Here is a 57,052-nt window from a genome sequence, read left to right as displayed (position 1 = left end):
TCCTGTCAAATTTTCATTGATGTTCTATAAACATGAATTGAAATACAGCATTGTCTCATGTTATACATGTACCTTTTGTGATGAAAACTGAAGAAAACTTTAAATGTCAGCCATTTCTCTACTCACCAAGCCATCAACATGACCAGTAACCCGATATGTATTACACAGTGTGTATTCTGTGACAATGATAATGCCTAGTTCATGTTTCAATATATTACTGCCTTCATTTTTAACTCTATAGAAAATGGAAAATTGGAAATGGAAATTATTCATTAATCACAATGCTGATTTGTTTTATTCAATCAAGTTTGTCTCATACATTTCCTTTTCTCCCTCAGGTGTATTTCTATGTTTCATTCTTTAATGCTTATTGATTACCATTGTCTTTCATTAAAAAATACACTCCTCTCACTCTTGCATCATAAATCTTTACTTTATTTATATTGAAAATTGCTCATTCCACCAAAAGACTACATTTCTCTTTCATTATTTCACCAAAACCCTTTTGAAATTATAATTACATGTACATGTAAATAACAAACTGATACATTTATTTACAATGTGATCACCACTTGGTCTAATATTTCATTTTGTCTAATGCCCATCTTATCTCACATGATCTAATCAGATTTATTTGTCAACAAGCACCTTGTCTAAAAAACATCTTTAAAAAAAAAATAATAAAAAATCTTATTGCCATTTATCACTTAGTCTTCAGGCTATTAAAGCCAGTTTCTTTTAATAATGTTCAACTTTAGTTCAACAGTCTACAATGTACAACCTGACCCCATAAAGTGGGAATCAGATCATATGATTATCATCAGAAACAAAAATACAGTTTAATGGAGTCAAGAAATTAACCAACTTACTGATGTTTAAATATCAAAATTATGACCAACTATTACAACATTGCAGAGTGGATCATAGACACTTTAAAAGGTACCGGTACTCACATCATGGTCATGGAGCTCTCCAACTTTATAATTGGAAACAAATTGTATCGTTATTTCTTCATTCATTGATTTATTTAGTAGGGTGTCTTCATCAGTAACTAGTATACTGATTTGATTGAAGACCCTACAACATAAATACAAATATTATATTTACAAATGTATTAAAAATAAACATTGTGAAGCTAAGACAGACATTTCCACACAAATGATAAGAGAACATTAACAACACACTTTTACATTGTCAAAAAAGAGCAGATTATAAAGAATCTGACTGGGCATGTCTTTTAAAAATGATAAATTATTCCAAACTGATGCCCCAGTAAAAAAACACTTTGTTTTATATCCTTTTATAATTTTATTTTTGGTAAGATTAATGCTACAGGTGCATTGTGCACTGCATGTTTTCATGTTATGAACACTCTGTAACTTAGGTAGGCTGGAGTTTCATTTTTAAAAGAAGAATTACCATTTTAATTGAGAATAAATCATTTATCCCTTATCACTCTTATTTCCTTCTTATAAATAGTATTCGACTTCTGGAATTGTCAACACTTTGGCCTGTGTGCTCCTGTCGTAATTGTTCTGTTTAAAAACTCCAACCATTCATGAATAAATCACTGAAGCATATTTTTTGCACAATATAAAAAAGGGTTGTGCAGACAAACTGTATACCAGTATACAATAACCATACAGTCTTCTACAATGTACATGTATATACAGTGTATTGGTATGACAAAATCCTAATGGGCATGATACAGGTTGCATGGCAGACAGTGATTATGCTATATTAGCAAATATTAACACCAGAAGACTGCATCTAGAGGGATTGCAATCACTAAAAAACCCCAATAATTTGCATTTTTTGTATCACCGAACCAGACAGTACTTTTGATTGAAACCAGGTACAGATGCCAATGAACATGACTTGTGTAGGCCAATGATTATAACAATTGATAAAACAATTTCTTTTTCAGGCCATTTCGAAAATAGGTCTGATTATATAGGTCTACTATAGGTCTATTATACATGTACACAGTGACACATCTGTAAAAATTTGATTTTGTTAATGTGTTGTATTTCATTTTGTCATTTGCTATGATATGATATCAAAACAAGAAAAATGTTAGCCCCTGTACCAGAGGTCGTTCTTTAGATTGTTCCAATAAGTTCCACTATATAAAAGTGATGGGGATGCTATACTTTGATTGATAAATGAATCCCAAACAAGACAATTATATTTCTGTCTGCATCCCATTTCATCTCTCACTTTTCCAGAACTATTTCTTTCTTTGATTTTCCTGTGCTTAAAAAAGACAATATCAAAAGCATTGAACATAAAATTTATTGTGTGGGGATATACCGCCTACATTAATGAGAGGTTTGTTTTAAAGACCAACAGGAATATATACTGTACATGTAAATCCTCATGTACAGCAGATGACCTTTTTTCTCCCAATTTTTAGCGGGGAAAGTATGGTACTCTTGCAATAATCACCGGTTTACTTGTAATTTATGTTGAACGATTATGGCATACACTTGATGATAGAGCCAAAGTCAATGAGGATGATAAACTCACCTGTCTACAAGAAATCCACCTGCCATTGACCCAATAAGGATACTAAGAGCTTGAGCAAGAAAAGCCCAACTCATTTCAATCACAGTACTTCCAGTTTGACATCCTAAATCTTCAAGTGTTGGACCGAGGAGGGAAACACACATTCCAAAACTTCCAAAAACACTGCAGTATGTGATTGTACTGAGTAGATTCTCCTTAAATAGTGATTTGGCTGTGTGTTTGACTTCCTCATCCTTGGGCTTTGGTTTTTCATTTTCATCTCCACTCCAATCATCTTGATAGTTCGTCCTCTTCATATTAGAATTAAGATCTTGATTACTTGTACTTGCCATGGTGCCGCGCAAATTCACGTTACGCCTAATTTTCTTGTATAAGGCAAAGTATAAAGCAAAACGCAACCTTCCTTTAAAGTTGAGTAAGAAGCGATCGTCCCCAGTCTAAGAGACTTGTTATCCCAAGCGGGCTACAGAATGGAGCTGGAGAGCCTCCCTCTTCCAAAGGGTGCGGAAAGTTTGCTTCATGTGTTCCAGCAGAATACAGGTAAGTACTTCGCCACGGCCTGGGGGGAAAAATCACCTCTCTTTCGCGAAGAGAATTTTTGACAAGGTGAAAGAGAGGCCTCTATCATTGGTAGACTCCATTTATCTTATGTTGAAATTAAGAAATGCAATACTTTTAAACAAGCAAAACATACCACCAAGTCCAACGTTTTGGAGCAGTGTTGCAACAGCAGTGCGAGGGAAGAAATGCATCAACTTCTGCGTCGCAAAGCTGCAAGCAGACTGCACACCACGGTGATCAAACGAGCGAGCGCCATACAACAGTGGGTTTGGTTTGGCGACCAGTCGAGCGAATGACATAATAGTCTTATCCCCCGCTGAATTCTCACAAAAACAACCACAATCTTAACAAATGAATGAAACAATGAGATCTCATCTGAGCTATAAACTTGAAAGTTGATTTATAACTATAGGAGCATACTTATCCACAAGATCTGACTAAAGTTGCATGGGATTTATTCTTTATGCTGCAAAAAGCTTTTATTGTCTGATTTTATAGACTAAATAGTGCACTTTCATTCCATGTCGGAGTTGGAGCGAGGCGCCACGGTTATCTACAAAGACGCCACGCGAATTTTATGGAAGGCGTGTCCAAAATAAGTTTCAGTGAAGTTCCGAAAGCAGAGCCGGGTGCTTTAAATATAAAGTATATGAAATATGTACATCAAAATCAAAATTTTATGATACTGACTTTTACAGGTGTATAGGCCCAATTAGGCCACCGCACACCTTATGATTGGTCTGCGACCCGATTTTGGAATTAAAAAAAACGTAGTAGAATAAATTTGATGCTAGTTGAGACATGGAATATCTTAATGTGTACTGTTCTAAATCATCGTACTACTATGTTTAAATCTATGCTATCATCCTTTATACTAGAATAAAAGCGAATTTAATATCTAGTCGTAATGACGTCATAGCAATCTTACAACAGGCTACGATTTGAAACTAATTTGGGCTTTACTTAAAAATAAGGGCTTGCAATCATCCAAAATTGTTATATTATTATCATTCCGGTTAATTTGAACCTCAAATAAAAATATACGTTTTATTCACATTTTCAAAATATGAGCAAAATGCGACTAGTTCCAAAATCGGATCGTGGACAAGTCGAAAGGTGCGCGGTGGCCTTAGCCCAGAAATGCCCTACGGTCCCTGACCAAAAATATTTAAAAGACATAGGCCCGTATAGGCCGTATTCTGAACTCGGGTTTAAAGTTGTGGTTTAACTATATGGAGAGCCTATTGGGGCACACATCCCGAACAGTACACATCCAATTTATTAACTCATATGACACCAAAATTGTCTGGAAATGATAACTGAAGTATTTTAAAATATTTTTCTTCCTTATAAAGCAAAAGGAAACAAAATAGTGAACATAAGAAATATATAATTTATAAACAGAATTTTTGGCTCCCCATAAATTTAGCACAGAGTTAGACCGGGGACCGTGGTCTAAGTTAAATCCGACTTCAGAATATGGGTCATATAGTTTAAATAAAAGCGGGGCGGATCCGGGAATTTCCAAAACGTGGGGGGCACAAACATTTGTTCTGATTTTTTTAATTTTTTTTTTTTTTTTTTTTTTTTTTTGGGGGGGGGGGGTGAAATTGCTAATAGGGAGCAAAGAGACCGAGGGTAAGAGAATGTGAAAGGGGTATCCCCTTCCTACAGTACGAAACTTGTAGTTTTGTCTCACCTGCAAAGCAGAGCGAGACTACAGTGCGTATAAAAAACGGGACAGATTTGAAAAGTCTATAAAATTGTTGTTTCAAATTATGATGTCTATATTTTGGTGTTAAAAGGTGCTCTAATGTCTTGTCTTTGAAATGCAATTTAAAAAAATAAATTTTGTTCATGCTTGAGCGAACACGGGACGTTTTTGTTGGGTGTTCAAAAAGAGGGTTGCGCCAGAATTGCAGAATATGAGTAATATGATGATCAGACTTCTTGCTAATCAGGAGACTTCCTCTTGACCTTTTCATTATCTGTGCCACAATTTTCGAATTATGCCGTCAAATTTTATTTAAAAATTTATTTATTTACTTGAATTATTTTTTTTTTCAATTAAACATCTCTTACCTTTTAATTTTCCTTCATAAGTAACTGAGAAAAGAAGATTTTTTTGTCAACCCAAACAAGATTTGCATTATTAATTGGGAAAACTTGTGATTATTCAAATCCTTTTATTATGTGAAACAAATTATGTTATGTACCTTTAAAAGACATGAATTTTTTTTTCAAGGGGTCATTGATTCCTTGACCAGTTTAATTGCTTGACAGGAAACACAAGAAGGGATTCATGTCTTTCGATGACAATGGTGTATTGAGTTAATTTTGAAGGAGCTAGATATGGCAGATCGGGTAAAATGTATTAAATAGTTGTGAGCGAGCGAAGTGAGCACGGAAATATTCCCACTTTTTTATTACAATATCAAATTTTGTGATAGATTTTGACATAATATTCAGAAAATAATATCATATTTTTACTTTCTATCTTTCCTTTTTTTTCCTGTCCACTTTTTTCTTGGTCATGATTTATTTAATTGAGGGGGGAGCATCCCTGGCCCCCGCACATCTGTGTGGCACTGTTCAAAAGGCACCATAGCCTTTGTAGCACACAATGAAAGGATTTGAAAAAAAATTCCACGCTCTCACATACTTCGGTTGAAACAAAATTGTTTTAGCTTGAAGAAGGAATATTCAAAGCTAACAGAGAGCATATTAAAAAGAAACAACAACAGAACAAATCAAACAAATAAATAGATCTGAAAATGAATTTTGACCGCATGATTTGAAAATTATGGCAAAGATAATGAAAAGGTTAAGAGGAAGTCTGCTAAATAGCAAGAAGTCCGATCATCATATTTAAAATTTTATGCCATTTTGGCGCAAGCCTCCTTTTTAACCTCAGACAAAAACATTCCGTGTTCGCTCAAGCATGAACAAAACTAAATATTTTATAGCATTTGAAGGATAAGAACTTAGAGCACCTATTAACACCAAAATATAGACATTATAATTTGGAAAAAAAAATTATAGACTTCAAATCTGTCCCGTTTTTTTATACGCACTGTATAGGCGCCGTTTTTCCGACGGCGGCGTCGTCAACATTGAAATCTTAACCAAGATTAAGCTTTTAGAAATGTCATCATAACTTGGAAAGTATATGGACCTAGTTCATGAAACTTGGACATAAAGGTAATCAATTATTACTAAATATCCTGTCTGGGTTTGAGGGCACATGACTAAGGCCAAAGCTAATTTAGGGTCAATTAACTTAGACCATGTTGGGGAATCAGTATGGAAATCTTAACCAAGGTTAAGTTTTTGAACTGTCGTCATAACTTAGAAAGTATATGGACCTATATAGTTCATGAAACTTAGACATAAAGGTAATAGTGTATCACTATAGATCCTGCCTGAGTTTTAGGTCACATGACTAAGGTCAAAGGTCACTTAGGGTCAACGAACTTTGATTTGTGGAATTGTCATCATTACTTTGAAATTTTATGGATCTAGTTCATGAAACTTACACATATTATTAAGAACAATTCAGTATCTCTGAACATCCTGTGCGAGTTTCAGGTGACATGACCAAGATAAAAGTATATATAGGTCATTGAACTCTGGCCGTGTTGGGGGTATTTGTTGAATTGGCATCATAACTTGAAAAGTTTATGGATCTACACATGTAGCTCATGAAACATAGACATAAGGGTTATCAACGGTTTTGCACACGTCTTAGGTCACATGGTTATCGTCCAAGGTCATGTTGGGTCAATGGACATAGTATTTTATCATCCGTGAGTGTTTTCTTTTGTTAATAAGTATTCAATAGCTGTTTTCAAAGTCAGCACTGTTGCTATATTGAATTGCGTAATGCAGCTAGGCTCGACTGCCAGAGGCGTTCCATTTGTTAGGTCAAAATTGTGGAATCTGGTACATAATATAAGGAGTATTATTTTAACTCTTGTTTGCATTAATTTTTAAAGTTTAGTTTTTTCTGTTATTATATTGCACATGCATTACCTTTCCTATTTCCTTCTTTTTCACTTTCCCTCCTTAACCAAAGCAGCCAATAGCTTATCATTGTTATGATTTTTTTAAATATATCATACAGTGAAATTAATTTGGTATAATGATACATTGTATGGCTAGTATTTGCATTGTTAGGTTAATCTCGTTTTAATGATGGACATGCAAAGCCCATTCACTTTGTCAAATATTACATACTACAGTTTAGAAAAATCTAACCATTTATTATATTTTGATAACTCGTAATTTTCTTAAAAGTTGAATGTTTTTAACACTGATACTCAGTCAATACAAAAACAAATTAATTTAACATTTCAATTGTTTAGTATCGATGAAAATAATGGGCAATCTCTGATTGTTCCATGTGGCATGATATATTATTTACTTTTACATAAAAATAGACATTTTAAAACCAGGAATTCAATGGGAGAGCGCATACATGTAGACTGGTAGATGAAGTAAATACATACCAGCTTATTCCACCCAATTAAACAAAAATGAATAAAAATAAGATACTTCCAAGGTCGATGACACAAACATATTGCAATTTCCATTTCCCCTGGCCTTCAAGCAGATATAAAGTAAGTTAAGTAAAGTGAAAAAAAAATCCAATTATGTGAGCGTGAAGCGTGAGTTGATTTTATTTTTGGGTAGAGCCTATGTTTAAATTCCCGATCAGTAAAAGTATATCGCTGAACCAATAATGCGAGCATAAAACTGTAAAACGCGAACTGAAAACTTTTGAACTATAAAAAGGGGACATCTCAAACATTATTTGAATTCATGATCAGGATAAGTATATCACTGAACAAATAATGCGAGCGCGAGCTATTTCTAAAATAAACTGACCTGCTTTTGGTATATTAAACACCGTTTGAATTCATGAACATGATACCTGATATTTAATCAACATGTTTCTGTAGGGAGTCAGATAGACAATTTTTTTCCTGGTATAACGCCAAGCTGGTATAAATAACCAATTACATAGGGAATATGTTACGTCTAAGTTAATCAGGCAGAGTGACGGGCCTTGTAAACGACAAAAAATACTCTCGGGCCTTTCATCAAAGTGGAGACAATGGCAGGGCGGGGGTTGAAATCACAACCTTACGATCATGAATCCAATGCTCTAACCACTAGACCACACGACCTCGTAACATGTAACGTGTAATGCGAGCGCGAGCTAAATTTTGTTGATGTATAACTGAAAACGGCACATTTTGTAATAGTAAAAAAGATGCAAACCATTAATGCGAACACATAGTCGTTTTCATGTTGGTGAATATAATATTCGATTCCCCAGAAAGGTCAATATAATAACCAGAGTTATGGTTCTTTTATTTCGTTACTAATCAATTGTTTTGTTAAAATTTCAATGCATAATATTCACTTTTCTTACATGACAATAAATCATCTTGAGTCTTCAATTACCATAATTAGCCCTATTACCATATAGGTCACTCTTAACCGATAATTGGATAGGGCCTAGAATTAAATTCCAGTTCAAATCAATAACATGGGACATTGAGAATGGTGTGAGAAACCAATAATATGTAATTACAACAAACAAAATAGATCAGACCCAATAACATTCATTTATCAAAGCAGCCTTCGGATGGACGTTCGTCATTTTGGATGCTCAACCCTCCCTCCCTCCCCTTTAATCTTTTTTTTAGGGGGGGGGGGGGGTTAGAACCAGTCGGGTTGTGAATGTTTTCGAAAACAAATATCATTTGTGAAAGAGTGGAGTGGAAGAAGAAAAATCTTCTACAATGAAACTTAAAAAAAAAAAACATAATTGTCAAAACGCTCGAAAATAGTACGTGGTATAATAGAGTAACCCGAAAGAGATATTTAAAACAGAATAATTTAATATGTAAGGTATGAACTTCTTTTACTATCCATTAATCAAATAATCAGAGATGGGATGGGAGAGATTGGGTTAAGGTCAGATGAGTCCGACAATATTGGAGTATCATTCTAGTCTCATTTGACCACAACATAATAATTATTACTAGAATAGTAGGAAAAGTGACTAGAAATTACATCCAGGTAACTCGGCTCTTACTACTTTGTAAGCGTGTATACAGAAAAAAAGGACTGTAAATAATGCAATCAATTCCAAAAATCTATAAACTCGATAATAGACTTAATCAAGTTTATTGTACTCTTGAAAACTTGGTGCGGACCTGTATTAAAACCATTGTTCGTCTAAAGTCCTCGTTTCAGCATGGACCATGGTTTCAGCTCTGCACTAGCATTTCTTTATACCGCCCCCTATGTTCCATTCAAATCATGACTCGACTTCACGATTTAAGTAAAACTCAGAATTCGACTAATCACAAACCACTGCCAATCTTGATCATCACCCTTTCAATCACCACAGTCACTTTCAACTCCACCCACCATAACCATATTCATCAACACTGCTACCATTTCCACCACCACCACCACCAATTTAATCATTATTATTGGTATGTATATATATATATATATATATATGCGTATGTGAGTGTTCAAGTTTTTTAAGTGCAGGGACAAGTAGAAAACTGGGTGCATTTTAAAATCTAATTTCATGAATTCTTCAGGGAACACACAAAACAATACAATAGAGTTGAATTAATGAGACAAGTTCTTACAATTGAGATCAAATTTTTATTCATTATCGTTTTTTGTCTTCAGAGATAAATGACTTTCTTTTTACAAGAGGTTATGTATTCATTTACAGTGTATTACTAAGGCAATGACACATGTTATATCTCAGAAATGGTGGTATTCAATTTTTTTTTCCAATTATAGATACATAATTATAATACTAATCCTAAGTTTAAGAAATAAAGAAATGAAAAAAATTAAACAAAAAATAATATGAAGGAACAGAAAAAGTATCCATTCATACACGTTTCTCCATATTCTCATATGGTAAAGGGTTAAATTGTATCAAATTAGTTTTGATATTTGGACCTTCATCATGATCTGCAAATGTCCTGATTTTGTTTCAGAATGAAAGAAAAGACATGAAGATCTTTAAAATTTTCACCATCAGGAGAGACAATAATATAGACATAAGAGAGAGATAGGACTTTGATTCTCAAGTTGTTCTGTGGAATAGAATATATCTACATTTTAGAAGATGAATAAAAAGATGAATTAAAAAAACTTACATTTATTACATGTAAAAGAAACACATTGCAGATCTAAAAAAAGGGGAGATAAAAATGTTCCATATATATGTATATGTGATAATAAACATTTGTGATAAAAGAATTCATGTTTGCTTGAAAACATTTTTGTTAACAATTCCATAATGCAGTGAAACGTGCAAGTTTACCTTGTAATGGCTATTTAGAAACGGAGTACATTTGCATTCAAGTGGGCATGAAAATTTTTGACAACATATTCTAATGATTTATCATTTAATTTTTTTCAAGTACCTTCCAAAGTATTTTGAGGGCTTTAAGAAGGATATTGACCTAACTAAATATCAAGAAAGAACCCCCATACTGCTTCGTTTGAATCCACAACTGCAGAAAATAGAACAGGAATAATAAATTACCTTAGCTGTCTGTGTGATAAAATCTTGAATATATTATCGCTACGGTATGATAGAGGTCTGAACACTAGAATCTTTCACCATGGCAGCTTAGGTAATACTGAGAGAGTATCAAAATAATTATAGAAAACTGAAAATGACAGCTGCTTTACAAGGTAGACAAAAGGATTAACGCATTCTGTCTACATCTTACACAAAACATATCTTAGTCTTACATGAGAAAATAATACAACTTTGATAAAAATATACATGCATTGATTTGGGGTTTTCTGATATCTACATGTTTGAAAATGTTTTTCCCTTTTATTTATTTCTTTTTTTTCTCCTTTTGTTCTGTATATACATGCATTCTATCTTTTCTTAACTCCAATGTTGGCACACAGTTTTATTCAGTAATAAGTATACTTTCAACATATTGTTCATGATTGCTTCACATCAATAATATCATCACAATCAAATTACAATCCTCCTAATCGTAAAATTCTTAAAAAATGAACCATAAGGCAAGTTCACTGCACAGGCCCCAACACATAAGGTACAATTACAGATGGCAGAAGAGTTCTGTATCATAAAAATGTACTTTCAATTACATGCAAAACTACTTTGTAGCTCTAATCATGCAATGTTTCTGTAAATTAAATGTGCCACGAAAAATGGAAAACCTTGAAGTCAGTTTTTACTCAGATTCAATGACAGCAATGTCAGAGGTGACATAACAGAGGTTACTTTACATTATAGGGCAGCTTTAAGAACTATTATAAGATCTGTAATTAGACAACTTTTGTGAAATAAATTTTAAGAAGTTGTAGGTAGTATATTGTGTTATTGATAAATGGAAAATACATGTTTTTTTCCAATCATAACAAATTTAAATCAATTGATTAACTGATGTGTTTTGAACTTGATAATAAATTAACAGTGCTGGCATTTGCACCTATATTTGCAGTTGTCTAAAATAGATGAATGTTATAAAATTTCTTTAACTATTGGTACATTTAAGTGAAATGTGATTTATAATTTTTCAAAAATACTGCAAGTCTTTGAATCTGTTTTAAGAGACATGATCTTGGAGGAGATACAGAAAACTCTTTCATCACAATGCCTGAGGAAAGTGTGAGCCACCATGAGCCATTCTTTAAATGGTGTACTTTGGGCTTGAAAATAATCACTAAATAGAGACAAAAAAATCATTGAGCAAAATGCTGAAAAATTTCATCAAGATCTGATAATAAAGAACGAAGTTATAAATTTTTAAGTTTAGCAATATCATGGAAAACAGATATATGCAAGTTGTCAAGAATATTCAATAGGTGGGCTGATGCCAAGTCCTTATTTTCTTATTACTTATGTTATTCAATAATAATCATTATTATCTCATATTTCCATAATGTGTGTACGATATGTCTTCCTTGTATAGAAAAAACAAGTTGCAGCAATGATTATTTTGCACATTAAATTACAAAACTTAAATATAATTCAAATAACAAAACACAAATGAATAAGTGGAAATGTGACATCATTAGCTTTGGCATTGCATGTTTATGAAGACATGCATAGATCTGTTTCACCAAAATAATGCAAAATTTTAAAATGTAATAACTTTTTTTTCCTAGTCCAATTTCGATGAAATTTTCAGTGTTTTGTTTGTCTGATTTTACCTTATCCATTAAAATCATATTATTATCAGCCTGGAGTACCCCTTTAAGAAGTGTTGTATAAATTTATTGACAAAAATTTTAAAAAGAGGAGAAAGAACAAGTCACTTTAAATATTTTAATTAGTCACCTAACAAAGCTTGCCCAGCCAGTATTTGACCTGCCCAGAGCAATATAGCCCCACCGGAAAGGATAACATATTTATAAGTTAAATGAATCAAAAGAACTAAATAATTGGAGAGGGGACGGTTTGTTCACATGGGTGAACAAAGAAATTCTTAACCATTTTTATAGAAATAATTGCATTATCAATAATACATTTTTTCTACAAATCACTATGCACACACACACACACAATAAAAATAATAATAAAAAGATAATTTAGACCTTGCAGTAGTTACATATCTGATCGATTCCATTCTAGCAATGCATGAATAATATGATTCAAAGACGGTAAAACTGATAATACCCATACTACAACTCAAGAACTTTCTTGCATTACTAGTATCTTTGGTAACTAGTTAACACACAAAAGCACAATTACGAACTATCCAAAAAGTAAAATACTTTCCATTCAGTGCTCCATAGATGATGTTGGTCCAAATGAAATTTCAATCCCAACTCAATCCTTCAATATGAAGAACCATATCCCTTTGCTCTGTTGGATTGCAGCTGAACAAAATGAACACCATATAATATATCGACTGCATCAGCATAAGGATATGGCATGTCTTGCATGTAAGCTCCCTGCTAATGTATAAATATTACAATGAATACTTTAAAGTATGAATTTTTTTAAAGGATATTTTTATTGGATGGTAAATCTTCAATTGCAACAATGCCAATTAAGGACAAAATTTATCAAATAATAATTTTTGAAATGTTTTTGTTTGCTCAGTATTATTGACACATGGTCTTTTCATTTTTATTTTCCAAAGGAAAGTGAATGATAAATCATCTTAATATATGAATTCATAATTCCAAATAAAAGACCTTGAGGCCAACTATAATAAGAGTACCAAGTACGATAACAGATCTTGAACAGTAACTGTTCCTCATATATGTCATGTTTCATATACTCATTGTTACACAATGTATTGTTTAAGTCAGTTGCAAATGATTTTTTTGAAAATTGAAAAAAAATATTGATGTAGTTCCAATAAATCTATGGTTAACTATAACTTTTAAAATGAAAGGTTGAAAACAATAAAGTGGAAAAAATATCAGTATTTAATACACTATCCAAATTATAATTTGGTTTAAAACAAAATAAAACAATGAAAAAGGCGCAGTTGCTGATGGCAGGAGAAAAGAAGATGTGAAAGGTGTTTCTTCATTTTTTGCCAAGTGATGATGCGATTCTAGCTTCATTTCTGTTTGGTTCTCTTGTCAGGCTCTCTTGAGATTCTCCATGGTAAAGAGATGACTTTATGTTGTGTTGGATGGAACCAGTTTATGCTAAAAGGCTGGCTAGCATGGCATTCAGTTGTACTCAATTGTCACCGTTTTGGTCTTCAAGTATTCATTCAGAGCTTCTTGACCTGATGCATGAGAAAGGAAATAGGAGTATAAAATGTTTGTTTTTCTTCAGAAAAAGGTTACTTTGAAAGGGAGAGGTAATCTGTTGGAAAAGAACTAAAATTTTGTTGCATTTTATACGAAAATTTCCACAGGCAAAGTGCAATCTACACTTAATCATGTTCAAAGAAATCTGTGTTTAAAGAAATATGAAAAGAATTACAACATGCGTCAAACTCGTTGGTGTTCAAACAACACATTTATCTGATTGGGATTCCTACAAGCCTAGCTTCCAAGTTGGACGTTTAAAATCAATTCACCTAATGTTCTGACTTCTAATGAAGTTTTGCTTTTTGAATTCGCTCTTGCCTCACACACAATTATAAAGCCTGCAGAAGATGAGGTTAAAGATAGGACAAAACATGGGTTAGGTACCAATTCCAATTTGACATTTAAATGGTCCCAAAAGAATCTACAGGAACTTAAACAGTTACTGAACAAAATTCCCTCGAGAAATCACTCACCTAGATCCTTGCCGAATCCAGATTGTTTGAATCCACCGAAGGGAGCAGCAACGTCGGTCTTGTTGTAGGTGTTGACAAAGACAGTACCAGCATCCAGCTTCTCACTGACGTACATGGCCTTGTTGATATCATTTGTGAAGACACCAGATGCTAAACCAAATTCTGTACCATTAGCGCTCCTCAGCATGCCATCAATGTCACTGGGAAATTAAAATAAACGGATGAGAGGGATATCAACTTAACCTAACTACAGCCTACATTTCACCTGCAATTGGTTCATCATTAGTGTAATAAACGATTTCTTGTATTTACTTTCTGTGTGTCGGTCTTTTATTTTGATAAAAAAACTTTTATAGATTTCTAAATATTATAACTTCTCAAACTTGTAACCCCTGTTTTTATAGATAGATTTATACATACATTCACTGCACTTTAAAGAGTCATATAATCATCATATATTACTGCATTGATCAACCTGGCCATCCACTTACAACTTTTTATCGATATTAAACAAAAGACCCTTGCTATATACCATTCTCAAGAATCGGTTCACCACTTCCTCTTTCAAGGGTACTGATTTCTGCTGAAGAATTCAACAACGATGTTATTACAAATGATTTAAGAATCTCCATCGCTACATTATTCAAAGTGACACACCTCCTGTTATATCAAGAAATATGATAATAGGAGGTAAGAATGTATGTTTCTCATTAAAGCCAGCTCAAGAAACTAGACAAGATGCGAACGAAATGTAATTCTTACCTGGAAGAGAACTTTGTGATGATCATGATAGGTCCAAAAGATTCTTCCTTAGCCATCATCATATCATCAGTGACATCAGTGAATACAGTAGGCTCCATGTACAGACCTGCAACAGGAAAGATAGGGTTTGTTTCATTAATGATATTATCTTTACTACAGGCTCAAACTCGACATACAAAAAGGAGTGTGCATCAAAAAAAGGATGATAAATGCATGATCTATAAATGGTGCAGAGGCAGTAATAGAATACATTTGAACACTCGCTGCAAAAGAAGGTTTCCCTCCAACAAGATCCTTTAATACTGGGATGTGAACCTATTGATCTAAATATATTTAGGTAAAAATTTCAATACTACTATCTGCAGCATAGGAAATATGTAAGGGGGGAACAGATGATTTTGCCTTCATGACAGCCAAAATTGCCCTTAAAACTCCCAAAATTGAAAGCTTTAGGGTAATCATCTTTTTGAAGGTTTCCCCAAGATCTGCCAGAAACATATTCAAGAACATTTAGAAAATTTGTACACTACATACAGCAAAATGATTATTCCTTATTTGTTCATTGCGCAAAAAAACTAGCCCTTGAAATGAAATAGCCCCCAAAATTAAGCAACCACCCGAATGTGATGAAAAAAATAGTCCCTAAAAGTAATTGTTTCCTACCCTTGAAGGGAGTGTTTGGTTGCCTGGTGGATTCATCAACACCATTCAGTAATCATATTTTGACTCATTTCATTACATCTGATTTATTCTTGTATGCCACAGACAGAAACAAATTAATAAAGAAAAAATATACCACATGTCATGACCCAATCCATGGCTGATGGTTGTGATTTTGAATCTATTTGACTTCTATTGTGTATTATCTTCTCTTGTTCTGGTAGAGATGTTATTTGTTGAGAGTGTATGGCTTTATCAAGGTTATATCAAACATATGGGCTCTGGATTTCTTCATAACCCTTCATGTGACAATGTAGTTGTGGACACAAATTATTAAAGTGCAGATCTTATATCAAGGATGATGTAATTCAGCCTTAAGCCATCAAGAGTTCAAATCTATTTACCTCGTCCCTAAATAAACTTTTTTTTTAATAAAATAAAAATAGGTACTCTAATGAGCTGGAAGCAAACATACAGTACATGCATGTATACATAGTGAACTATTTCCATGTGAAGTACATGTATATATCACATGTGAAATCTGTTCAAGGTATCTTAGCATTTCAATCAGTTTATAGGCCAATGATGAAAATAATTAAAATGATAACAGCTAAAATCCTGTTGATTAATGATTGTTTCCTGACCTGGCATATCAGCTTGTTTGCCTCCATAGACCAATGTAGCACCCTCTTTGACTCCGATATCACAGTATTCAACAAGCTTCTCAAGATGAGCTCTATGGTTCTGTGGTCCATGTGATGTTGACCTGTCCAAGGGGTCACCAATCTTCATCTTCTTGACCTCTTCCACCTAGTCAAATCAAATAACTTTGATTTAGTCTAATGGAAAAGTCACTGACATAATAATCCTGACGTATTGACTTACAGTACCTGGCATGCATTAATTTTTTTTTCTTAAGAACTTTTTGTCTGTCTGATAGGAAGTGTTGGCGATCAGATATTTTCTTACACCTGGTCGAATCATCAGCTGTGTACATGTGTACAGTACACTTCAATGATGAGCATAAATGAGTAATGAGTAAAATTAATATCTTTAGATGGATCATCAGGAACTGAATCCATGTAAAAAAAACATGATTCCAAATGGGTGAGGCTATGAGAGATAAATTGTATGTAGCCAAGAGTGAAGAGATTGATCAGGAATAAATAAAGAACCATTACCAACAGGCACTATAATGTTCTTAGTTCCAGACAACAATGTAGATATGTCATATTCATCCTACATGAAGTAAACCAGTACGAGTACTTGAAAGGAATGCACAGCATGCATGCTAATCTTGGGATACCAGCAGTAGATCATCACAAATGAAAGGGTATGAGTATGTTTCAAGAAATCATGATAATTTGATTTAACATTGTTTCTACATATCTTTCTAACAGCATTTGTTTCTCATCTACAACTATAGACTTGCTGTGCCGTTGGTTCATCTTCAATTTCAGTGGATACACATCTTGTTCACAATCATTGCTTATTGCAAATGAAACCACTCTTATTTGTGTATCCACAGAACATTTGTAACATTGGTTCTATAATAAAATAAAACATTATGTGTGTGCAATGTGAGCCAATAATATGAAAGACATGACAGTCAGGAGGGGTGCCAATTTTTCTTAAAGCATCATGAAAAGAGTCTGGGAAGATATCACCAAAATGATGGGTAAAAAATTATAGTTCCCCTTACTTTTGTCCAGTAGCTGTATTAATAACTTAAATCAAAGCTGAAAGAAAAAATTCTTATTACTTGAGATATGGGTGGTAACTTACCACTCTCGCTAAGAATTCATCATGGATGGTGTCCTCAACGAACAATCTTCCAGCAGCAATACAATTCTCTCCCTTGTTGAAGAATACTGAACCAAGTCCCTAAAAAGACATTTTAAATGCATGATTAACATACAGTCTTCCACATTACTTCTTGCCAAGTGTGAGGTGCATATTACCTCAGACTTGGATCTTCCAGACATACCTCCACATTTACCATAAAAGTTCAGTTTATACATACAGGATATCGTAATTTTCCACATACCAAGAAAAAATGAAATTATATTTTGCAGAAAAAATTTTGTGAAAATGTATTTGATATATGCACTGTACGTGATCTAGAATTTTCAGTGCTGAAGGCCAGGTCGCATCCTCTTCACTGGAGGAGATTCGTAGATATGCAAAGAAGGAGCTAAAAGCATATAGCCTATTATCATCTATATAGAGCGTTTTAGCCATGCATTAAAAACATGTTTTTTTTTACTGCATCAATCGCCTGTGCAGTATCAGAGCGTATCCCTAGAATGACTGAAATCCAAATATCCCATAGGCTCCTGTACAAAATTTGCTATTGAATATGAGAGCATATTCAACAGTATAGTGTGCATGCACGAATGCGTGAAATATAGACCGCCTACAACAATGAAAGCAATGCGGTGCGCAGCATAAGAGCACAACGACACTCAATGACATCATAATGAACTACATGCAAGTCGCATTTCAACGACCAAATTTGAACTAATGAAGTGATGATACCATTATGTGATAAATGACATGACTTGTTTAATAAAATTTCTCCCTCTTTTTGATTGCTAGGGGTGGGATAGATGAAAATAATTATATTGGATGGCTTTCTTTCATGGAATACCAGAAATATTCCACTCGTTAGGGCAAATATTCCACTCATCTGCGATTCGTGGAATATTTGCCCAAACTCTTTGAATATTTCTGGTATTCCATTCTGAGCCATCCAATAAAATATAATTATTTATACGACCAAATACCCAATTTATAACCATAGTGTATATTGTGATTCTACTAACCTGTCTGACTGCTGCACTCATATCACAATCAGCAAAGATGACAAGAGGAGACTTGCCTCCAAGTTCAAGGGACACCTTCTTCAGGTTGCTCTCAGCACAGCTGTAACATACGATGTCAATATAGACATAGATTAGTACTGACTGGATCAATAGGAAATCATTGTAAAACTATCCTGGGTAATTCACTATGATATTACCTAGAGTTGTGATTTGATCACCGAATCAATTCTAACAGATTCTGCTATTCACTATAGGTTACTTGATGAATGTCATAATATAAAAGTGTGGTGTTTGTTAAACTATGACCTGGAGTTATTCATTACTTATAGAGAGTACCAACACAAATAAATGAGAAAAGAGTGTAGACAAGGGGTAAATCCAGTAGATATCACTTGGTCCATATTTCATTTGCAAATAGCTGGCAGTTGGTCTTATAACATCTTGGCTAATTAGCACTTGGTCTAATTATTTCAATTAGTTTTATTTACACCTTATTTTAGTAGAGGTGAAAATTGACCCAAAGCTTCAAGGACTGATATTGATAATCAATTAATTAATGAGTAATCCAAGCTAAAAAATAGACAAACTGGTGATTAGATTAAATGGTTAGTCAAAAAATTGATAACAAAATGAAGACTGATTGACTTGACTTGCAACTCGACCAAGGGAGTGTACCAAGTGAAAGGGTACCCACAAAATAAAATAAGATCAACTACGTGGTAATATAATTACCTTTTCATGATCTGCATACCAATGGGTGTTGAGCCAGTGAAACCAAGTTTCCTAACATCAGGATGGTCAGCCATCCTTTGACCACACACGGAACCTGATAAAGAATTGACAAATAAGCGGGATTTTAAAAATCAATTATCAAAATGATATGATGATGACAATGACAAAAATAATTGCAAATTTACAAATCAATCACTGACAGGAAAAAAGATTGTTGTATGGACAATTCTTTAAAAATATATATTTTTTGTACATCCTACAAATATTTTTCTCCTATTTAACTTCACTTTCAGAACTTCTCAAGTCATGATAATCTGAGAGCCTTACAACATTCAGGAAGGTCCCAAGTAAAGGGTAAATATAAACCTTATGGAAATGCCCAGTTGGACAACATCATACAAACAAGTAGAATACAGACCTGCCAACCTCTGGGAATGAAAAACTGTATTCTAGTGTATTTCATAATAAATTGCTTGGCGCACTCACTCATCGCGGCGCTCAAGCTGCATGCAAGCTACAATGCGCACTGCTCTTGCAGATAAAAAAAAAAACACATTAAAACATGTGTATATCTTCAGCCTGGTTTTAACAAAATGATTGAAAAAAAAACAAGTTACCTGAAATTACATTGATCTAATAACCATATTTGTGCACGTTTTATGAAATAGAGACATATAGAGATTATTTTTCTCAATAAATTACGATTTAGTTTAAATTTTTTTTTTTTTTTTTTTTTTTTTTTTACAAAAAACATATTTTTCAAAGAAAAAACGTACTGCCGTATTTTGGTTGCAAAAACGTACTAAATACGGCTAAAACGTACTGGTTGGCAGGTCTGAGAATATTATTAGCTATTGGTTAAGCAAGCAAGACAAAATTGGGTCTGGTTATTGCTTAAAATTCAGCTATCAGTTTTCTCTACTCTCTTCCCAAACACAACGGTCATAATCTTAGACTGTCATGTCCCCCTGGCTAATGCCAGTAAGAGAGATACAAAGAAACATTCAGATATCAAATCTAATCAAGGCTAGTAATGAAGTGAGTATCCATGCAAGATTGGTGAGCATGCAAAATTCATGACATGAAATATAAAATGCAAAATATTATGCTTATATGAAACAAGTTTAAATTTGATTTCTGAATTGAATTTGACTCCAATATTGCATCACATTCGAACAAAAATTATAACTTAGAAAGTCAGATGGTTCTTTATAGTTAACTAGAGAAAATTAAATTTGATTTGTTTTTACCTGATTGCTAATTAAGCATGAATGCTTGCAAGCAAGCAAGCAAGCAATGACTGACGGCTTAAGGTCCTCTCCGAGGGACCTGGTAATGAGGACTGACATACCAAAGTGCACTAGCGCACCAAGTAAGAATCAAACAAACGTCACCAGAATCCAAAACTCCTGCTCTACCAAATGTGCTATCGCACCTCCCCAATTTCTTGGTAATTATTGAGCAATTTGACCTTGTAACTCTCAAATCTGATTCAATCAATGTCATCCTGATGTGAATAGATAAATTAATTTGTAAGTTGATCGTCAAATGGTTCTTTATACATTTGCTTGTGACATAAAACAATAGATGTTTTTTCATTATTATACTCATTTGATTTGTATTTTTTTGTGTGTAAGCTCACCTGAGCCAGGTAGAATGTTGATAACACCGGGAGGGAATCCAGCTTTGACGACTAGTTCAGCAAACTTGAGGGCAGTGAGAGGTGTAACCTGGGCAGGCTTGAGGACTACAGTGTTTCCTGCAGCAAGGCAAGCAGCCATCTTCCACGCCAACATCATCAGGGGGTAGTTCCAGGGAACAACGATAGCACATACTCTGTGCACAAACAAAATGGATGGGTGTCCAATGACATTCTCTAGCTATTTTCGAGATGTAAACTTTCTCCACTAAGAGCATTGATACATTCGAAGGTTCATTAAAATAGATTAAGTAGTTAGCACCAGTGATAGCAGTCTTTGTCAGGTCTGACATTAGTCAAATCCTTGGTTTTGTAATGGCTAAGAAGCAAGCACCTCCCTTCGACTGTTAGAAAGGAAACTACCAGAGAATTTATATTTTGGTAGTGCTTTAGGAACTTCATATTGTCCCCATGTTACCTTAAAAAATGTCATCAACCAAAGAAGAGACTGCTGTATCACTATCATTCTAAAAGTGAGTTTTATAGTTATTGAACAGAAATTTGCAGTACTACATGATACAATTCAAATATTGAGAGAATCTTTATAGTTATTCAACAAATTGTATATCCTCTAAACTCTTCATTTTTGTTATATTCATCTTTTCCTAAACTCATATACCTGAAATATAAAACTCAATATATGAATGTATATTCTTTTTAAAAAGGAACCAACTTGTTGGATACTACTTACCCGAGAGGTTCTCTCTTTGTATATGTGAGATTCCTGTTTGGTCTAGCATGGTTGATTGGAATGGTCACTCCCTTAACACAAAAACAAATGCAAATACATAGAGATTTAAATTATTGCATCTCTTCAGGGCATTGGCTTAATCCTCATGACCCCATTTCCCCTATCAATAATTCTTCTAAAAAGCAATGTTTGAAAATCTGGATCTGTTCTTTGCTTGAAATAGATTTTTCAGAGATCTTTTATTGAAAAAAGTAATTAATCGTAAAAAATGTAGGAGAGCAATTCGTTATGTCAAGTCGGAAATGGCCACCCCCCAAAAAGCAATAAACCAGTTCATCAAATTCTGAATGGGAGATGTTAGTTTGAAAAGCTTTTTATATAAATGTTCATTCTAGAATATTAATCTACCACAAGCCTGTCTTTCTTTATACTTAAAGTTATATATATTTTTTTTTTTGGGGGGGCAAGTCATTCTTGAGCAGGATTACAATCAAAGATTATCACAATACACTGGGAGTAATATACATTTCAGAGAACCTTGGAATCAGTTCCTTGACCATCGCATAACTCACCTGGATCTTGTCACACCATCCAGCAAAGTACCTGAATGTATCGATTGACATGCCAACATGGGTCTTGAGTGCTAATGTATATACTGCTCCAGAATCTATACTCTCAATAGTGGCCAACTCTTCTGTGTGCTGTTCCATAAGATCAGCTAACCTGTAGTGATTCAAAAATATTTAATTTATGAATTGTTTGTAGTTGTTTGTAAATTGTGTGCAACTTTATGCATGTTAAGTGATCTTTTCTTGCATTGAATGAGATGCTCCAATTTTTATTGTTCTAATATACTGGCAGATAAAATTTTGAGAAATTATAAAATTTGCATTCAAATGCTTGTTAACACAACAATTTGGTCTAAAAAGATTCAATTTTAACAGCTGATGGGAAATACCAATGTTTACCAACTTTAATTGAAATGTAAATCACCAATACTTGGGATATCCATATTAAAAGTTGAGAAACCATTTTGCTCAACAAAACAAAATAGGAGTTACATCAAGAAAGTATTTTCTCAGCACTAATCAAACCAATATCTGGCCCCCATAGGAGAAATCTACAACAGCAATGGAATTAAATAACAAAATATGAGTTTTAAATCATTTGATTCTTACTTGAACATTAGCTTTCCCCTATCTCTAGCGTTCATCTTGCCCCATTCTCCTTCATAGAATGCTTCCTGTGCAGAGAGAAGTAGAGTATAAAATCTAACTTTGTTTTATGACAGTTGAAAAAATAAAATCTGTGGTCAGTTTCATGAAATAGTAAGAACTCTCAAAGATCTCACTGTATAGACCAAACCACTACACTTACAGAGGTATTATCTTATCACAGTGATAAGCAACATATTTTATAAATTACTCAATATCTTTGATGTAAAGAAAACATATTGACAGACTTTGAGCTATTAAATAAGAGAGACCTTAGTCTATACCTGAATGGTTCAATGTTTGCTTTGATCAAGGCGCTAAGTATTTATTCAGAAAACTTAACCTTCCATTGGGAGACCAAAAAATAAGAGCATGTTTTATTTGTTTGGTTTTAAGTCAATTCCAAATTTAAAATGAGCTGAGAATTTCAGGAAATAATCATTTGCAGCTTTATATTAGGTACAAGCATGGAAGGGTCTCTAATTACAACAAAATAAAATTCTAAGAGACTTTTCATGCCAATGTGCTGATATAAGAATCTAACCTTAGCAGCAGCTACTGCTACATCTGTATCGGCTACGGATGCCTTGGAGATCTCACAGATAGCAGATTCATCATGAGGGTTGATGGTCTTGAACGTGTTACCGCTCTCTGAATCAACAAACTCATTGTTGATGAATAGCTGATGAGGGAATGTGATGTCCATGTTGTTGACATTCATCTCAATCTAAAAGAGAGGAGATCATAGGTATTATTTGTACAACATGAAACAAGCAGAAAGCATGGGTAATCATATAGAATTTTTAAGAACTGGTATTGAAATCACTTTTGAGGGAGACAATGCTTGTGTGTGTATAAAACTACATACAATAACCTAGGAAAATAGAGCTTCAAGACATCCTCTGTTCATAATGAACAAAATAACTTGAATATTTTTAGCACTTTATTATGAACTCCTAAATACATGTGTATCAATAAAAAATTGTCTTTTGGTTCATAACTATTATGCATCTAGTTATGGTATTTGAATCCTACAAAACTAGGTAATACTCATAAAATACATACTAATTTGACACTAGACTAATTCAATGTATGATAACACATCGATAGCCAAAGTTTGTAGCTCATAGCATGAATGATTCCGGGAAAAGAAAATATCAACAAGCTGTACTTTACAAGTGTTTATTCATTCAAAAGTACATTTTGTGTGCAGAAAGAAGTAGCAATTCATTGGGCTCTTTTGTACTTTATTCAAGTCAAGAGTGAATTTCACTTTGCCCCCTGCATCTATATGACTGGTTCCTGGTTTGCTTTACAGTGTGAATAAAGGGATTAAACTTACTGCATCAAATTCAAAGACTAGCTCATCAAGACCCCTTCCTTTCCTAGCCACCTTCTGTACAAAGGCATCATAGGTCGTAGCCATGTATACATCCTCATTCTGTAGCTCAATGCTGCACTTCTGCTTCACCTCTTCAACCAACCTACACAAACGGAACATGAAAAATTAAACTGACTAAATACATGATTAATAATAAATGATGATTTGGTTGACAGTGTGCTACAGTTATTTCTGTTCAATTTTTCCATTGTTGGGCTCCCTTGGATAAGTGATTTTGTACTCCATATAAACAAGAACATATAAGCCAATTCACTATCATTTGATTACATCCGTTATCATCAAAATATTTATATCGTAGGTTTTTTATGATGAAAATTTAAACTTTCAGCATATCCAGTAGTTTCAACCCTGGGTTGTCTATGAACTACTAAACACTTCTGCAAACAAGGTGAAGTACAAATGAAAGAAGTCTAGTAAACAAATGCATTATTTCTCTGATGGTATTATGTGACAGTTAACAGTAAATTACACAATGGTTTGCCTTACCTAGCAACATCCATAGATCCAGCTCCCATCTTGAAGAAGTCAGTATCATCAGCAATGTCTTGTGTTGAAAGGATGCCAGCCCAGATATCCTACGGAAAAAATATAGAAATTGCAAATATTCCTTAAGTTTGAAGATGAATCCACCCCATGTTCTTCCTACTCCTCCTCAGCATCTCTTATTCACCATCACCACCATCAGCAGCAGTCATTATCATCCTCCTCATCACTCTAACCACCATTTACCTTAACAGTTTTAGCCATCTCTTGTTCCTCTGGTGTGAACTCCAGCTTTTCTTCTGCATCCATTGACTGTCCGTACTTTGCAGCAGGGATCATGCGACCATCTTCAAATTGAAGGGTCTTGACGTTCAGCTGTAGATGAGAACAAAATCATTACAATTGCACATCATTTTTCTCAACAAGTGGAATGCCTCTGGCCGTCTCACCTGCATCACGCGATTCAATATAGCAGCAGTGCTGATTTTGAAAACTACTATAACTCGCACAAGATGTTCAGTGATACTTGGTTACTCTTATTTCCACGTTTTATGAACTAGACCAATACACTTATAGAGATATGATGGCAATTCAACAAATACCCCCAACGTGGCCAAAGTTCTTTGACCTTACATGACCTTTGACCTTGATCATGTGACCTGAAACTCGCACAGGATGTTCAGTGATACTTGATTACTATTATGTCCAAGTTTTATGAACTAGACCAACACACTTTCAAATTTATGGCTGTAATTCAACAAATACCCCAATTTGGCCAAAGTTCATTGACCCTAAATGACCTTTGACCTTGATCATGTGACCTGAAACTTGCACAGGATGTTCAGTAATACTTGATTACTATTATGTCCAAGTTTCATGAATCAGATCCATAAACTTTCAAAGTTATGATGGTAATTCAACAGATACCCCCAATTCGGCCAAAGTTCATTGACCCTAAATGACCTTTGACCTTGGTCATGTGATGTGAAACTCATGCAGGATGTTCAGTGATACTTGATTAACCTTATGTATAAGTTTCATGAACTAGGTCCATATATTTTCTAAGTTATGATGACATTTCAAAAACTTAACCTTAGGTTAAGATTTTGATGTTGATTCCCCCAACATGGTCTAAGTTCATTGACCCTAAATGACCTTTGACCTTGGTCATGTGACATGAAACTCAGGCAGGATGTTCAGTAATACTTGATTAACCTTATGGCCAAGTTTCATGAACTAGGTCCATATACTTTCTAAGTTAAGCTGTCATTTCAAAAACTTAACCTCAGGTTAAGATTTGGTGTTGACGCCGCCGCCGTCGCCGTCGGAAAAGCGGCGCCTATAGTCTCACTCTGCTATGCAGGTGAGACAAAAATGAATAAAAAAAAATTCTTGTATGTTATATTCGGCAGTGCAAATCAGACTCGGAAATCATACAATTAAACTCCTATAAATCACAATATTAGACAGTCCCTAATAAACCTGATCATTATATGTATAATTCATGTCAAAATCCTGGCAGTAAATTAAATGTACTCTCATTTGCCCTTAAATTCTCCCTTCCCCATTACAGACCTTCATTTTTGAGGAGCGCGATCGCGCCGGCACTCCTACTGCGCTCCTAAAAAGAAATAAGAACAAAAAATCGCGCTCCTAAAAAAAAAAATTAAAAAAAAGCCTTCACAAAAAGTTGCTGAAATTTCACATTTTACATCTTTATAATTCACAAAATAGGCATCTGTTTTCCATAATTCCTTGAAATTATTTTGATTGAGTTGGAAACTACCGAAAAAATTAAGAATATTCACCTCTTTCCTGACTCTGATTTGATTTTAAACTCGGTAAATATTGTAGTACCATATGTAGATGTCATTATTGATCGTTTTACACTTGGTCAACACCATGGAAGTCTACATGTAGGACTACAATATTTACCGAGTGTAAAATCAAATCAGAGTCGGGGAAAAGAGGAGAATATTCTTCATTTTTCTGATAGTTTTTAACTAAATCAAAATAAGTTCAAGGAATTATGGAAAATAGATGGACATTTCATGGATTTAAAGGTAATTTTAGCAATTTTTTGTACAGTATTTTTTTTTTTTTTTTTAAAGGAGCGCGATATTTTGTTAACGTATTGACCCAGGCCTAGTTTCACCACAGATTAATTAATAGCTACACAGCTATTGCATTTACAATTTAAAGAAAAATCTACAATTTCTCATACACGTATTGTAATTGAATTGATTTGAGCTCCTCAAGGAGAGCGATTCTGAGGAGGTCAATTGAGCTCCTCAAAAAAATAAGGAGAGCGATTTATTGAGCTCCACAAAATTAAACGTGAAGGACTGCATTAGTATTAATATTTAAAGGTCAAGTCCAACCCAGAAAAATGTTGATTCCAATATATAGAGAAAAATCAAACAAGCATAACACTGAAAATTTCATCAAAATTGGATGTAAAATAAGAAAGTTATGCCATTTTAAAGGTTCGCTTATTTTTCACAAAATAGTTATATGCACAATTTAGTCACATGCAAATCAGAGAAATGATGATGTTCGCCACTCACTATTTCTTTTGTTTTTTATTGTTTGAATTATACAATATTTCAATTTTTACAGATTTGACAATAAGGACCAACTTAACCACAAAATGTTAAACAATGGTAATTCCACATGTTCAGGGCAAAATAAAACTTTGTTGCAAAGGGACATACTTCATATTTCACATAATAAAATACAAAAGAAATAGTGAGTGATGTCATCAGTTCCTCATTTGCATACCGACCGGGATGTGCATATAACTATTTTGTGAAATGAAGCCAAACTTTAAAATGTCATAACTTTCTTATTTTACATCCGATTTTGATGAAACTTTCAGTGTTGTGCTTGTTGAATTTTTGTCTTTTTATTCAAATCAACTTTTTGTTGGGGTGGACTTTATTTATTTATTTATTACGTCTTATTTTACCAGGGTGACTCTGTCAGTGGTTCAAACACTGTTATACTTAGAGGCCCTGGAATACAATAACAAAAATACATTAGAAATCAATTACAGAACATGCACATGAAACTTATTGTCAACTACATATAGTTCAGTGGCTTGACTTGTGCACTGAGAAGACCTTTCAACAAAACACTGTCTGAGATTCAATACAGCCTAATTTCAACTTGAATAAAAACATCAAGTATTCTTTGTTCTTACCATTTTGTCATCAGAGCCAATGATAGCCATGCCGTTTTTATGAACAATGGCTGGTGTGTCGCAGCCTTCTATTTCTACAGGTGTACCATTTGGTTTGCTGCCTGATAGGACGGTTGAACCAAACATTGTAACTTGCTGTAAGGGACAAGAGATAAAACAAAGGCACAGATAGAGAGAGAGAGAGAGAATATATGATTCAAAGCATTATATAACAGCTACAAACTTTCCAATAAGATCATGAAAAAATATATGATCGATGATCACTGACAATCTAAAACAAAATTATGGAAATATCTCTTTAGAAACTACAAATGTGCATTACTGCCACCCCTCCCCCTCCAACAAATGGCCTGGAATATAGCCAACACTATATTAACGCCAGTTCAACAAAATAATAAAATTATCATTTTTGATATGTGACATTAACATGAAAAATAGTTTCCCTAACAAAGTTTTTACTAATTACAACTTAAATTTTATTTTCTTTTACAGACTTTGAAAATCTAACAGAGTCAATTTGCCTGAAATAAAAACCTATAATACCTCATATTCTGATTTTCATGCATATTAAAAAGTTATCTACAACAAACAATGTTTTTTTTTAATAATGATAATGGATATCTAGAGGTGCTAAAAAAAAGTACCATAGCGCATACAATGTATGAATAATAATTTAACATTTGCAATAATTACAGTATCAGGTAAGACGTAAGACTAATAGGAATCTTGGTGTGTGTTATTATGAAGTTTAGTTCAATTTCTTTACCTGTCCATCTATCCTAGCCCAAGCACCAGGGATCATGTCATTTCCTCGGATGAAGTTGTGAAGAGTTTCTGCAGACTGGCCAAATGGGATCTATACAAAAAAAAAAAAAAAATGCTGATGGGCCTTAGGCTAAAACGAAACCTAAACAGTGACTAATCAAAATAAAAATTTCACAAAACAAAAAAAATTGAAATTCTCAACATCCTAATCAATCGCTTTCAAAGTGAAAATGAATTGTGTATTATTATCTTAATATAACTAAAACTCAATAGAACAGAATTTTACTGATCTAGATGGACACTCAATGATGTACTTTGATGACCAAATCATCAGATATTTTAATAATTTTTCAACAAAATAACAGCAAAATAGAAACTGCTCATTACATATTGAGAACAAAATGAAAGTTTGCATATTTGAAGCCTGCTGCTTTTAGGTACAATGCAAAGAAGTTGGATTATTAATAATTAAGCTACAAATGCAATGCTGTTTGAGAATGAATCTTACTTGGGCGACTTCCTTCTTTTTCCAGATCTTGTCGTATGTGGCACCCTCTTCTGGTTGTACAATGCGAGGAGCTTTGCCTTCATAAATAAGATTAACTGCTTCTCCCTAAAATCAAACAACAAAAATAAAAAAAATACTGGTTAAAATAAAAATACGAGGCGAAATAATAATACAACACAAAATAATAACACAAGGCAAAATGCTGTCTGCTCAATATAAAACAAATGCAATTACATTTCAGATACTAGTTACTGATTTCCCCCCAAAAGAAATCAATTGAGTCATGGCATGCACAAAAGTTAATGATACCATACATTGTATTGCAAATCTTTTAGGAATGCGTTAACCATAAATGTAACAATGAATGACTACAATATAATTTGGGGAATTACAACAAACCATTAGAAAAAAAATTGAGGCCAATGTACATGTATGAGCATCACATGGAATGGGGTGGTGGTTGATATAAAGCAGTTTGTGAGTTTTTGACCCTTCACTGGGTGCTAGAAGATTCTCAATCATTTTTATTCCTACAACTGCATAGACTGAATACCCATTAAACAAAAAAATGATTGGTAAATTTAATAACTTTCTTATTAAGTTTGACTCGGGTAAGGAAATGCACTCCCAATTCTCCCATTATGGTAAAATAGGGTGAATTTGGGGTAGCTCCATCTTAGCACAAGAAAGGGTCGCTGTTCATGCCTGTCATGCGTAACTTGTTATTAAGTGTAAGGCATGCTGGACTGTTGAAAATATATATCTTCATTTTATTCCACAGACACCCTAAGGAGTTTGTATTCAATTGCAAATTTATGTCCGTTGGATGTTTCCCCTGAATATTGATTTATTGATTATGAAGTGCAACTCTGACTCTGTGGCCATTCTACGTATCTCCATGGACATGATGATCCAATGGAACACTGCAAAAATTGCAATACTTTTAATTAAAAGTTGCATACTGTGACCAGAATTCATAAAAAATACAACTTTAAAAAGGTTAACCAACACTGATGGTCGTTCATAAATATGTTGATGCAAGGAAGTGTAATCCAGCATAGACACATCCACACAATAACATGTGAAGTAGATCACCTCAGTTATTATGCATTGCAGATCAATAAAATCAATTCTTTGTAAATCTGCCTCATGGCCAGATGGAAATATATTTCCACAAACCATATTTCAGAGTGAAATAGTAAAATCCTGGTTAACCACCGGGATGCAATATAATTGACATCTTATCAAAACTCATTCTGAAACATATTGTACATGTAGTGATTCATATAGAGCTTGCGTGTGTATATTCCCCTTTCCCCTTCAGCCATGAATTTGCTGACACTATAAAAACATTACAATATGGTCAATGCTGTTTACATCGTGTATGCACTTGTACATGTACCCTCAAACAAATGTTTTGAATGTGCAGGAAGTTACATTACAATGTAACAAACTGGCAATGGTTCAACACACGACCCCAATACTATGCAGGAGAATGTTCTTTGACTTCTTGACGTCAATATAAACAACCAGTCTAACATATTGGATGCAACATGTTTGAACCAGATGCAACCAGCCATGCAACTCGATCCATCCGGGCATGGTGTACACATTCACTAGCTCATGAATATGCATGAACACACCCCCAACATACCCACGCCATACCCTTGCCATACCCACAATAGGTCGAGGGTCACAGAAAATGCTTTCAAAACAGCTGCAGTCTACCATGACATTATGGAGATCCCTCATGGCAGGAAGCCAAGCTTGTGGTGTTTTACTCACCGTACATGGTGAGTTATAGGGCTACAGGGGTGTTGGTGATGAACTTGAAATACAGGATGTACACAAATTATTACACATCACCCTTTCTTTAAATACAATGAAAGTGCTTTCCTTTCTGGGTAAGGTATGGCATTCCTAAATTAATTTCACACCCATCTTGTACAATATTTAACATTTTACAAAACATACAATGGGGGAAAACACCCTCCAACAAAACAATGATTCAAAAGCACAGTCTATAATAAAAATGTGTACAATGTGCAAGCTATGGTCTCAATATCTTTTTTTTTTAAGTTGTACACCTTTTTTAATATCCAAATTATGATTTATCTTTATTTTCTGTCAAGTTTTTGTTTATAACAGTGATGTTTACTTGTGAATAAAAAGCACATTCAATTATAAGCCCAATGTTGTACATTAACCAGTTACATGTACTGCATTAGGCCTATACTTTTCTCTGCCTATTAATTTTTAGTGCAATGCAATCAGTAATCTAATCAGGGCACAATGCCTAAATGGCAATGATAGTAACAATAACTGCATTACTGCAATGCATTCTTAAAGCTGAAAAGTTTAATAAAATAAATGAAATCGGTTATTCCATCAAACAGCAACTAAGCAGTGAGGGTCTGGTTTTATAATGTCTGTCAAACAATTAGCCAGCAACAGTGGAGGGTTATTTTTTCCAACTCACCATAGCTTTAATGCCTTCTGGGTATAGGAATCTGTTGTAGAGGGTATCCACTGTGTCATTTGGGTCTACATCAACTGATTTCTGAAGGAGAATAGGACCTGTATCAAGACCATCATCAGCCCAGAAAACTGAAAAACCTGCTTTTTTGTCTCCACACATGAGAGTCCTAAAAAATAATTAAAAAAACGAAAATTGGGTTTACAGGTACATTATTTTCTTACAATATACAGAATTTTTTTTAGCAATGCCTACATTTTTACTATATAATAGAGTTGAACACTCTGTAAAACATGATTTATGTATTATGTGAGAACAATTGTTATTGACAGATGTAAATCCACATTACACTTTTTTACCCATGATAGAGCGAGGGATTCTCAGTACAGGACTTGTGCCTTTTGTCGTGCATTATTAATAAGTGGCTGATCAGGCGCCGCACGGAGGCTCATGATAGTGGCTATGAAAAAAATGCATATATACTCATACATATGGAGAAGTTATTTGCATATGGATCTAAAAATCAAATCATGAAAATGTTGTAAGTCTCTTTATTGATTTCCATCAACCACTATATACAATTCACATTATGATGAACTTCTAAAAACAATGCCTGCAGTGCAGGATAACAATGCGGTCATTTTAAAGGTACATTACCCTCCCTGGTTTTTCTTTTTTAAAGATTAAATTAAAAGATTAAAATATGAAATTTTCTTAAAAGGATCAATCGACTACATAAACACGAATGCATCTAAAATCAAATCAACTTTTTCACACAGATAATTCAAGATAAATCTTTTCTAATGAGGTGTCAAGTATGATTGTCAATCACTTTGTCATAACCTAAAGTTAGAGAGAGAAGGATATATTTTGGATATGTACATGATCAATTATATGAAAAATGTCAAAGTTGATAAATTCAAGGACTCAGAATGGATGCAGCCACCCGAGATTACATATTCATGAGCAATGAGCAAACAGTTATTGAGCAAACAGTTATTGAACACTGTACATGCAGTCCAGAATCTTATTTTGCACTACCAGGTATTCAGTACTTTTCCAAACACTAAGCACCTACTCATCTATTTGGTTGACAAACAAACCAAAGTCAGACCTACTCCAAATATTCTGTAAAAAACCTGAATCAGCATTTTCAGTACCAACCTTTGATCTATTGAAAAGCATAAGATGAAAGAAGTATCTTTAGTGAATAAATCATAAAGGAAAATGCTTCAAGGTGACCTAAATTTGCAGGTGTGATGATAAACACTAGAAGGGGCAATTATTACCATTGCCTTCTCTTCAACAAATTACATGTACTAAAATCAATTTAAATTCAAGGGGAAGGGATACCTACTTTGCCTGCAATGCAATTTCATTTTTATCTGATAAATGTAAACAAATGCTGACTGGCATTCTTATCTTTACAAAGATATCACATTAATCAATAACGTGCATAGATATCACTTCAATTACGAATTCATCAAGCTTTGTCATATTATTGTCACTGCTTATTTGAACACTCCTTGCTTCACTTGTCACAAAATTGACAAATCAACAAAATTTACCATATATTCTATATTTTCAATGAAATTCATTGATGGAGGCATGACAGAATTTTAAAGACATCTCAAGATCAATTCAACTATATAATACTGTACATATGAAGGGTTTGTGCTATTTGGTGAGCAATTCTTACGAAATAAATGAACAGTCCTTAGAAAACATTTAATGCTTTAGGTCAACAATCTACATGTACCTTGCTCTTTATGGGGAGCAAATTGTGAGTGGTAACTCAGTGACTGTGTTATAATAGAAATAGACTATATAGTCATGGAGGTCTTTCTACCTCCATGATATAGTTCATTCCAAAATAAACAAAATATGGAGAATAAATCATCCCAAAATTATATTTGTGTATAGAAACTGAAGTGTTTGGAGAAAAATGTACTTGTTTTGCCAACATAAATATTATGGTATGCATGTATTGAGTAGTGAGATAAAGGGGAGGTTCACCCTGACAAAAGGTTTACCTTAAAAAGTAGCAGACCTTGAATTATTTGATTTGTGACGTCATTTGTGAGCAGCTTTCCTACATTATCACATGGTAAAAATCAATTTAAATATAATTTCCTCAGAAATTGTTTTTTGTTGAACCTTCAGTATATCAATACACAAATGATTTCATACCTGCTCCTAAAATGAAAATAAAAAATAAGTCATCAAAAACCATTAAAAAAAAATGAAATTTTTGCATTTCATATTACATTACATATGGGGCAGCTGCTCGTTTATGATGTCACAAATCAAAAACTTGAAATTCTAATAACTTTCTAAATCTCTAATAGATTTTCCTTAAACCTTTACACCAATATTTTTGATTATTATTCTGCTATTTTTACAACAAAATTTTTGTCAGGATGAACTTCCCCTTTTAAGTATAGATTCAAGTGGACCTATCTTATAAGAATACACAGCTCAGACTGTTGCATTACTTGTAAGGAACCTAGCTAGATTTGAGTAGTTTAGGACTTGAGGTGGTGCTATTCAACACTATTTGATCATACTCGCTTATAGTTTCAATTGAACATATTACTACCAGGTGACTTCGAGGTGATTCATGCAACATCTCCTTTTCATTGCTTCCCGCTTTATATATTGACTGAACACATAACAATCAATGTAACATGCTGAAGTAGGAATAAAAAAAGAGCCTGTTATACTTATAATATGGTGATTTTATCAACTGATGTTAATATATGATCTTGTTTGTTAAAGACTGAACTCTGAGAAGTACAGGATGCTGAAAAGCTTCAGTATGCTAATATTTAATTTTACTTAAAAAGACTGAACTGACAGCAACCATGACCAGAACCCATGTTCAGCCATGTCCCATTCATTAAATTTTACACACAGCAGTTACCATGTTATATCAAAGTTACAAACTGAAGTTATGAACAATGTTTTTAATTGAAAGTTAAACTGAGGTTCAGAATACGGGCCTCTTGGTGAAAACAGATCTGCTGGTAGTGGTAGTTGGGACATAACAAAATATATCATGAGTCTATCATGTTTCTTGTGACTTGTCAAATGAAGCTGAAGGGTCCAAATGCAGAAAGTTTGGTAACTTTGGTTCCTTTAAGGATATCGGACAAATAAAGCCCCCCCCCCTTACCCTTCAATGCAATTTATTGTTTTATTTATCATAGAAGTGGTCTTCATGCATTTAGTGGAAAGATAACCACACCCAACTGATGACTTAGTGACTGACTTTTATCTGGATTGTGCCTGGTGCACAATATCTCAGACAGAGCCACAGAGGTCAGTGTCATTTCTTTATAATTCAACAAAAACTGGACAAACCAAGTTAAAAATAAAACTAATCTGTCTTACCAATTTATAGCAGAAGCTCCTCTATGTCTTGGGAGAAGTGAAGGATGGTAGATAATGGAACCATGTTTAGGATTATCAATCACATTCATAGGAATAAACTGGCTACAGAACGGAAGCACATTGAGTTCAGCACCACACTCTTTGTAAGCGTTCACAACATCCTCGATGGGTTGGCCTTTCGTCCTCCAGCGAGGAAATTTGAATACTTTTGTACCATCCCCTTCTGCAGTTGAAGCTGATGGGGAAAATTTTGCAAATTTGAACTATAATAACAAAATGTATATACTTATTAATTCATTTACTCACTTTATACTTATTGTAATCATTCAGTTCATCATCAATCAATCCATAGATCTCTTTTATTCTCTTTTAATATTCATGTATTTACTCAATTTCTTGAATACTTTTAATAAGTTGTAAAAAATCCAGACTGGACAAGTTTTTCACCTCATATTCTGTACCTCTTAAAGATCACTTAAGCCAGGAATGCTGAATCTGCATTTTTGTATTCCAAAGGTCACTTTAAGATTAACAGAATTAGTTCAAGCATATAGGCCCTAAATGTGTAATAAAAAGCAAGACCTCTGTGTGTTGAAAGCACAGGTGAACAAAATTTATGTTTTCCCTGTGAATACGCTAACTAGAAAACAAGTTTTATAAATTTGCATTACCAAAAGTTTTAAGTGACACTCTAAGTGTGCAGTTACATAAAATAGCCATCTCTAATTTTCTGGTTTTATAAGTACTGACAATAGGAAGTGAAGCATTTCCCCCACAAAGGCAGTAATCCATTCCAGACAGGGAAATGAATGCATAATTGCCCTGACTTAACGGTGGAAAATTCCACTCATGAATTTAACAGTCAAATTAATCTCAAAACAGCACTAAAGTCATCAGGTATATAATTGCTCAGGGAATAAGAATGCTCAATTGCTCATTTTATTTTAATGGTAAGTCATATGTATAACCTACATGATGCATACATAAATTGACACATAGTATTCAATTACACATAAAACTGTTAACAATGCCCACAACTTCAAAGATGGAATCATTAAAAAACCAGGGCTTATACATTAAGCTATTTTATGTAGATCTATGTATGTTTGAACTTCATCCATTATCAGCATGGCTTATCTGAATATAACTGTTAACTGTTATACCTAGCTAACAAAGGAATTCTAATACCTTGGGTTTGTACAAAAATAGAGATAGTCAATAGTTCAACAAATAATAGGATCGGCTTCCATGGGTATGCCATTATGTAAGCTCTTCTGCACTTTCTATTCAACCTGATGTGGTCCTCAGAAGCAATTTGCACAATACAATACACTCTCCCTGACCATTTATTTCAGGGACAAACAAAGAAAAGAAAAGGGTTCATGGGTCAAAGAAAAGAGTGGAGTGATCACTATACTGTACCTAGTGGATCGGGACGGCCTTTGACATCTGGGATTGTAAAAACCCCTACGATTTCATGGCCATCTTTCCTCAGGAGCTTGTAGACCTCCTCTCCAAACTGACTTTGACCTATAATAGCTATCTTCATCCTGTCTTGTAGTAGTGTCTGCATTAAAGGGGGGGGGAGGGGATAAAAATGAGGAAGAATGAAAAGAAAACATTTAAGTTTCAACCACCATGATTAGGATACAAGATCAGAGTTTATACGATTACAGTATGGTTGTTCTTGACCTTATTACCATAGTAGATTTGAAGAAAACAAGCATTAACATTAGATAATTTGGGAGTGTGTATATCTTCATCCTTTTTATAGGATATACAGGAGAAATTAAATAATTGAAAAGTGGATGGTCATTCATTCTACACATGGGTCTACTGCAAAATCTGAAATTCTACAAAGATACTCAGTCTACAAAATCTTCCTTCAAATTCAAGCATCAAATTTGTTATGCATAGAACTTTTTATTGTGATGACCAGCATTAAACATGATGATGTAACCATAGCTAGGCCTAGGGTTTGACTCTCGATGCAGACCAATTTGAAACAGGTTAGAAACATAAACCTATAGACAGACCCTATTCATTTCTATCTTGACTAAAAAAAAAAGACATCTTGATCTAGACTAAATCATATATGTGTATTAAATTAGTTTTTTTATTGCCATACTTAGGCATACAGTATACCCAGTTGTTGTGTGTCCGGACAGGTTGTGTGTCCGGACGATCAATTTTAGAAAGTCATTTGGAAAATTTTACAAGCGAAGTTTCATCAATTCTTAATACAAAATGTTAGGAAATATTATAGAGAACAAAATAGAAGATGATTACAACTATTTAGTATTGAATTCATATGTTTAGTGTAATCCAAAGACAAAAAAGAAGGCTTCAAAAATATGAAGTGTCCGGACACCCGACCCCCCATCCTACACAACTAAGTTGATAATAATAACATTCAGCTTACAATCAGACATGATTATCTACGAGTAATGTAACGAGTAACGTTAATAAATAAATCTAAGTTAGATCTAGACATGCTAGAATTAGAAGTGACTAGAACTAACATTAGATTGCTAAGTTAAAGTTAAAATAAATATGATCATATTCATAATGTGATTAGGCCTAACTGAACTTGAAGCAACATAACTTAACTTAGTTAGGCCTAACGACTACGTTACTTAGTCAGGATGGATTGATTCATAAACCTAATTAATTGCCACCATTCCCCACCAGTATTGCATGCACGAGTCATTTTCTTGACCACATGGCTAACGTTACACATGGTCATGGCTCGCAGGTCAGTACTGCCCAGCTGAGTGACGTGACCTGGCTGGCCTGGTCCCGTTCCAGAGTCCCTAGTCCTGGAAAATAATAGGATCTTCTAAGTTCTAGATTCAATTGATTGAGCAGGCTTACCCTTGATGTTGAATAATTTCTCATGAACCGGCATGATAACCCAGCAAATCTACTCGCTGACAACATTCTTTCCGCGATCGATATAATGATATTCCTTAGACTATTGTTCCCACGATAGAATTAATGTATCTCAGCCAGCTGAAGATGCACATGCAAATTTGCCAAATTTAAATACCCTAGGTACCGTATACGCGGAATGTACCGGTACTCATTCACAGTCTACACATTTATTTGTCGCAAGCTAGCTACAGCTGGCTGTTGTCGATATGATGACGCGATGCCTTTTTCCAAGTGTAATGGAAAAATACGGAAGTATCTATGGACCCATCTATTTTTTTTAAAGGATATATTTATAACAAATTTGATCAAAGTATACAAATAAAAATAAAATGTATTTCCTTCTACATTTTTATAATGATTAAAAACCAATAATATTTACAAAACATATTTTTTATACTCATAAGTTGACAAAGAGAGTTCTTTATTTATTTTAACAAGTACAACTCTAACTCTTGATTCCCTATAGCAATATGGACGAACCCGTGGGCGTGTGCCATGGCGTCAGCTCAATGCGTGCACATGGCCTCTCAATCTGTGATGCATGGTACGGTCGTCCGGCCGATCCGGCACCGGCCGGCAGCCGCTGCCCTGGGCCCCTGGCCCTCGACAACGACACTAGCTACCTCTACCAAGCGGGCGCATGTAGTATAAACGTTGTACGTACATGAAACATCTGCCGACTTGCTATTTACCGCAAGGGATCAAAGATTTACCTGTGTTGTGGCGTTACGAGAATCCTAGGTACCGGCACCGGTAATTATTTTTCTATATTCTGCTTTGCGTAAGCTTGTTTATAGTTTCCCCCCAATTTAATGACGAGCACAAAAAGCACGAATCAAATATGTCCAAAACTGCAGAAGCAAGTGTTGAGTTTCGGTGGGCGAGCTTGGAAATCAGAACGCCATATTGCGCTGTTGTGAATAATAGTATGATGCGGATTTCAGCCAACCACCTGCCAGAAAATCTTTGCCACCGCCCCTCGATCTGTGATTTTCTATAAACGTCACGTTCAGAGCGAGCTGAAACTCAAAGGACACATTTATAGTAGACAAAACAGAATGAAACGGAATGAGCTGAGCTGATGACACAACGTTAAGATGTTCAGCTGGGAATGTCAGGGTTCTAACATATTTCTTGTTGCTATGCCTGGCATGCAAGCAAGAATGTATTCTATTTATAGTCTAGCTCTCACTTTCAGTCATTAAAGGAGAATGAAACCCTTGAAACCAGCTGAATCCATATCAAAGAGAAAAATCAAAGAAACATATTGTTGAAAGTTTGAGGAAGATTGAATGAATAATAAGAAAGTTATGAGCATTTTAATATTGAGATCACTAATGCCATGTTGATCCTCCCATTGGCAATGCGACTAAGATCTGTGATGTCACACACGTACAACTCCCTCATTACTTTAGTACTTATTTCACTTATATTCTCACTTTTATAGAGTCTATCACAAGGTGAGGTGTTCTCTTTATGAGAGGACAAGTACAGAGGTTTCACAACATTATATCATTGATGAATCGTTTGTCATATGATTAGAATGAGCAAAAAGAGATGTTTTGGGGTATATTTTCAGTGTCCAAAAGGGGAGAGTTGTTCATCTGTGACATCATAGATCTTGGTCGCATTGCCAATGGGAGGATCTCCATAGCATTAGTGATCTCGACATTCAAATGCTCATAACTCTTCTATTGCTAGTCCTATTTTACTCAAACTTGTGTTTATCTTATTCTTTGATTTTTCTGCTTTCACAAAAGCTAACTTGCTCCAAGAGTTTCATTTTCCTTTAAGTTGTTATTCAATTATTGTTAAGCCAGGTCTAATTAATGAGCATCTTTTTTTTTTTGGGGGGGGGGGCTTTGTTATAGTAGTAATATTGTATTCGTAATACTGCACATAATTTTGAAACCAACTTAAAAAAAAAATTAAGTTGGTTGTTCTGCTGAACTAGATCTCGTCCCCTACATACACTCACTAGTTTATTTCGACTCTGGGTATGATACTTTAATGAAATGTCAGAAATTGTTTTTAAAAAATCCCCACAAAAGATAGCTATTCTAGCTGTCTTTATTACTGATAATTGATATAAAGTTAGCTGGATTTATATTACAAATCCAGGGGTGTTGCGGATTTGCGGTGTATATAGGGGTGTTGTGGCCCAGTGCTACCGTAAGTCTCCGAACTTTGAATTTCTAGACTAGTACAGAACAGTTAAAATGATGTTATGTTTGATAAGGTATTTAAAAATGTTTACATCTACATGTGAAGGGGTCTGGGAAGGGAAGTTGGTTTCAAAGTGGATAATGAGCTTTGCGATGTCCCATGTAAAAACTGCATTATTATTATACCATTTTATACTTTTTTAAAACACTTATTAAGGTATGCAATTGACTAGAGAGTTGGTATTAGCTTGAAAGCCACTCCTCTTTGTCATGCTTTATATTATTCAATTTTTTGCATTTTATTAGGCCTATATATATATATATATATATATATATAAACCCTCAAAAAAAGTTTGGAAATCTGATTTTTGCCATAAATTTCTCCCAACTCCCAATTTTACACAATGGATATTTGACATCATTCAAAGATCATTTAATTCTCTTTAAAATGATACCATGCTTGTTATGATCATGCCATCACGAAAAGAGCAGGATTCAAAAGTGTTGGATGAGGTCTGAATTGAAAAGCTGCAAAACAAGCAAAAAAAGTTTGGAAGGGTCAATACAGTACATGATACTTGTCTGTTTCAATACAGATGAAAATCTATTCAAATCAATTAAGCCCCTGTTTCTTCTTTTGTTATGTTTTGTTGTGGTTTTATGTGCTAGTGATGGTTCTGTGAGATAACATGGTTTGAGTCTGTGGTTTGAAATACCCATGCATGTTTGTTATGTGTTTGCTTGTGCAGAGGTGTGTTTGATTCCATGTTAATGTTGATGTTAATGTGCATGAAAACAAAAGAAACCGCTGAGAAACTCACTCATCACCATGGAAAAAAGAACAGTGACTTTCAATATTGTGTCATTTTGCAACTTTTGAACTTTGACCTTGCCCCACATTTCAAGGCATTGCACCTCCATGTGAACCATATCATGTAGGATATCAGTTTCAAGAGAATTAAATGATCTACTCATTGATATTAATTACTCATTGATATTTACTAAAACCGAGGAGAGATTATCGATCAAAGTCAAAAGAAACCGCTGAGAAACTCACTCATCTCCACGGAAAAAGAACAGTGACTTTCAATATTGTGTCATTTTGCAACTTTTGAATTTTGACCTTGCCACACATTTCAAGGCACTGCACCTCATGTGAATCATAATCATATCATGTAGGGTATCATTTTAAAGATAATTAAATGATCTATTCATTGATATTAATTACACATTGATATTAACTAAAACTGAGGAGGGTTATCGATCAAAGTCAGATTTCCAAACTTTTTTTGAGGAGTTTATATATATATATATATATATTATATAAATTGTATTTTTATCACTAATGATCTTGTGATTGATTGATTGATTAAAGCTTGTTCAAGCTTTGATAAAGGGTCAATTATGTGACTTGAACTTTAGTATCATCTAAAATAAAAAGATACAATGGCTAGTTATTTTCTTTTTCAGTTCTAGAATAGAATAGAATAGAATAGCATAGAATTAAATAGAATAGAATAGAATAGAACAACTTTATTGTCCATAAAGGATTTTTTTTTCACTGGTGTACATAGTTATAGAAATGTATATATAAAAAAATATGATAACGTTTCAACAGAAGGAAATTATATTAACCTAGGTATACATGATTCACATAAAATATAGGCCTACAGTATACAAGAATTCAAATTAAAGTCACAAGCTAGCAATTGATTCTGCTTTAAGATTTGTAAAATAATATTCTATATATATGCAAAAATTTGGTTTTGAATATTTAAAGGAAATCAAGCTCCCTCTCATGGTATTTATTTTCATTCTTCTTTAAAAAGGACAGTTTTGAAAGCTTATCTTTCATAGTGATTGGATATCAGAAAGCTATATATATATACAAAGATAATATTCTGATATTTTCAGCCTGTATTTGAGAAGTGGTAATACACTTATGTGTTTTCATTGTGAATAGAAATCCTTATGTGTTTACTTTGGAAGACTAACCTTGATTAGATAATCCGGGGAACTTTGAGTTTGAGCGCTATAGTATATATGCAATGCTAAGGGCAACTCCACAAGATCAACATTTCAGTTGTGTACAAATCAATGACTTATCGCATCCAAATCCTTTTCTTCTTTAGACTTCATTTATTGTAGAGTTAATTCAATAGGTGGACAGGCTGTATTTCAAGTAAAAGCCCATGCATCAATTCTCTGTCATTGCAGGCCCTCTCCCTGTTCATTGATCTGTGCAGTGTAAGGCTAGCCTTATAGCTTTTAAAAATTTCAATTTTTATTTTCATGCTAGTTTCTGAATACTAGTAGTGGTTGGATATATTGGTCCACCTTGAATCATTGATTTTACAGGGTCAGAGCAATTGTTATTAATCATCAGTCATATTTTCAATATTTTGTCCAGATAATTTGTTTTGCAACAGTGACATTTCTTATCAATGCAAGGCCTTGGAGATAGACATCATCCTGGAAGTCAGTGACCTCAATAGAGGCTTCCAAAAGGTCGAGAAAATGTCAAAGATGTTAATCAGTTCTTATTTTAATATTTTATTTCCAGGAGATACCTTTATCAATATGGGTATGATGGTCCAAGTGTGCAAGGGGTTTGGACTGGTGGTTGTCGGTCTCATTGCTGTATTGCTGATCAGGACAGCAACCTTCCCATCCATGCAGCCAGAGGTCACAGAGTGTAAGGCTTTGGATACAGACTTCATCCAGGCGGACAAAGACCTCAAAAGACGCTTTCAAGAGGCCATTAAGATCCAGACCATCTCCTGGTCAAAGTTTGTGGTAGAACTAGATGAAGTGGCCAAACTGCATCTATTCCTAGAGGAAAGTAAGTTCTACTTCTTTCATCTATATTGAAGATAAAATAGTGAAAATACACCGTTTGATTATTAGGGAATTCAGCATCTGATCTTTTTATTTTTCTTAACCTTCAATTTTACTAATTATAAGGCCTCAGCACCAAATAGCAGTCTCATCTGAGCCTTATAACAGTGTAAGATCACCTGTAACTGTAAAGTCTGTGCAAGACTGTGTACATTTAGAAAGTAATTGCTCACTATTGTGTATTCATCATACATTTCTCTTAATATATATTACAGTACCATAGACTGACTTAAAAAAACAAAAAAACTTTGTAACCAATAAATATCTCAAGGAGAGTTTGATATCCTTGGGTGGTACATATATCTGGTTGAAGATGAGTGTAGTATATTTTTTATTGTTGAATTATATCTTTATTCAGGTTTTCCTCTTATCCACTCTTCACCCCTTGTTACCAAGGAGGTGATCAACGGTCACAGTCTCCTTTACACCGTTAAGGGTAGTGACCCATCGTTGATGCCTTACATGCTAGCTTCACATCAGGATGTAGTCCCAGTCAAGGACCAGGACTGGAAATATCCACCCTTCGAGGCCAGGGAAGACAATGGGTATATCTATGGGAGAGGGACCATTGACGACAAACATTCTTTGATGGTAAGTGTTGCGAATCTGAGGATGACCCATACAGAGGGGTGTTCACTTCAAGCCTGGTTCACATAAAAGTTTGATGTGAAATAATTTTGCACTTAATTTTTTGTTTTATCTTGCTTATGGCACATCACAACACTGGGAAGATCATACAGGGTTGAGTCCTAATTCTTGATCATCAAATACTATGTGTTTAAGCATGACTTCAAATCACACTCTTTCTGTCATGAATAATTACAACTGAATATATTTGTATGATCTATTTGACATCTGTTATCAAAAGCAAGAATTCTATGAAATTTTCTTCTCGACAATCAATTGGCTATTTTTAGTAGATTTAACTTAATAGCATTGTGATGTCCATCGATCCTTCTGAAATGGCCCATGACTGAGTGTTGGGTCATTTGGACTTATGAAGCCAAAGAATTGAATGGGAAGGCCTCTTTTGGAATAGCATTGGTAATAGACATATTGGCCTGTATTCTCAAAAGAGGTTTCAATTGTTCCATGGTACAAAAGCATTGATTAAACAGATTTGTGTACATACCGTAATTACGCTTATTTCTTCACATAATACACTATGAAGAAAAGTCAAATTATAAATGCACGCTTTTGGCAAAGGGCGCCTAATTGAAGCGCGATAAGACAAGAAATCTGCATAATCCATGGTTTTATTCCATGGTACAATAATTACCTCTGGAGAACCCGGAACGGAGTGTATTAGATTTATGTTCTTTGTTCAGCTTGTTCATAGTTTGAATATAAGGCATAATACAGGGGCTGCAGAACGGTTTTCAAAGTGGGGGGGCTGACCATGCAAAAATCACAATCATGTGGTCATTTTTACGTTTTTGTACACGGTTTTGGAAAAAGCCCCAGCCCCCCCCCCCCCCCCCCCCCCGCTTCCGCAGCCCCTGTAATACAACGTTGCTTCAAGTTTGGCACAACAGATAAGCCTTATCACTTACTGCAAAGAAAGTAGAAAATAATCTACTTGTTAATAAAACAAAAATCTTGATAAATAAACTAGCTAATTTTCCAATTCTGTCAGTTTGCTGAATAAACATATAGATATACATGTTCATATCTTCAACTTTTTTTGCTATTTTGTATGTTTCAGAAGTGTATTTTTATCCTCCTTTTTGTATATCCAACAGGGAATCATGGAAGCACTTGAATTTCGTCTAAAGCTGAAGCAAATTCCAATAAGAACTATGTATTTAGCATTTGGACATGATGAAGAGGTAAGAAAAAAAGTAGGGTATTCAACTAACTTTATCTTTCTTACCGATATTTGATTATGTGATGCCAGAAGGTTTTTTTCTATGACTGTTTGGTGTAAATTCCCCAAAGTATTAGATAGCTTTCCTTTATCATGTTGAAATGGAATGAATGTTGATGTACATTGACTTGATATAATGGGACATACATGTATATTGTGTGCTCTCCCTTTTTGCCAAACGAACGTATAGTCGGGCAGTCACTCAGTCGGTCCGATGCAAATCTTGCGCTTCGAGCTACTCCCTCAATTTTTAACCAATCCTCATGAAATTTGGAACACACATTGTTCTTAGGGTTAAGATATTCAAGACACACTTATTGAGTGTGTCTGAAATTGTGTTGCCATGGTAACAATGTATTATATGGCGAAAATTTGGTAAAATTCATGTGGTTTGCACTTCTTAGTTCTTAACCGATTCTCATCAAATCTGGCGCAGATATTGGTCTTGAGGAAAAGATGTTCAAGACATATTTTTTGCGTGTGTCGGAAATTGTGTTGCCATGGTAACCACATTTTATGGCCAAAACCCCAAGAAAACTCATTGCACTTACAGATCAAAATACTTCCCCAGTTTATGGCTATTGCTCATGAGAAATGGCATCAACAACAGTCTTTGGGTAAAAACATGCTATTCCCTTTTCCAAATTGTGTTACCATGGTAACAGCAAGATATTGCCCAAAACCCAGGAAAACTACTTCCCCAGGTTTTTTTTTTACCATTACTTTTGAAACTTGACACAAACATTCATATTGGGTACAGATCAACATGCAATATTGATTTTCCAAGTGTGTTTGAAACTGCATTGCCATGGTAATGACATAGGTCGGGGGTATTACTTACCTTCAGTGAAATTACTAGTTTTGTTCGTTTTTTGCTATCATATTTTTTATTAGATATAAGCTCATTTTTGGGGACTTAGATGCATCTTCAGCAAATATCGGAAGGTGCAATCATGGTGAAGTTTATTCCACAATGATTCTTGCATTATATGTCATTAAGTTCCTGGGCCCTGTTGTCTTAAACTTTAGAGTTACTATTATGGTAAATTTGCCATCCAATGGTATCTTTCTCAGAATCCATGATTTTGATTCGCTGATGAGCATTGTTACCATGATAGTTACCATTGGATGGCAAAGTCACCATTATAGTAACTTTTATGCAATGGGGCCCTGGTGTGTGGGATAAAGTTATGAAATCTAAACAAATACAATATATCACAGTATACAATTCAACAAACATTTGTACAAAAGTACAATTGATCTTTGTCGAAAAGTCTAACATTTTTGGTACAAATAATATTTCTGTGTCTTCATTTTACTTGAATTTTGAAATTGTAGGTCTATGGTAAAAATGGAGCTGGCAAAATAGCTGAAGAATTCATGAAGAGAGGCATAAAGTTGGATTTTATCTTGGATGAAGGAGGCATCATTGTCAATAATGTATTTAAAGGTTTAAATAAACCTATTGGCATGTAAGTATTCTCATTATTCAACTACCTGATTCATATCTCAGATAATCTCACAACAAGTTGTAGGGCACAGTTGTTTGTCATACATGAGCCAAAACAGATTATTTGCACTCCAAATCTCATAAGTAAAAAAAAAGAATCTAACATGAAACAGTCAAAAGGTTATTACATTCCTGAAAATGCTTCATTTTCACAAACTTTGCTTGTATTTTCATATGGGAATGGTACTGATTTGATGTGATTTGGGGGTTACAAGGTCAAAGTTTATGGCTCATTGTCATAATAACATCCAACAGATAAATAAGAGAATTAAAATTGTTTCATGAATTTATTCAGGGATGACAATCTGAGGAGTTAATCAAAGTTCTTGAAAATTGAAGGATTTAGGTGTGCAATATGTTTCAAATCTAACAATGGTGGAGGAGCAGATCTTGACTGAGTGCAGTTGAGAATCCATCTACTGTATATGTAGTTTTTTTTACTTGAAACAGTTTCAACAAATATTGTTGGTACGAATGTTTTATTGAGAGAATCTCAAACTCCAAACCATGTTTTCTCCTTATTCTGTGAGTATGAAATAATTATTCCTGCTGATTAAAAGTACTGTTCATCTAGGAGCAATAGATTCATCAACATCTTCATGTAACATTTATCTATTATTAATTATACAATTACATTGATGTTCTTGCAGTGTCTGTGTGGCAGAGAAAGGTATATTAACATTAAACCTTAGTGTAGAAGCCATACCAACAGGTCATTCTTCAATGCCAACACCAGAGTCAAACATTGGCATCTTGACAAGGGCATTGAGCAGGTAAGCTCATGAATATATTAATCTTTATATGTTATTTATTATCATATTAGGAATAATGACAAGATTTCAACATGTGTTTTTACAACAAATATTTTGAGAAATAACTCAATTGTTTATTATTTGATTTATTTGTTTTGTTTGGATCTTAGATCATCTTTGTATTGGCTAGAATCGTAAATCTATACAATCTACTTTATTCAAATTCCCTTATACATTAGGAAAGTTTGTTTTTTATGCGCAAGGCAAGGTCAAGTTAATCTACACTCTGCAGGTACGAACCCTATATGACACTTAATTCTCAAGTGGGTTTTGACTTTAAAGGACAAGTCCACCCCAACAAAAAGTTGATTTGAAAAAAGGGAGAAAAATCCAACAAGAAAAACACTGAAAAATTCATCAAAATCGGATGTAAAATAAGAAAGTTATGACATTTTAAAGTTTCGCCTAATTTCACAAAACAGTTATATGTACATCCTGGTCGGTGTGCAAATTGGCAGACTGATGACTTCACCCACTCACTATTTCTTTTGTATTTTATTATATGAAATATTCTAATTTTCTCCTCCTTGTCAAGTGAAACAAAGTTTTATTTCTCCCTGAACATGTGCAATTACCATTATTTTAACAGTTTATTGTTCAGTTAAGTTGGTCCTTATTGTCAAATCTGTAAAAATTGAAATATTGTATTATTCAAACAATAAAAAACAAAATAAATAGTGAGTGATGGACATCATCGACTCTCTCATTTGCATATCGCTAAGTTGCGCATTGAACTGTTTTGTGAATGTCATAACTTTCTTATTTTACATCCGATTTCAATGAAATTTGCAGCGTTATGTTTGTTTGATTTTTCTCTATCGATTCAAATTAACAATTTTCTGGGGTGGACTTGACCTTTAACTTAAGTGAAGTCAATTTCGAAAACTTGAGCAGCTACATAGTACACAATTCCCATTCCTCTCTCCTAGTCTACATCCTCAGACCACTGTATCGGTAGCATGATTCAGCAAACAAGGGAGTTGTACCTGCAAACTACATTCAGGTCATGGTAATAGCATAGAGCTATAGCTCTATGGTAATAGCATGGGTACAGTTACATCAATGGTCCTTATCTGTCCTAGCGCATAGAGGAATCAATCTACTCAACATTTATTATGTATCAATTATTGTCTTTGATAAAAAAAAGTTAAGATTACTCGTAGGCGGAATATTGAACTATTTTCTACATTATGAAGACAGATGAGCTTGTTTGTTTTTATACAGACTTGAATACCAAAGTCAACCGATTTTCTTTGGTAGTGGACCAGAAAAAGAAATGTTTGAGCATCTTGCATCTGAGGTAAAAATTAAAATTCTTCATCATCATAGACTAATTTACTCTTTCCATCTTTTTACCTATCTCAGTTTCTCTTGCTCACTCTCCTTCTCCCTTCCTCATATCTCCCCTTTCTCATTTTTGTCTCACCTGCATAGCAGAGTGAGACTATAGGCGCCGCTTTTCCGACGGCGGCGGCGGCGTCAACACCAAATCTTAACCTGAGGTTAAGTTTTTGAAATGACAGCATAACTTAGAAAGTATATGGACCTAGTTCATGAAACTTGGCCATAAGGTTAATCAAGTATTACTGAACATCCTGCCTGAGTTTCATGTCACATGACCAAGGTCAAAGGTCATTTAGGGTCAATGAACTTAGACCATGTTGGGGGAATCAACATCAAAATCTTAACCTAAGGTTAAGTTTTTGAAATGTCATCATAAATTAGAAAATATATGGACCTAGTTCATGAAACTTATACATAAGGTTAATCAAGTATCACTGAACATCCTGCATGAGTTTCACGACACATGACCAAGGTCAAAGGTCATTTAGGGTCAATGAACTTTGGCCGAATTGGGGGGTATCTGTTGAATTACCATCATAACTTTGAAAGTTTATGGATCTGATTCATGAAACTTGGACATAATAGTAATCAAGTATTACTGAACATCCTGTGCAAGTTTCAGGTCACATGATCAAGGTCAAAGGTCATTTAGGGTCAATGAACTTTGGCCAAATTGGGGTATTTGTTGAATTACAGCCATAAATTTGAAAGTGTGTTGGTCTAGTTCATAAAACTTGGACATAAGAGTAATCAAGTATCACTGAAAATCCTGTGCGAGTTTCAGGTCACATGATCAAGGTCAAAGGTCATGTAAGGTCAAAGAACTTTGGCCACGTTGGGGGTATTTGTTGAATTGCCATCATATCTCTATAAGTGTATTGGTCTAATTCATAAAACGTGGAAATACGAGTAACCAAGTATCACTGAACATCTTGTGCGAGTTATAGTAGTTTTCAAAATCAGCACTGCTGCTATATTGAATCGCGTGATGCAGGTGAGACGGCCAGAGGCATTCCACTTGTTCTCCATATTTTCCCCTTCCTTCTTTGGTCTTTAGTACTCTTTTGACCTAATTCAATATTTGTTTTTGAAATTAGACTATCATGTTGACCTGTCTATCCTCCCCATTAATCTTATTTTTAAAAAATTAATGTATTTAATATGTGATGTATGTATTTTCAAATAATTTTGATGTATGTGTACTTTACTACTTTCAATGCTTCTCACGGCAACTTATGGATTAAAAAAAAAATCATTATTATTTCATGATTTAGCAAGCAGAGTAGATCAAGGTATTGAAGATGTTTACATGGATGAATATTAATAAATAAAATAATAGTAATATATATAATGTTTCATTCCTCGTTTGTCATTTTTCCAGGCCATATTTCCACTACGTTTTATCCTCACCAATATGTGGTTTTTTAGACCTCTATTTGGATGGTAAGAACCACGAATCAATAAATAACTTTAGCAAAGTGAATTAAGCATTCTTCTGCATAAAAATATTATTGAAATAATTCAAACATTAAAGAAGACAAATGATACATGGTACATCTACATTTTTTATCATCAACATTTCCAATGTAATTTGTATGAATTGTGATGAAAAAAATTAGAAATGCATGTCTGGGCCACATTGCTCAAATGTTATGAATAGTATCTATGATTGTAACGATACTCAACAGCCAATCAATTTTAAGGATCTCATGGGCATTACTATAATAGCAATTTGCATGTAGTGGAGTCCTTTTGATTGCATTTGGATATAGCTTCAAGCTAATCAAAACATTTGAAATGACACTGTCATGTATAATTTATTATCATCATTATCATCATCGTCTTTGTCGTCGTCGTCATCATCATCACAATAGCTTTTTTGAAATTATTAATCATAATTGCTCCCTCTTTATCTGTATTTGTTGATTAGATGATGAAAATTTTGTCTTGAATTGCCTTTTCAGGGTATTGACCAAAATGGGACCTAGTACCAATGCATTTGCCAGAACTACGACTGCAATCACAATGGTTCATGGTGGGTTTAAGGTAAATATACTTTCAATATGTCTGATTTTGGTTTACTACTTCCAGTATATTTATTATGTTATGATGGAAAATTAATTCTTTTTAGGAAATCATATATTCATAAAGTTGTATAAAAACTCTCTGATTTATGAGTATGACCAAATCAGAGGAAAACTTGCAAAATGTGTTCAAGAATATCCAATTTGTGTTTTCTTTAGTTAATTTCCATCTCAAAAATGCGTAAGCTTATTGTAGACATAAGGAAATAATCGTTAGTACTAAGATTTTCACATCAGTAGAAAGCTTTGAACCTCTAGAATAGCACATAATGGTATTCAGTTCACACAAAAAAATTACATCAAATTTAACTGACATAACTCCACCAAATATTGCAAATATATAAGGAGAATTGGTTTGTTCAGGGTGATGTTACATTATGGTATTGCGTTTCTGTGTTGTGTATAAGCTTGGTACAAATTAATGCATATTGCTCTCCCAATATAGCTTATATTTTGCGCTGGAAGCTGGGTAATTTGATAGATTTGTACTTTATTCGGAGGAAAAATAGTGAAGCAATGTTAGGCAATGGATATTTACAAACGTTCTTTTTGGAAGAGTTTTATTAACATACATGTAGCTGGGCCGGGGAAAGCAAGCTTCAATAAACCAGCGCAATGGCAATCTACAGTGTATGAGTGCAATATATAGGAAGAAGAGCAAGTGGAACAATAATTTACTGCCATCATATGTACAATTCATTATGTGTGATTGCCTAAAATATCATAAGACAGGCTTGATATTCAAGTATTTTGAAAATATAGCTAATAATGATAGGCCTAGGTATTCAACTTCTAATGAAGTTTTCCTGTCTGTTGGTTCATAGCTGACAAGTTTATCATGATTGAATAATATATTCATCTGCGAGTGATGCGGCTTTAGCCAACCCGGGCCAAGTGGAATTGCTAGTGACAGCTTGCTTTGCATGCGAACTCTGCTGAACATATGGTGAATATTTCTGGTTCTATGGAACAGTGTGACCTTACCCCCATTCAACCTACATGTCATATTTATACTGATAAAGGATTAAGACGTGGATCGTCATGTCCAAACCCCAATCGGGACAAGGAAAGCGAAAAATAGGGGAGAAGGAGACCTCGGGAGACATTCTCTGATCTTCCACTTTTCCGCTTTGGTATAATGTTCATGTATGCAGCACACAATTCACTCCAGGCCATGTGAGCTAGCACAAAAAATAACAATAACTGGATCATAAGCAAATACAAGCAGTCTTGCCAGAGTCAACAAGAAAGAACAATATACTTGGTAAAAACATCATTTAGCCCATTGTAAACACACATGTCTCACAAATCTAAGCCAGCAGAATGTGAACTACTGTATGTAGATATATGACCAGTCACTTATAGGGTTTTAATTAACTTTTGCACACTATAGGGCAAAAAAATTATGATGGAAATAGGGATAGAGGAATGCAATGTAAAAGAAAGGTTTAATGTAATTAAGAGAATTCCATCAAATTCAGGCTAACAATTATAAATTATTTGTCTTTTTCATACATTTTTTTTACAAATTTCATTTTCCTATCATAACATTTTATGATCAAGCACCTCATTACCCAAATGTTTGTGATTATTGGCATTCATCATTCTTTGTAAACAACAGTGGCTTCTACCTGAAACTATAAATACAGGTAGTTTTTATGTTGAGGATTGTGAGCAAGTACTTATGAGACCAATCAAATATCTTTGTACTAATCAATAGTTGGTATAAGCTGGATTGCTTGAATATTTTTTTTTATTAAATACAATTTAGACCACTATAAGGTATATGATATCTGAATATAGATTGCACACAATTATCTATTTTTACTGTGCCTGGTGAAACATTGTTGCCTAAATTTCTTAGAAATTCAAAATAGACTTTTCAAACTTCCATAAAACTATAAATTTTCAAATGAGTCTGATGATTTTTTTTATCTTAAATTGCTTCCCTGAATACTTCTTTTCAATATGATTTATTTGTGCTAAAGGCTTAATTGGTTCCCTTGAAATAATAAAATTAGTTGTTTTGTTTTGTTCTAGACCAATGTACTTCCTCCTTCAGCGTGGGCTATAGTCAATCACAGAATACATCCATCTCAGAGTATACAACAGGTAACGTCTATTCGGAGTGTTTCATCAATCTCAAAATCAATTTCAATCCATAAGTTGATATCAGTTTTACGTGATAGAAAAACCTGTGGAATATATTTTGAAAGTTCATGTTTATTTCTAGGTTCTAACCAATGATATAAAACATTTGATTCATCATACAGATTTCAACAATCATAGAGTTGATTATCAAGTGTAGTTGCAGAAATCCCCCTTAGAATCATTTGCTCTGCAAGCCTTCTTATGAGATGATCTTTTATAACTTAACATATGTCGGTATCTCTTGAATGATTTATGTACATGTATATTCCTCTGCAATCACCAATAGATGAGAATAATCTACAAAATCTACAATAAACTCATAGTTTGAATTTATTGTTTGATGAAAAGCAAGATCATATTAAATACATATGGTCACAATGTTTCATTTGAGCAAGACAACGACTTCATTATACACAAACCCATTTTTATTTGTTTGTTCAGGTGATAGACCACGATCGTAGTGTCATCGGTGATGACAGAGTCAAGATAACGATAGAAGAGAAATTAGATGCATCCCCTACGTCACCGTTTGATGAGCATGCTCATGGTTATCAGGTCATCTCACACAGTATAAGACAAGTCTTTCCATCTGTTCTTGTAACCCCTGGTAGGTTCACTTTATTTATTCAAATTCTTTTCCATGTCTGGATGGTGACAGATCTTGTCATTTGGGGCCTAGTTTCATAAAGAACTATGATTTGGTAACTTTGCCATCTAATGTGATTCTAGGTTGCTTGCCTTTACTCCACCTACACTTTGGACTGGTTTACCACTGCACATTTTAAAACTAAATTTCCATATTTTTCACTTAATGATATATTTCTATCATTTTGAACATGTTTTTGTAAAGCACTTAAAGATTTATCTCTATCTATATATATACATGTAAGTGACATCATGCTTAACATGTTATTGTATTTGTGGCAACTTAGAACTACTAGTTTTGTTCATGTTATGTTACTCTGAAATTTGCTTCCTCATTTTCGTTAATAAATCTCCTAGGAGTCATGATCGGCAACACAGATACAAGGTATTACTGGAACCTTACAAACAACATCTATCGCTTCACCCCAACTGTTGCCATGGGACCGGAGGACCTCAAGCTCTTCCATGGTATCAATGAGAGAATATCAGTCAGTAACTACGAGAAGGTGGTCAATTGTTACTATCATGTCATGCAGAATGCTGATAAGATGGCTGTCAGCTTGCCTCATAGTCACTCCCAGGAATTATGAATTACAAGATAAGGTATCGGTTCGTTGTGAAACCTCTAAACATGAGTAGATTAGACAACAGACTGGCCAATGTGTGATCCAAGCAGTAAGTATTAAAGTTTCCCTGTACCGGCTTGTATAGTGGTGCCATGCCAGCAAACTCATGGGTCCAAACTTACAAAGGTGGTTTTGAATCCTTGGTCTGAAACTATGGTGTATGTAGATTTCTTGCATGAATTACCCCTGATTCAGTGCATTTATTTAGGAAGAGTCCAATATTGAATGCAGGAATTTGTCACAGGGGATAAATTCACCCTTGGTACTTGGAGATGAAATCACTATTGAGCCAATTCTTTTGAAGTGGTGAGCATAATTTTTATGTAAATTAATTTACATGAAGTGTGGGATCATAAACATTTACTTTGTAATAAGCATGAGTTTAGCTTTATAACAAGCTTGAAATCTGCATTGCATGGATTCAGAATCTCCTTTGTGAAGTTTGGCCAAATTCTTGACTGTAGATTTCATGGTGAGGTGCTACTTATTAATGATAGAAGACTTTCATGTGCATTATCAATATTAAGTGTAAAGTTGTTAAATCTGACTATTTTAAACAAAGTGTAAGCAGAATGAAAGTGTTGTTCAATTCTTAACAACTCAGGGAATGCATCTTTGAGGGCTTTACATCATCTACAAAAAAAGATGTAGGGATCTTTGATCTTGCTGTATTCCCAGAAAGTAATTGCCATTGATATGCAAAGCCTAGAGTATGGAAGCAGTTCATGAAAAAATGATACTTATTATTTATCTATTTCATCTTGTAAACATATAAAGTCCAGTTGTGGCACTGATCTTAAAATAAATTTGAACAATAATAATAAAAATATTAATAATATGCAACATTTATACAAATATTTCTAAGTGCTGCATACTATTACCCCGGCTTTAGCACGGCTACCCTGATGGGGCGCTCAAGCATTCAAGGAATTCCTTCCTACCAAGTTCCCATTTACTTCACCTGGGTGAAGAGTGGCAAATTGAGATAAATGCCTCGCCAAAGGACGTGAGTGCTGCGGTGGATTTGAACCCTGGACCTTGTGGTTCAAAGTCCGGACACTTATCCACTGAGCCACAGCACCGCTCAACAATGACCACCCAAGCATTTGTAGGCATCAAAGAGAGTGAATAATTACAGAGAAATAGCAAAATAACGAAGGCATTTTTTCTGCTTGTTTTCCATAATTACACTGCGAATGTTCGTGGGCGCTGATATGCGATTGTCAGTTTACTCAGGGTTAAATTCAGATTGTATTTCATCACATTTTAGGTTTTTAAAAGAAAACTATGTGAAAACTTAGTAGTCATGATAGTGTGGTAACCATTGATCATGATATTTCTTTTAAAATCATAACTCACTGCCATTTTAGATAGCTTCAAGGCTCTGCATTTGTAGATTTAGCATCAAACCAAAACATATGCAATGACTCTGTAGAAACTACAAACAGTTGACAAATGGTTAAAAAAAACACTTTGTGTGTGAATATGTGCCTTTAATTGTGGTTTATTTATGAAAAATATTTTATTGTTATCTGTAATTTCTTTCTCTTTAGAACATGTCTATTAAAAGAGGTGTTAATGCCGATCGTTACATTGAAATAATCTTTGAAAATTAGTTATTCATTCATGATCAGTATTATAATAAATTACATTACCTGTTTCAGAGCAGCTTCGCGTGCCATCCAGAAAGCAAGCAAGTATTGCTGTATTTTTTATTTTTTATTAAACTACAGAAGAAATAAATAGCTTCTTGTTTTATTCTTTCATATTGAAATCTTGCCATATAAAAATCTTTCAAAGAAAATGGCATGTAAAAGTATGAAGTCTAATTTCTTTTATTAGTAGAGCGGATTAGCCGAACAATTGTGCAAATTTTGACTAAAGCATGAAATTTTCACAAGTATAAGTATATGCCCTAAGATTTATTTTAAAGATGGGAGGTAAATTTTAAAATGCCATTTTCGGCCGTTGCCATGGCAACGGATTAATTTCTCAAAAATGACATACATTCCCATGTAAATGCTAAATAAACATGATATAGATGACCAAAATGATAATTTTTAAGCTCCCAAATGAATATATATAAAATTTAGAAACATTCAAAATTAACAAGATAGTTCCAATTGGTCCGTTGCCATGGCAACGACTTGTTTTTCCCCAGAAAAATAAAAAAACTGATTAAAAAAACGTTGTAGAATAGGATTTATCTTTAATTTTCCCGAATTTTACAGTGTTGAACAATTATATTTTGGTTGCTCAATGTATAAACTACATCTCAAGCCGTTGCCATGGCAACCAAATAACATCAATTTACAAAAATTAAATGGTTAACAAGACAATGGACAGGTGGAAAATACAACTGGAAATGATTTAATCTGTATGCTTAAGTTTTGACCCCCTCATTTGAACAAAAAATACAGAAAGTGTTCTGCAGGAGTTCTTTATAAAGATAAAACATTATGTTGCCTTGGTAATGCTTGAATTAAATTCAAAAAACAAATGTTGCAAAGATCCCGTTGCCATGGCAACAGCATATTTCCCTCTAGAAAGGTAAAAATATTGATAAAAATGTAGAATACGATCATCATTCCATTTTCAATATTTTTAAGGAACTAATAAAAATATATGTTTGTGACTGCATTTATAAATATAACATCTTAAGCCATTGCCATGGCAACCAAATAACATCTAATTAAAAAAAATCAATGACAGGGATGACAGGGTTATGGATAGGTGAAAAATCCAATGAAAATAACTTTTATGCATAAGTTTTGACCTACTCAATTAATTTAGGGGAAACAGTATACAGTGAGTGTTCTTCATGAA

The 57,052-nt window shown here is 34.0% G+C and overlaps 2 protein-coding genes across 5 annotated transcripts; one reads left to right on the top strand and one right to left on the bottom strand.

The window, feature by feature from the left end:
- Positions 1-9,760: 9,760 nt before the first annotated feature.
- LOC129257389 (mitochondrial 10-formyltetrahydrofolate dehydrogenase-like) lies at positions 9,761-39,057 on the bottom strand. Of its 2 annotated transcripts, none has more exons than XM_054895697.2 (22): positions 38,065-39,057; positions 36,613-36,757; positions 35,191-35,425; positions 31,801-31,966; positions 29,322-29,426; positions 28,815-28,904; positions 28,049-28,183; positions 25,093-25,221; positions 24,850-24,938; positions 24,304-24,445; positions 23,506-23,688; positions 22,926-22,990; positions 22,320-22,470; positions 21,748-21,818; positions 21,000-21,193; positions 19,358-19,451; positions 18,626-18,725; positions 17,586-17,684; positions 16,445-16,610; positions 15,141-15,246; positions 14,379-14,578; positions 9,761-13,877 (listed from the first exon to the last, which is right to left on the bottom strand). In XM_054895697.2, the coding sequence occupies exons 1-22, from the start codon at positions 38,128-38,130 to the stop codon at positions 13,819-13,821; spliced, it is 2,790 nt and encodes a 929-aa protein (XP_054751672.1). In that variant the 5' UTR covers positions 38,131-39,057; the 3' UTR covers positions 9,761-13,818. The 2 variants fall into 2 exon arrangements, with proteins under 2 accessions (XP_054751672.1, XP_063952953.1); XM_064096883.1 differs by having other exon boundaries at positions 38,838-39,057.
- LOC129257390 (N-fatty-acyl-amino acid synthase/hydrolase PM20D1-like) lies at positions 38,640-55,664 on the top strand. 3 transcript variants are annotated; one of them, XM_064096884.1, is made up of 12 exons: positions 38,640-38,865; positions 42,853-43,131; positions 43,546-43,778; positions 44,930-45,016; positions 46,393-46,526; positions 47,215-47,337; positions 48,601-48,676; positions 50,102-50,163; positions 50,685-50,766; positions 52,845-52,916; positions 53,397-53,562; positions 53,958-55,664. In XM_064096884.1, the coding sequence occupies exons 2-12, from the start codon at positions 42,870-42,872 to the stop codon at positions 54,188-54,190; spliced, it is 1,530 nt and encodes a 509-aa protein (XP_063952954.1). In that variant the 5' UTR covers positions 38,640-38,865; positions 42,853-42,869; the 3' UTR covers positions 54,191-55,664. The 3 variants fall into 3 exon arrangements, with proteins under 3 accessions (XP_063952954.1, XP_054751673.2, XP_063952955.1); XM_054895698.2 differs by having other exon boundaries at positions 38,640-38,877; XM_064096885.1 differs by lacking the exon at positions 38,640-38,865 and adding an exon at positions 42,453-42,536.
- Positions 55,665-57,052: the final 1,388 nt, after the last annotated feature.

Source organism: Lytechinus pictus, chromosome 3 (genome assembly GCF_037042905.1).
Source record: "Lytechinus pictus isolate F3 Inbred chromosome 3, Lp3.0, whole genome shotgun sequence".
Lineage (NCBI taxonomy): Eukaryota > Metazoa > Echinodermata > Echinoidea > Temnopleuroida > Toxopneustidae > Lytechinus > Lytechinus pictus.
This window is presented reverse-complemented; position numbering and strand designations above follow the sequence as displayed.

Bases quoted from the DNA above. Each gene is read 5' to 3' on its own strand.
- LOC129257389 (XM_054895697.2), bottom strand. From the start codon at position 38,130: ATGTTGTCAGCGAGTAGATTTGCTGGGTTATCATGCCGGTTCATGAGA. The intron at 23,689-24,303 runs GTAAGTTTAATC...CCTCTCTTTTAG, and splicing joins TAGTCTTTGAATTTGATGCA to ATTGAGATGAATGTCAACAA. The intron at 14,579-15,140 runs GTAAGAATTACA...TTAATTTCCCAG, and splicing joins ATCACAAAGTTCTCTTCCAG to TGACATTGATGGCATGCTGA.
- LOC129257390 (XM_064096884.1), top strand. From the start codon at position 42,870: ATGGGTATGATGGTCCAAGTGTGCAAGGGGTTTGGACTGGTGGTTGTC. The intron at 43,132-43,545 runs GTAAGTTCTACT...ATCTTTATTCAG, and splicing joins GCATCTATTCCTAGAGGAAA to GTTTTCCTCTTATCCACTCT. The intron at 43,779-44,929 runs GTAAGTGTTGCG...TATATCCAACAG, and splicing joins ACGACAAACATTCTTTGATG to GGAATCATGGAAGCACTTGA.